Source organism: Zea mays, chromosome 10 (assembly GCF_902167145.1).
Source record: "Zea mays cultivar B73 chromosome 10, Zm-B73-REFERENCE-NAM-5.0, whole genome shotgun sequence".
NCBI classification, from domain to species: Eukaryota; Viridiplantae; Streptophyta; class Magnoliopsida; order Poales; family Poaceae; genus Zea; species Zea mays.
In genome coordinates this window covers 111,733,955-111,804,663 of record NC_050105.1, presented here as the reverse complement: position 1 = coordinate 111,804,663, position 70,709 = coordinate 111,733,955, and the positions used below count along the sequence as shown (strand labels likewise).

The following is a 70,709-nucleotide window of genomic DNA, read 5'->3' as shown; positions in this document are numbered from 1 at the left end:
ATCATACAACATGTTGCATGTGGAACAAGAAGGGGATACAACATTGATCTTCGGAGAATGTTTTGAAAAAGAGAAAATCGTGCTAAGGCACAAGATAAATCAAGAAGAAGTGTAGCTTCATTAGAGAGGCAACATAAAACTTTTTTATAGCTTCGGAGAATATTTCACGAAGCTTGATATTCTCCATCAGAGAAGTATGCAAATTCTTGTGATATATAAAAGATTTTCTTCACGAAGCATGAAAAGAAGGGAAAGTGTTTTTTTCGCCGAAGGCTCAAAAATGGTATGTATACAAAATTTCATGCATCGTAAAGAATTGAACTATAAATAGATTATATATTACATTCAAAGTTACAATGTATTACACATGTTACGTTCCAAATGTTTCTACAATAGCATTTAATCCTCCTTAAGAACTATTTCTGCAGCTTCGTTCAGTAGCTGGTCGACAACCTTGTCCATGATGGCTTCAGCCATTTTTCTGATTTCATCGCCTCCCTTCGGGTGGGGGCCCGGAGATGCCTCAGCAGGTTCTGAGGGAGGAGAAGATACGACTATATTACTATTACAAACCGTGAACAAAGTCTGGAATCAAAAATTACAACAGAATAAAAACCACTAATTAATTCCTATTTGCCCTTCGGGCTCTGAACTTTTCTCAGCAGCCTCTGCTACTTTTCTAGCATCGTGGATGCCCTTTTCACTCTTTTGAATAATTTCTTGGGCCATTTCTCGACCGCCGTTGTCCCAAATATCGGTGAAAAATTTTCCGCCGATCATGCTTGCTTCGGCTGAGGGGTCTTTAATGTCTTCGGAGGACAAAGTAGCTTCGGATTGCGCTAAAGATTTTACATGCTCGCAACCTTTCCTCTCCAAAACAGTAGCAATTCCTCTAGCACCCGAAAAAGCACATATGTCTCCGCGGCTATTCAGGATTTCCTCGAAGGCCTCAGCTTCGTGACTGATCCATTCCATCGGACCTTCGGGATTGCCCCTTGAGAAATTCTCTTCGCTAGAGAATGCGCCAATGTTGGCAAAGCTGGATTTTATCTTCTCAACACACACTATGGATTTATCATAGCATCTTCTCTAGGATGCACAAAGCTCTTTAACATTTATTTCTAAATGATTGGCCCATTGATCACTAAGCTCTCGTTTTGTCTCTTCAAGTATACGTTCTTCTTTAGCTCTGGCTAGCTGTTTCTGAAGATCCTTAATTTCGCGTTTTTGGGCTTCAACATGAGCCTTGGAGGTAGCTTCGTCTTCCTTTATCTTGTCCACCAAAGTAAGCAGAATTTTATCTTTTTCCAGAGCTTCGTTCCTCAACTTAATAACCTCTGATCGTAGATTGTTGAAAGCAATATCATAGCTCTCGTCTTCGGCATTCTTTTGCGCTCTCAGCGCGTTGCTCAATATTAAACCCTATATATACAAGAATTAGTATAAGAATAAAAGAATGATTTGAAAATTATAAATTTCTAAATATACAGTTCTCATACCTTCAGACTATTATATGCAAGACTATCTGCAAGATCGTTCTTCGTCATAGCGCAGAGTCCAGCTTCAAGCTTCGGAAACCCTATACTTCTAGCCATCTCCCGGCAGACAGATAATTCTTTGTTGTCTGGGAGGCAGTATAAAAAGTCATCTTCGTCTGTGCCATTGAATACTAAGGCTCCCTTCGGATACTTCAATTCCCGGGCATAGTGATTAGCCTCAAAAATCTCTTCTTCAGATAATCTTTTTCCAGAAGCATGTCGTATAATATAATTGAGGGCCTCGGAGGATGCTTCGGGGGCAGCAGTGTCAGCTTCTTCAACCAAAATTGGCTCTGTCCTTTTTGGTTCTTCGGCTTCCAGGGGATTTATCTTCGTAGGTTCTGAAGGCCCAGCTTCAGTTTCAGGTTGTTGCTTCGAAGTTTCAACAGCAAGGGTTTCACCACGCACTTCAGGAGTTTCAATAGTTTTCTTTGGAGTGATGCTTGAAGATTTAATTGTCTCCAAAACATCTAGCACATTAACCATTCTTTTTCTTTTTGGAGTCACTGTCGGCCCCTTTTGACTTTTTGCTACCTCGATTTCTCCTGAAGGACTCAAAATTTCTGATATTTTTACTTCTTCAACTGATATTTTTCTTCTTCAGCCCTCGGTTCCTCTTTCTTTTCTGACGCTGGCACTTCGGCCAGCTCTACGATTTTTGGCAGTGGAGTCGGTTCTCTAGCTTTGGTGGCCGTAGAGGTCTCACCGGCGAACTCAGGCACCGTGGCTGGTTCAATATAGCGTGGCCGGTGTGTGAGAATTTTTACCCTTTTTCTCTTCGGCGCTGGCTCGCTAGGAGCGGCTGAAGCAGTCTCTTTTGCAGAAGTTGTGCTTTTTCTTTTTTGGCCCCGCGCTGGATAGCGGTAGTCGGGGTAGACAAACCCAATTGCGTCAAATACTCGGTTAAGTCTTTTCTTCTTTCGGCCTCCGAAGGCCGCTGATAATGCAGTGTCTTCGGCCTTTGAATATACCCCAAGCAATTCATCACTTACAGTCTCAATGCTCTTTAACCAATCATCATCTGGCTCAACGAACTTGTCTCCGTACTTGAATGTGTACTTCAGCCTGACTAGTCCACCTTCGTCAGTTTCTTTAACAGTTTCTTTTGGCATTTCCCAGTTATCTGCAAGTGGCCATACTCTGAAGGCAATGTGTTCTTGTATTAAATCCCTTGTCCCAATAAAAGAGCAGACTACGCCGAAGGCCCTTTGGCATTCTTCGGCTACTTCATCCATTTCTACCTTCGGTTTCCGGAGTCCGAAGCGCTGCCAGATAGGGCACATGATGATATCTTTAATATCTTCTCGAACCTTCAAATCATTTTTTACATAGAACCATTCTTTCATCCATTCCCCGGGCCATCTCTTCCGAAAGGTTGGCATGAGACAGCTTGATCCAGAGCGAGCACCGAAGCTGTAACAACCAAAGTTGTTATGATATTGCTCCTTACCCCAAGGCTTCGTCTCGTATACTAACTCATGTATATTGCAAAAGCTTTTTGCACTTGGTTCCAGGCTCTGGCTCTTCACGGCCCAGACGAAAACTCCCATTCTTATTATTGCTTCAGGGGTAAGTTGATGAAGATAAACCTGATATATTTTCAGAACTTCTACCACAAACCTGCTTAAAGGGAATCGTAGCCCAGCTTTAAAAAAGCTTCGGAAGATCACAACTTCATTATCTTCGGGAGACGGCACAGTCTTCTCTCTGTCATCTGCCCTCACGATGGATATATCTCGAAAATATCTTCCCCTCATGTTTTCAAGGTGACTTTGTCCAATAGTTGATTTTCCGAAGACTGAATGGCTTGGTTGCCATGGTCGATCTTCGGAATCCTCACCTCCGCTGTCTGCATCATAACTATCACTTTCACCAGTATCTTCAGATAAGCCTTCCAAAATTTCCCTAGTAATTTTCTCTGCATTTGTTTTTGCTATTGATTCAATGAAGCCCAGATTTTTCTCCTCAGAAAGGCTCAGCTTCACTCCGGCAACAACTTTCTTTTCCTGAGACATCCCTTCGGCAGTCCTTTTAAAAAGTGCTTTTTGGTCCAAAGCTTAAAATCTAGAGAGGCAGTCAAATATTTGTGGACAGAGAGCTATTTGAGCAGGCAGAGCAAATGGCAAGGTAGCGTGCCAAATAACTTGTGGTGAGCCCTTATTTATACACCCAGTATGTCGAAAACTGGAGGGTCCCACTTGTCAATGGCTGTTGCTATTCTAGCAAAAGGAAGGTGTTTTTCGGACCTTCGGCTCATAGCCTTCGTCCGCATCGCAATATAAATTTATCTTTACAGTAAATTAATATTGCGAGGGCTACTCTTGGGGGCCTTCGGCTTCCGAAGGTCCTCAAAAACATGATTTGACAATGTTTTCCAAGAGAAATATGTAAACAGGTACCTTCGAAGTTAGATTGCGGGTATACAAAAGCACAGTTAAAGATGAAGCTTGACTGGGACGAAAGGCGATCACGACGAAGGACAAGACGATCACGAAGCTATGTGCAGAGAAGCTTCGGTATAACGGCAGAAAAGGGGAACCGACTTAAAGATGAAAAGCCAAATTAGACCTCGAAAAATTACTATAGAGTTATTGTTAAATGTAAAGGGTATTAATGTAATTTTGCATGGGCTGCGACCCGTGCCTATAAATAGGTGAACAGTATTCCTGTACTGTTCACGCTGATCTGGCATTTGCTTTTGCATCACACCTGTATTCACATTCCTTCAGTCCGAAGGTACATTTGTAATTTACCGTTGTTTACATAAGTAATATAAGTAAAAAAATTAATAACAATGTTTTCAGAGATTATGTTATTTTCTGTATTCTGTGTTTGAATATTCTTTATCTTTTATCATCATTATGAGGGTTTGTCCTTCATGACCTTCGTCCGAAATCCATTATATCCGAAGGGAAATAATGATTTAAAGGATGAAGGATTTTGATATTTAACATTTTGTGTTGCCTTGTTCTTGATTCATAGCATTTGAGAACAAGTCCCCAACAATCTCCCCCAGGGGGAAGGATGACACCACAGTCACCGGATGAGACTCGAAGTAGTGTCGCAACTTTCGCCGCGTCAGAATCACCGCGTACAGTAGCTTCTGAATTTGCGGGTAGCGGATTTTGGTCTCGGACAGTACCTCACTGATGAAGTAGACCGGCCTCTGGACGAGCAATACATGCCCTTCTTCTCGTCTCTCGACTACGATCGCGGCGCTGACCACCTGAGTGGTTGCGGCTACGTAGATCAAGATGGCTTCTCCGGCAGCGGGGGGCACCAAAATGGGCGCGCTTGTAAGGAGCGCCTTTAAGTTCCCGAGGGCTTCCTCGGCCTCGGGGGTCCAAGTGAAGCGCTCGGTCTTCCTTAAGAGGCGGTACAAGGGTAGTCCTCTTTCGCCGAGGCACGAGATGAAGCGGCTCAGAGCCGCAAGGCATCCCATGACCCTCTGTACTCCTTTCAAGTCCTTGATGGGCCCCATGTTGGTGATGGCCGTGATTTTCTCTGGGTTGGCCTCGATGCCCTGCTCGGAGACGATGAACCCCAGGAGCATGCCTCGGGGGACTTCGAAGACACACTTCTCAGGATTAAGTTTTACGCCTTTCGCCTTGAGACACTTGAATGTCGTTTCAAGGTCCGTGAGGAGGTCGGAGGCTTTCCTTGTCTTGACTACGATGTCATCGATGTAAGCCTCGACCGTTCGACCAATGTGCTATCCGAACACGTGGTTCATGCACCTTTGGTATGTCGCGCCTGCATTCCTCAAACCAAATGGCATAGTGATGTAGCAGTACATGCCAAAAGGTGTGATGAAAGAAGTCACGAGCTGGTCGGACTCTTTCATCCTGATTTGGTGATACCCTGAGTAGGCATCGAGGAACGACAGGGTTTCGCACCTAGCAGTGGAATCCACGATTTGATCGATGCGAGGCAGAGGGTAGGGAACTTTTGGACATGCTTTGTTTAGACCAGTGTAGTCTACACACATCCACCATTTCCCACCTTTCTTTTTCACAGGCACAGGGTTGGCTAGCCATTCAGGATGGAATACCTCTTTGATGAACCCTGCAGCCATCAGCTTGTGGATCTCCTCGCCTATGGCTCTGCGCTTTTCTTCGTCGAATCGGCGCAGAGGCTGCTTCACGGGTCGGGCTCCAGCTCGGATATCCAGCGAGTGCTCAGCGACATCCCTCGGTATGTCAGGCATGTCCGAGGGACTCCATGCAAAAACCTTAGCGTTCGCGCGGAGAAAGTCGACGAGCACGACTTCCTATTTGGGGTCGAGCTCGGAGCCGATCCGGACTTGCTTGGAGGCGTCGTTGCTGTAACACCCCTGGTGTTACTGTAACTAAAACTTGAGCATAGCATCATAAGCATTAGCATTGCATATGTTTGATACACCTAGAGTTCATTCACTAGGTAAAAATTTCAAACAAGTTGTATTGTTATAGCATTTTGCAAATAGGACCCTGGATAGGGAACTTAACCCTAAATAAGGCTCAAGGGGTAAAACTTAACCCAATATGAGAAAACCTAAAGGCTTAAGGGAAAGAGTCATAAAATGTCCCCAAAAACAAAGTTGAATCACATTTATACCCCTGGGATACCAAAAATCTCAATTAGAACCCTGGAAAACCCTAAATCCAAAACCCTAGGGACCTATGTGCAAAATTAGTCCACTTTTGGGCTAAAGTGCAAAAACCAGGTTAATAGGGTATCCTAAGTCATATGGTTCACAAGAAGGTGGATTTGCAATCCAAAACTTGAGATTTGGACTTAAGTGCAAAAGAACCATACTTGACCCTTTTTGGTTAAGTCTGCATTTCAGTGTGATTGACTCAACTTGAAGCCCTTGTATTTTTCAAATTCTAGGGTTTTTGCCCTAGGTCACCACATAAAGATTATAGAGCAAACTAAGGAGAACAACTTTGCTCAAGGTTGTAAGCTCACTTGTTGAGAAGAATCCAGAGATAATTAAGTTCAAAGTCGAGCTGTCAGGCTACCCCTGGACTGAATTTTCAGTAAAAGTGTGATGGGGTGAACTTTGAGCCCGATTTTGAATAAGATTCTGTGACTATTTTATGGTAAGCATTGTGGCAAAGTTAAAGATTAACTATAGCTCTATAACTTTGGTGCAGAGTGATGACCAAGTCGTAATGCAAGATTTTGAGAAAAATGGCCCTAAACCGTGGCTGTCAGGTGCATTTGACTGAATTTTTCCCATGGTACAGTGCACGGATTAGGACGCCAGCTCGGACAGCTCAACGTCGGTGATCCGCGTGACCGGAGTTGGGTTGGGCGACGAGATTCGTGTCGCGGAGGAGTGGATTTTGCTGATCTTGGAAAGATCTCCTTGCCGATGGGTATGAACTACTGTGGCCTCGCTGTCTTCACCTTTTACGCCGGCGACGTGGCTTCGTGGCCATCGCCGAAGTTGCCGTTCTGCGCCGTGATGGTGCCACGTTTCCAGCCGTTAAACACGTCTTCACTAGCCGCCCTAGCTCGACGATGGCCGCTGTAGCTTCTCAACCGGTGAGTACCACTGTAGGGTCATTCCGGCCGCCGCGCGTCCTCCTCAGATTCGTGGCCACCGCTTTGCCCTTCTATAAATTGAGGGCCAGGCCGGGTGCGCCATGTAATCCGCAAGCTATCACACCCACTCTCGTCTCTGTTCGTTCACCATGGCGCTGCAATTTGGGTTTCCCCCCACATTGAAACTCCACGCCGCCGTGATAGCCCTCCCGTGGCCAGGCGAACCTGGTATGGTTCTGCGCCTATGAATCATTGTTTTAGTAGCTCTGGGTACCCGTGGTGCTCATCGTGGCAGCAAATTGATCGATTCGGATGTGACCGACTGGGAACGTGAGCTCGACGCCCCGGTTTCCGCCCTAAGCGTGGGCAGAACACTTTTCTGGGGTGCCATTTGAAATTGAGGATCGTTCTTAGGTCACCTTAGGTCCGTAAAGCCTCCCCGATAGTTATCTTGAACAATCATCGCCGGCCATGGCCGGTACGGACCACGTCTGGGATGCTCTGCGAGCGCGCCGCGGTCAGGGAGCGGGATGGGGAAGAAAAGAAAGTCCAAGGACCTTTATGTAAGCTGTCAGCGAGACGTTGAATAGTAGCCGAGGATTCTTAGCACATTCTTTAGATCGTCGGGGGCCTTTCTACAAAGTCACCTGAGAGCGCGGGCGCGCGTGGGCGCGCGACCCGGATTCCTGTTGCGTTGGGTTGTCCCGGGCCAAAAACGGCCCATCAATGTTTCAACCTTTTCTTTTTCTTTTTCAGTGAAGCTTTAGAAATATGTAGAAAATTACAGAAAAATCCTAAAAATATGAAACCAATTTTCCTAGGCTTCTTATTTTCCATAGTATTTAATAAAAATAGTTTCATGAATTTTAGTTTAAATAGGGAATTTTAGGGCATTTAAAATAGCTTAAAGAAATAGTTCTGGAATTTTAGGGAATTAATAGTAATGCCAAAAATGTTCAAAATTTTTATATGAACTCCCCACATTATTTAGAAGCCTTGGGTGGAGTTTGAATTGATTTGGACCATGTTTGATAACTAGAACCCAAAACCCTACCCGTGCCCTTTGAACTCCTTTACCGACTCCGGAAACCCTAGGTTCTCGGAGTTCCGTGAAGGAAAGTTGTATTCAAGACTTAGTTAATAAATCTTTATTATCTTTGCACTCTCATGAGCATTACATGGCATTCATTCTTATATACTCCCTCCGGTTTCCTATTAGTTGTCGTTTTGGATAAGGTTCGAGTCAAACTTATAAAATTTTGACTACAAATAACTATTTTGTTATTTAGTTTTGGAACCTAATATTTATATGCACCAATTTATCATAAAAAGTACTTTTATAAAAGTATAAATGTATTAAGAGTTCATTTGTATTTTAACAAAAAACATTGGTCAAAGTTATATTTTGGAGACCGTGTCGTTGTCCTAAACGACAACTAATAGGAAACCGGAGGGAGTATGTATATATATGGTTATGTTAGAACGGGAAGAAGAAGTGGAAGTCATTGAAGAGAAGACATCACCACCCTCGGATTCTCAAGCAGGAAACTGCTTCTACTTTGATATTTGTGGATCCGAGCCAGACTCACCTACTAACGAAGGCAAGCCCCGGTGCATGCAACCCCTTTCCTTGTGTTTTTAAATAATTTTCGCACACTTTAAGTCTAGTGAAATGTGCATTAAGTTTATAGGAGTTGCTTGAAACCCTTTGATGCATTGCTTTCCTTGATATCCATACCTTTATAGATACTTCTGTGAAGTATCAAAATATGATTTACAAAAATGCTTAGCCTTGCTTAGATCTTGTGGATAGAGGTTGTCCTTAGCTTAGCTCGAGAAAGGATGGCTTCTACCTGCAAGAATATTTTCATTTGGAGCAATGGTGGGATCTTACTGCAAAGCTCCCTGTGATGCTCTTTTCATCCTAAGGAACAGAAACAATCCTAGGGATGGAAATACTTAAATTGAGACTTGGGTTAGGAACAGGTGATGTTCTACCCAGGTTGATTAAGGATTGATGCGTATGTAGGCTTGATGATCGAGGACCCTTTAACTAGTCACATGCCTCGTCATGGGTAAGCCTTGCCTCGGGCAGACTAAGGCCAGAATAAGATAACACGAAATGGGCGTGGAGCGGTGGCGAGAGTAGCGTGTACCCTCCGTGGCAAGAGGCTGGACGGTGGTGTATATGTGCTCTCGGTTTGCGTGAACCTGATCTGGTCTTAAGAACCCCGGTGGCGGGTTGACATATGCAAGGGTTAAGTGCTACATATGTCGTGTGATTGGAGATCCTCAGCTGAGTATAATCGATTCGGATCGCCGTACCTTCGCGGTTATGAAGACTTGGTCACTGCCCTGCAACCTAAGTCAGGATGTGAACATTATGAATAAAAAGGATGTTGTATTGATGAGATGATGAAATTAGACTAGATGCAAACAAAGTCTATTGATATTTAATCTGGCGTTAAAATATTGAAAGTAAGGACTCACTTTAGTAAGCTATTTCTGCAAAAGTATCTAAGTTGATTCTTGCTAAAGCCTCTCCTTGATTCCTATTTATCCAGCATACCCTTGAGAGTCTTTTCCTTAGTCGGGTAAGACTTGCTGAGTAATTCCATACTCAGGGTTTATCCCTTCGTTGTTTTTAGGTGAGGAAGCGACAAAGTTTTGTTGCTTTTGCTCCAAGGTGGTGTCTAATGAAGAAAAACAAGAGTGAAGATGCGGGAGGACATGGTCCTCCATATAGGACTTTTTGTTTAAAAACTATCGGGAGGAGTTTTTGCCTCCCTTGATATGTGTAATAATACTACTCAGCACTCGTTTATAGCTCTGGTCTGTAATAAGTAACTTGATCTTACTTTCTAAATAAATGTAAGTTTATGTAATTGCTTCCGCACTTCTATATCTCCGATGTTCTGTAATGTCTGCAAGACGGGTGAGACGTTCCTGGAAAGGTAAGGAAAGATACCGAACTTGTCAAGTGACTTAGGAACATCTACAGGGTGTCTGATGTCTGTTAGACAAGGACAACTGTAGGTGGGCCTAATTACTTGGGAGGTTCCGTCACAGTTGCTGGGGTCGAGAGGGACGGACTTAACCGCCTCTGCTGGCTCGAAGTTGCCGGCGTGGCGCTTCGCGTCTGGCACTTCCTTGGAGAGGCTCTCCAGGTCGGCGATGAGGACCTCGGATTCGGCGAGGGCCTCAGCGTACTCCACGCACTCCACGTCGCATTCGTACGTGTGTCGGTACGTGGATCCGACGGTGATGACCCCGTTGGGGCCCGACATCTTGAGCTTGAGGTAGGTGTAGTTGGGGACGACCATGAACTTGGCGTAGCATGGTCTCCCCAGCACTGCGTGGTAGGTTCCTCGGAACCCGACCACCTCGAACGTGAGGGTTTCCTTTCGGAAGTTGGAGGGAGTCCCGAAGCAGACGGGCAGATCGAGTTGCCCGAGGGGTTGGACGCGCTTCCCGAGGATGATCTAGTGAAAGGGCGCCGCGCCGGCCCGGATCATGGACAGATCGATCTGCAAGAGCCCGAGGGTCTCGACGTAGATGATGTTGAGGCTGCTGCCTCCGTCCATGAGGACCTTGGTAAGCCTGACGTTGCCGATGACGGGATCGACAACAAGCGGGTACTTCCTCGGGCTCGGCATGCGGTCGGGGTGGTCGCCTTGGTCGAAGGTGATGGGCTTGTCAGACCAGTCTAGGTAGACTGGCGCCGCCACCTTCACCGAGCAGACCTCCCGGCGCTCTTGCTTGCGGTGTCGAGCCGAGGCGTTCGCCACTTGCCCACCGTAGATCATGAAGCAGTCGTGGACCTCGGGGAACTCCTCTGCCTTGTGGCCCTCCTTCTTGTCGTTGTCGTGGCCTTTGCCACCTTCCGCCGGGGGCCCGGCCTTGTGGAAGTAGCGCGGAAGCATGACGCACTCCTCAAGGGTGTGCTTGATGGAACCCTGATGATAGGGGCATGACTCCTTAAGCATCTTGTCGAACAGGTTGGCGCCTCCGGGAGGCTTTCGAGGGTTCCTGTGCTCGATGGCGGCGACAAGGTTTGCGTCGACGGCGTCGCGTTTCGCTTGCGATTTCTTCTTGCCCTTCTTCTTGGTGCCGCGCTGAGCGGACGCCTCGGGGACGTCTTTCGGCTGGCGCCCCTGAGGCTGCTTGTCCTTCCGGAAGATGGCCTCGACCGCCTCCTGACCAGAGGCGAACTTGGTGGCGATGTCCATCAGCTCGCTCGCCCTGGTGGGAGTCTTGCGACACAGCTTGCTCACCAGGTCGCGGCAAGTGGTGCCGGCGAGGAACGCGCCGATGACATCTGAGTCGGTGATGTTGGGCAGCTCGGTGCGCTGCTTCGAAAATCGCCGGATGTAGTCCCGCAGGGATTCTCCCGGCTACTGGCGGTAGCTTCGGAGATCCCAGGAGTTCCCAGGGTGCACGCATGTGCCCTGGAAGTTGCCGGCGAAGGCTTTGACCAGGTCGTCCCAGTTGGAGATCTGCGCAGGAGGCAGATGCTCCAGCCAGGCTCAGGCGGCGTCGGAGAGGAACAGGGGGAGGTTGCGGATGATGAGGTTGTCATCGTTCGTTCCACCCAGCTGGCAGGCCAGCCGGTAGTCTGCGAGCCACAGTTCCGGCCTTGTCTCCCCCAAGTACTTGGTGATGGTAGTCAGGGTTCAGAACCGGGTCGGGAACGGCACCCGTCGTATGGCTCGGCTGAAAGCCTGTGGACCAGGTGGTTCGGGCGAAGGGCTCCGATCCTCCCCGCTGTCGTAGCGTCCCCCACGCCTGGGGTGGTAGCCTCGGCGCACCTTCTCGTCGAGGTGGGCTCGACGGTCACGGCGGCGGTGCTCGTTGCCGAGGCGACTCGGGGCCGCAGGCGCTGTGTCCCGCGTGCGCCCGGTGTGGACCGAGGCTTCCCGCATGAATCGGTGGTGGATGGTTCCGGCATCGCTTGGAGTAGTATTGCCGCTGCAGCCAGGTTCTGGCCGACCCCACTGGAAGCCGGGGGCAGCCTTGCCCTGGCATCGTCGGCGATGCGGTGCTGGACGTCCTGGGCCAGATGACGCGCTTCTCCGACCGGAGCTCGGCCTGCCCACTCCTGCCCGATGTTCTGCCGGAGCTGCACAAGTTGTCCTACTTCCTCGTCGAGCCTGACCTGCATCTCGCGGATTTGCTCGAGCAGTGTGTCCTGACCCCCTGCAGGGACTGGGACCACAGCTAGCTCCCGAAGGATGTCAATGCGAGGCGCAGGCCTAGGGGGATTGCCGTCCTCCGGCATACCAAGATGGTTGCCTTCGTCGAGACCCCCTAGATCGATGTGGAAACATTCGCGACTTGGGCCACAGTCCTCGTCATCAAGGCTGTGGCCACCATCGGAGCAGTCGGAGAGGCAGTAGTCACATGCGGCCATGAAGTCTCGCATGACACTAGGGTTACCGAGCCTGGAGAAATCCCAACCATAGTCGGGCTCGTCATCTTCCTCGGAACCCGGGGGCCCGTAGGTCGAGACGACTGTCAGTCGGTCCTAGGTTGACCACATATGGTACCCCGGAAGGTTCGGATATGCCTTTATGAAAGCGTCCACCAAAGCGGGGTCGCTTGGTGGGTCGAAGCTGAATCTAAAAGGCACAGGGTGGGAAACGGACGGTACCTCTTGATCGACGGATGGTGACGAAGTCGCGTTGGGGACGGACTGCACCGTTATCTCGGGTACGAGGCTAACGCCCAGCAGGTCCTTCGCGAGCGTGCTGGCGTCGTCCGTCTGCTTGGGGTTGGCGTGTTGCGGGGAAACGACGCCCGTCTTCGTCTCAGACGCGAGGTCGACGCCCGACGTGTCCCCCGCTGGGGCGCCGACGTCGTCGGCTCGCTCGACAGCCGACGAGGTGCCGCCTCCTGCTTGGCCATGGTTGCCCCGCCTCCTCCTCCGTCGGCGGGGAAGGTGACGGGACAGACCCGGATGCTGCTCTTCCGCCACGCGGGGAAGACGTCGTCGATTCCGCCGCCGGCGGGCAGGCTGAAGGCCGCCATTGTCGTTGTCGCGCGGCGGAGGAAGGAGTACCATGTCGTAGCTGCCGTCGAGGGACATGAACTTGAGACTCCCGAAACGGAGCATCGTCCCAGGCTGGAGAGGTTGCTGGAGACTACCCATCTGGAGCTTGACGGGAAGCTGTTCGTCAACACGCAGCAGGCCCCTACCTGGCGCGCCAACTGTCGGCGTTTCGACCTCGGGGGGTCCCTGGACCGACGAGTAAATTGTCGCTGCGTGTCCCAGCCCAGATGGGTCGGCGCGAGACGGAACACAAGGGGGAACAATAAGGGGAACCGCGACTCGTGTTGTCCTGCGCCCAGGGCGGATGCGCTTGCAGTAGGGGGTTACAAGCGTTCACGAGGGAGAGAGAGAGAGACTGTCCGTCAGCCCATCCTCCCGCGCGGCCACCTTCTCGTACGAGGGCCCTGGACCTTCCTTTTATAGACGTAAGGAGAAGGCCCAGGTGTACAATGGGGAGTGTAGCAATGTGCTAACGTGTCTAGCAGAGAGGAGCCAGAGCCCTATGTACATGCCGACGTGGCTGTTGGAGAGGTGTCAGTGCCCTGTTCATGTGATGTCGTGGCCGTCGGAGGAGCGCTTAAACCCTGTAGAAGTACAGCTGTCGGGGCTGTCGGGTCCTTACTGACGTCTTCTTGCTTCCGTAAGGGGTTGAGAACCGCCGTCGTCATGGAGCACGCGGGGTGCTATCATTACTTGTTTACCGGGGCGAGCCAGATGGGACGCTGGTCTTGTTCCCCGTAGCCTGAGCTAGCTAGGGGTAGGTTAATGATGTACCCCCTGCGGCGTTGTCGGTCCGAGCCCGAGGTCGGGCGAGGCGGTGACTCCTCCGAGGTCGAGGCTGAGTCCGAGCCCTGGGGTCGGGCGAGGCGGAGACCGTCTTCCGAGGTCAAGGTTGAGTCCGAGCCCTGGGGTCGGGCGAGGCAGAGACCATCTTCCGAGGTCGAGGCTGAGTCCGAGCCCTGGGGTCGGGCGAGGCGGAGACCATCTTCCGAGGTCGAGGTGGAGTCCGAGCCCTGGGGTCGGGCGAGGCGGAGACCGTCTTCTGAGGTCGAGGTGGAGTCCGAGCCCTGGGGTTGGGCGAGGCAGAGCTTCCTATGGTGCCTGAGGCTGGACTTGGTTGCTGTCAGCCTCACCCTGGCGGGTGGCACGACAGTCGGAGCAGGGCAGGCGGCGCTGTTTTCCTGTCGGGTCAGTCAGTGGAGGGGCGAAATGACTGCGGTCACTTCGGCCCTGTCGACTGAGGAACGTGCGTCAGGATAAGGTGTCAGACGATCCTTGCATTGAATGCTCCTGCGATACGGTCGGTTGGCGAGGCGATCTGGCCAAGGTTGCTTCTCCGCGAAGCCTGCCCGAGCTGGGCCTCGAGCGAGTCGAAGGTGCGCCCGTTGCTTGAGGAGACCCTCGGGCGAGACGTGAATCCACCTGGGTCTGTTGTTCTTGCCCGAGGCTGGGCTCGGGCGAGGCGAGATCGTGTCCCTTGAACGGAGCCTTGACCTGAATTGCGCCCATCAGGCCTTTGCAGCTTTGTGCTGATGGTGGTTACCAGCTCAGTTTAGGAGCCTTGGGGGTACCCCTAATTATGGTCCCCAACAGTTAGTTACTATTTTTTATTCCAATCTTGTTACCTTAGTCCATGAAAATCCCTAGTACACTAAAATAAGTCCCAAAGAAGTGCTTGGAAAATTCGTTAGCCATCAAATGATGGTTAAAGATGCCAAGTACATCAACGACGTCACCAATGGGAACCTCCCCTCCATCGAGTCACAAGTTGTCGCTTTCAAAGCGACAAACAACAAGGCGGCGCTCCCTAGCAAGGCGGCGCAAGGCGAGGCTGTCGACCTAAATGATGAGGAGATAACATTTGTCATCAAGCGCTTCAAGACCGTTTTGAAGGGGTGCAAGGACTACAACAACTAGAACAAATCAAAGGGAAAGTGTGCATGCTTCAAGTGCGGTAAGTCCAAACATTTTGTAGAAAATTGTCCAAAAAATGATGTTGACCAGGAAAAGGAGAAGGGGGAGAAGGTTGAAAAGAAGTTCTATAAGAAGAAGGGTGAGGCGCATTTTGGCAAGGAGTGGGATTCAGATGGCTCCTCCTTCGACTCTAACGACGAGGGACTTGCCACCATTGCCCTCACAAGTACTCTCTCTTCCCCAACAAGCATCACACTTACCTGATGGCAAAGGAGAGAAATGTATGTTCTAGAAACACTCCCAAGTACACCTCATCTAGTATGAATCTAGTGATGATGAAGAGGACTATAGTAAATTATTCAAGGGTCTTGATACAACTAAAATTGATAAAACTAACAAATTAATTAATGTTCTTAATAAGAAGGATATGCTCTTAGAAAAGAAAGAGGACCTTATTTATGAAGAGCATGATAAATTTGTTAGTGTAGAAAATGCTCTTGCTTTGGAAACTAAAAAGAATGAAATATTGTCTAAGGAGCTATCTGACTGTTATTCTTCAATTAACTGTCTTAAGTCTGCCAATGATGATTTAGAGGCTAAGATAATTAAACTGAATGAATGTCTTACATCAACTGTTGAGCATGTCTCTGTCTGTATTAACTGTAAGGATATTGATATTGATGCTTGTCATGTTCATGTTGCCATCATTGCTAGTTTGAATAAAGATATTGCTAAATTAAATGCTCAAATTAAAATTGCAATGATGAGCTAGAAAAGATAAAATTTGCTAGGGGAGCCTCCATAAGTGGTAGGCATCCCTTGATTAAGGATGGTCTTGGCTTCCAAAAGGGAGCCAAAGACAAATCCAAAAAGAGCCATGAGGTCCCAAAATTCATTGAGAAAAAAAGGGAAGGCACATATGGTGTAATACCCCAAATTATGGATAATAAAAGTGAAGGGATTAAGTTATATATATGAATATATGGCCCTTTATCTATTTAAGCATATGAGTGCTTATGTTTAAAGTAACCAAGACAATGTATAAAATAAACATATGATGTTGCATATCATGCTGAGGTTTTGAAGTGATCATTTAAATTTGATTTTAAAACAAGACAATGAGAGTTAAATAGAAATTTGAATTTGGAATCTAGAAAATAACACTTTGAATTAAGTGAATTACCCTTTTTGAAAGTAAGTTAATGAAGAAAATACTCATAATAATGATAAAAAGGCAATAGAGAGGATTATCTCATATTAGACTTTTATTGCATATTTTAAAAATTCTAAAATGCAAAACTTGAACTTGAATTTAGTTGAAAACCTAAAAAAGAAAATAATAAAAAGAAAAGGAAACTAGTTGTGCCTGATCTCCTGATTTTGGCCCAACCAGCCCTTTTTCCACCGCGTGGTCCAGCTGGGAAAACGACGCCGACATGTGGTGGCGCCCTGTCAGTTGGCTGCTCCCCATCCGTGCTCGTTGGCGCCGCGGGCCCGTTCATCAAACACCTCCTGCAGCTCGTGCTGGCTTGCTGTCGCTGACTGGTGGCCTCGCCTTGCTAGTCCGTCTCTTCCCCCATGCTCGCTCGGCTTCGCGGAGCTCGGATCCTCGACGCGGATTCCTGGAGGTTGTTGCTGGCGTCGTAGGACCGACCTTCCGAAACTATAAAACCATAGATCCTAGGGCCAATTTTCCCTTCTCGTCTTCATAACCCAACTGCCATTGTCATTGAGATATTGTGGGGGAGAGGGAGAGAGCCGAGCCGCCGCTGCCGTTGCTGCCCGTCCACACCAACGATCTCCACCCGGGGTGCGGCGGAGGGTATTCGCAGGTGGACGCTAAGGGCGTTCGAGCCCTCTCCGCGCGGAAAGCTCCACCATTGACCGTGGAATTCCTTGTCGTCATCCCATATCTGCCGCGGAGCCGCCATCGTAGTGCACAGAGGACCCTGTGCCTCCACCGTTGGTATAATTCCCTTCCCATGTCTCGCTTTCAGCCCTGCATCGCGTAGGAGCCTTTTGATCGGGTTTTGGGGCATCGGGGGTGGGGGTTTGGGTGTCTCTGGTGAGGCCCCGCCATGAAGGGGGCGGTGACGCCGTGCTCCAATTGTGTTTGGGGAGGGATCACGAGCACTATCAGATCGGTGACGAACGTAGTAGATTAACTCGGGCTCGCTTTTTGTGCAGACCGTTGATCTTGGGGGGGAAACAACCTAGATCCGGCGTACATACATGTTGGTCACTTGTTCTCAAATGATATGAATCAAGAACAAGGCAACACAATTGTTAAAGATTAAGGATATTCATCCTTCGAAGCATTATCTCCTTTCGATATAATGATCTTCAGACGAAGGTCATGAAGGACACACCTTCATCATTTATGAGAATAAGAGTCCATAGAGATAATTTATGTTATCCAATCATTCATTCATATATTTATTTCATAATATATACATGAATATTAACATAATTTATATTACATTGATACCTTCGGCTTGTTTGAAGGTGCTGACGCAAGAACGATTACAATCCAGCATGAACAATACGGGGGTACTGTTCATCTATTTAAAAGGCAACCGCAATGATTCATACGCTATTATATTTATGCCCTCAACGATTACATACAGTGTTTACAAAATGTCACAAGCGTAACATCACCATTTGTATTTAATAACTTGAGCAACACATTCTCCTTGCATTGTCTCATTGCTTCGTCATGACGAAGCCTGCTTGATGAAGCATGCTTCGTTGTACTTCCCTTTCGTTATGCCGAGGCCACGTTGTCTACCCGTTTCACCGTGATGAAGCTTGTGAGACGAAGTTTGCTTCGCTCCTCTTATGTTATACCGAAGCTTTTCTAATTGATAAAGTTCCTGTAATATTCAGTAGTACGCTGAAAGCAAATGGTCAGTCATGTTTTTAGGACCTTCAGAAGAGGAAGGTCCCCAACAATACCGCTTCAGATAGGACTAATAGGAGCCCTTCGATTTAGATCGGGCGGATCCAACCGATCGCGCTCGTTTAAAATCTCCGCCATCGGTATTGGATCCATCGGCTACCGTCGCGTACCGCTTCGGCACAGTTTGATATAATCTGGACCGTGGAATTCTAATTGTGTGGCCAGAATCTGCCCATACCCCTTCATCGTGCACTTTTACATAAGAGACCCTGACACATACTAAAATGAACTCGCCGTCCATACAGCGTGTAATGCAATACAAACAGGTCCCTAGAATTTGTAGTTTAAACCTTGGGTTCCCATGTATTTATGGCCGCAACCCAAAGGTTAAATAAAATGAGTAAATTAATATAGAAAATGATTTCTAGTATAAAAATAATTCTAGAAACTTGTTTAATTCATAAGTAATTCATTTTAACTCCTTTTTGATCCATTCCAGTTGCATTAAATTCATACTAATATTGTTTATCATCTAGTAACTTTATTTTGTTATGAAACATTGGTTAAAATTATGTACTTAATTTGTTTTATGTCTGACACCCAAATCTTCAGAAAACCATAACTCTTTAAACGTAACTCCAGATTTAGTGGTTCTCGAACCTACGATCTCGTTGCGATGCATAGATCATTATTATGCAGTTTGGTCTTATATTTGGTGTGATGTTAATTTTTCATATACCATGTTTGTTTTTGTTATTGCGAGTAGACGAGCAAGCAACCGAGGACCCCGGTACTCAGCAGGTGGAAAATACTGAGCAAGAGCTCGTTGAAGGCAAGTTATGCCCTTGATCACTTTCCTTTACTCAATAATGCTCCTGTTAATCATTATGATCTGCATAGGTTAATTTTTATGGGACCCAATAGGTCACCCTAATTTGGTCATCTTTATACCTTGTTTACCACTGAACTATTGGGTAGTATATGCTATTGCTTTATGTGGTTTTGGGTGTTAAGATACACATTATTCATGATCATGCCTTTTATCGCCAATGAGTTATTTACTGTTCATGACAAGATCATTATGTTAATTGGAACATGGAGCGACCACCCGGGAAAACAGTGCTACCACAAGGGTGGTATGTGACGCCCTTGACTGACTAAAATTAGGAAAGCTAGTGGAGGACTACATTACCCTAAAGGGGCAAGGGCGGTAGGGGAGTTGTCGGTATAGGGAGGTTCTCGGGTTGATCTTGCTGAGATAGCTTTTCAGACAGGGGATTCCTATATTGCTCTCCTTAGAAACCGTAGCGGGTTTTCTAAAGCTAGTGGAACTTTGTAAAGGCCTCGTAGTGTTACCCTGCCTCGCCTCCTCGGTAGAGGCGTATGGGACCCGTACAACCCCGTGGTAGATGGGTAACATGACTTGTGGGTAAAGATGTGCAACCTCTGTAGAGTGTAAAACTGGTATATCAGCCGTGCTCACGGTCATGAGCGGCTCGGACCCTCACATGAGTAACTTATGGAATTAAATTTAATTGGTCATTTGCATCACATTGTGGTTTATTTATTAATTATGATCTCTCCTTATTTGGGTTGGTATTTACTTATACCTAGTAACTGCTAATAAAACTTGACCAACTTATTAAAAGCAATGCTTTGCCTTAACCCTTATTTGTTGATCAGTCTGACACTACACATGAGCCCCCACTTTTGGTGAGCTCATACACATTATTCCCCACACTTGCTGAGAGATGAACTTTTATGAGCTCACTCTTGCAATAAAACTCTCCCCCCATAGGTGAAGAGCAGGTAGCCCAGGAGGACTACTACGTGGAGTTTGACGAGGTCTAGGAGTTGTATCCCAGCCGACTTAATGGCGCCAAGGAAATAATATTAGTTCGCCTTATTTGTTATCATTTATTTTTGTAAGACATTTCCACTTTGTAATAATGTTTGTGACATTTATTTCTATACCCTTGGTCTTTATATGTGTTGTTCTTATTTGGCGCACATATGAGACGCACACGGGTTTACCCCTTAAATTCGGGTGTGACATATGGCTAGTGATGTGTCATTCTAGTGCAAAAAGTTATATTTCACATGGTAAGGATATTAAGAATGTTCATCTTGTTCATGATTTTGGTTATATTGTTCATCCTGTTCAAGTTGTGCATCATGCTGTTCGAAATGCTTATTCATCTCATGCCATAATTGCTAGTTCTAGTACATATTTTGCTCATGGTACGCCTAGGCATAATACTCATAATGCTAGGCTTATTAATGTGCCTAAAGTGAAGGAAAATGCATCAAGTGGATCTTCCATATCATATCGTACCTTTGATGTATCTTATGTCCTTTATTGCAAATTTGGCAAAGTAGTTGCCTCTCATGTGGGACCTAAATGCAAGAAGGGTAAGACTTGTGTTTGGGTACCCAAAGTTTATGTGACTAACCTTAGAGTATCCAACTCAGTTTGGGTACCTAAACCCTAAGCCTAAAACTTTTTTTATGTTTATGCATTTGGGGGCACAAGCTGGGTTATCGATAGCGGATGCACAAACCATATGACGAGGGAGAAACACATTTTATCTTCCTATGTCAAGAATAAAGATTCCTAAGACTCAATTATGTTTGGTGATGGGAATCAGTGAAAGGTAAAGGGTTTAGTTAAAATAGCCATCACCACAGAACATTCCATTTCTAATGTATTTCTGGTTGATTCACTAGATTATAATCTGCTTCTTGTTAGTCAGTTATGTTGCATATGATATAACTATTTATTTACCGGCGTTGATGTTACGGTCTTTAGAAGAAGTGATGGTTCAATTGCATTTAAAGGTGTATTAAAGGGGAAGATTTATCTAGTAGTTTTTTCGAACGATAATGCCAAACTTGATGCATGTTTACTTGCAAAGACTAACATGGGTTGGCTATGGCACCGTCGCCTAGCACATGTTGGGATGATGAACCTTCACAAGCTTCTAATGGGTGAGCATATTTTAGGACTAGCAAATGTTTCTTTTAAGAAAGACAAACCTTGCGTAGCTTGTCAAGTAGGAAAGCGGGTTGGCTAGAGTCATCATCCAAAAACATAATGACGACATCAAAACAGTTGGAGCTTCTACATATGGATCTTTTCGGTCATGTTTCTTATTTAGCATCGGCTGGAGTAAGTATGGTGTTGTTATTGTTGATGACTTTACTCACTTATTTGGGTATTTTTCTTGTAGGATAAAAGTGAAATCCAAGGGACTCTAAAGCGATCTTTAAGTCGAGCTCAAAATGAGTTCGACTTGAGGATCAAGAAGATCTGAAGCGACAACGACACAAAGTTCTAGAACTTGCAGGTAGAAGGGTACCTTGAGAAGGAAGGCATCAAACATGAGTTCATCACCACTTACACACCACAACAGAATGACATGACAGAAAGAAAGAACATGACACTTATTGACATGGCGGGAATGATGCTTGAAAGCTGCGACCACAGCTTGCCATGCCATAAACCGGTTGTACCTACATTGCCTCCTCAAGAAGACATCGTATGAACTCCTCAGAGGTAACAAACCCAACATTTCTTATTTTTGAGTATCCAGGAGCAAATGTTACATTTTGATAAAGAAAGGTAGGTATTGCAAGTTTGCTCCCAAAGTTCTATAAGGGGGTTTTACTTGGTTATGACTCAAACTCATATAGGGTCTTCAATAAATCCTCTAGATTAATTGAAGCCCCTAGTGACATTGTGTTTGATGAAACTAATGTCTCTCAAAGAGATCAAGTTGATCTTGATGAATTAGATGAGGAGGAGGCTCCAACAACCGCACTAAGGAACATGGCAATTAGATACATGTGACCACAAGAGCCACCATAAGAGCAATATCAACCTTTGTCCTCATAAGTGACGCAACCCCCAACTTAAGATGAGTAACATGTACCTCAATATGATAGCATTGATCAAGGAGGCACATGAAGAATAAGAATATAAGGAGGATAAAGGAGTGTAAGGAAAATGGACCTCGGTCCGTTTCATTAAATGATTTTGGTGTTTGATGATCAACATAACATGTGGGCTAATATGTTTGCTAATGTTTGTATTTGTAGTTCACAGGATCCTAAAGTGACTTGGACTAAGGCACTAAGGAAGCAACACCTCAAAAGACGACATTATGAAGACCATAAATAAAGATCAACAGGTATCAAGCAAAGTCCAATACATGAAGAGAGCGTAGCCACTCGCGGACCGTCCCGCTGAGAGCACCGTTGTCCGGTGCCACACACCAGCATGTTTGGTGCACCAAGGAACAGTAGCCCAATGGCTAGTTCCTAGTGGCGCGGTGAAGGAGAGCCACCAGACTGTCCAGTGAGACACCAAACTATCCGGTGCAAGGCTGACACGCAGAAATGGTCAGCTGCAACAGTCAATCCAATGGCTATTGGACTTTGCATCTCTACCCTTACTCTTTACCTTTCACATTTACATTAAGTACTTAAGTTTCAATCTCCCCATTCTAGTTAGAATATTTAGGATTGGAACTTAGGTTTTTGCGGTTGAGATAGCAACACTTAGACAAAACCTACTTTGCACATTCTAGATTGCTTATTTGCATAGGTTTTGCTCTAGGGATTTATTTGTGGCCTAGTTTAGAAAGAAGTTTTTAGAAGTCCTAATTCACCCCTCTTAGGCATCACCATTTTCTACAAGGAGGTCCACAAGTGCCACACCCTCGAGTCCGCACCACCATCCAAAGATAGGGGACATCCACAACGGAGTAACCACTAGATCTAGAGTCACTAATTTTTACAAGCATTACTCTCTTTGTCCTGTATTTAGCCTTTTAGGCTCAAAGATGCATTGAAGGATCTAGACTGGGTGATGGACACGTAGGAAGAGCTCAACAACTTCAAGAGAAATAAAGTTTGGAGCCTGGTGCTGCGTACAAAGCAAAATGTTGTGTGCACCAAGTGGGTGTTCTGCAACAAGCAAGGTGAGCATGCAGTGGTGACAAGGGACAAGGTTCAACAAGTGGCAAAAGGTTATACCTAAGTCACAGGTTTGTACTTTGATGAGATTTTTGCTCTTGTAGCTAGGTTAGAGTCGATTCACATTTTATTAGCCTATGCTACTGCCACTCTTTCAAGTTGATTCAAATGGATGTGAAGAATGCCTTCCTGAATAGACCGATCAAGGAGGAAGTCTACGTGGAGCAACCTCCTGCTTTGAGGATGATAGCTATCCCGACCATGTTTATAAGCTCTCTAAGGCGCTCTATGGGCTTAAGAAAGCACCAAGAGCAAGGTATGAATGCCTTAGACACTTCTTAATTGCAAATCATTTTGAAGTCGGGAAGGTTGACCCCACTCCTTTTCACTAAGACTGTTGATGGTGATCTATTTGCATACCAAATATATGTTGATGACATAATATTTGGTTCTACTAACCAAAAAATTTCTTGTGAGGATTTTAGCAGGATAATGGTGCATAAATTCGAGATGTCAATGATGGGCAAGCTAAACTACTTCCTCGACTTTTAAGTAAAGTAGCTCAAGGATGGCACGTTCATCTCCCAAACCAAGTACATGCATGATAACCTCAAGTGGTTTAGTATGAACGACGCGAATCCCATCAAGACGCCGATAGAAACATGGTTGATCATGAGATTTTGGGGCCCTAAGCAAAAATCTTTATGGAGGCCCTATGTATCTATATATATATGAATGATATCACGTTTATAATATCTGTGACTGATAAATTATCTAAAATTTAAGTGTCTTTCTAAACAAGATGAATTCCTTAAATGAAATCATGGGAAAATTTACGAGACATATGAGAAATTAGGGATTGGAGTAGAGGAAGAAGACTAGACAAGATAAGGCACGAAGCCAAGGGGCACTTGTCAGCTTGAGGGGGGTCCTATGTGCATACCACGATAATATCCACTAGAGCATCGCTTGTCTCTACGAGAAGACGAGATAAAGGCTAGAAGGAGGAATGAGTTTATACTGCCTACCAATTTTTCTTTTATTTTTTGAATGGGAAGGTTCCCCCACCTAATATAATGCATAAAGGCCTAGGCAGCCAAGAACACCTCTAGGGGGACACAAACCGGAATTACAAGTTGGGATTACACTGAGAGATAGCAAGGGAGAGGATCAATTGTGGGCTTAACGTCTAAAAAATGTGATGCCCACCTAGTAACCTCTTGGTTTGCTGCCCTCTCCCTTGCCTACTAAATTTAGGTTAGACACATACTCGTTTGAATGAGTGGGTGCCCTATCGACTGTGTGGGTGTTGGGATCACTGACACGTGGCCAGGTGAGCCCTATCACTCGGGATTAGGAGAGCTCAGGTGCACAACAAAACAGTAGGTAGGGAATTGTAGCGTCTTGTTATGCGTGTCCCAACCGTGTACAGTGCCAAAAGGTGACAAGCCCACCGACTCAGGCTCAAACAACAAAAGGAAGGATGGATAGAAAAAGAGGCGCATCAAGAAGATTATCTAATACGACAGTGAAACCTCATCTTCTTCACCAAGGGACGACGACGACGAAGTCTCGTCCACGAAAAAGAAAACAGTTAATCAAAATTATTCATTTGACTACTCTCGCATTCCGTACAATTCAAATGCACATTTATTGTCTATTCCACTTGGTAAACCCTTCATATTGATGGAGACGTCTACTCTATTTGGAGTCATAAAATGCATAGTCATTTATTTTCTCTCCATCCTAGCATTTAGGAAATAGTGGAAAATGGGATGCATTTTGATGGTAGTGATAATCCCGTATTTATTAACGAGCAAATTCATAAGAATGACCAGGCTACTATTGTGTTGTTAGCATCTCTATGCAGGGATGGGTACAATAAAGTCAGCGGCTTGGACAATGCCAAGCAAATATGGGATACCCTCAAAATCTCTCATGAGGGTAATGACGCCACCATGATCACAAAGATGGAATTGGTGGAAGGAGAACTAAGAAGGTTCGCCATGAAATGGGGAGAGGAGTCAACTGAAACCTACAACAGACTCAAGACCCTGGTGAACAAGATCTGGAGCTATGGGAGTACAAGATGGATGGATCATGATATCGTTCGACTCATGCTAAGGTCATTTACTGTTATTGATCATCATCTTGTAAACCTCATCCGTGAAAATCCCAGGTACACCAAGATGATGCCCGAGGAAATTCTCGGAAAATTTGTAAGCGGGCGCATGATGGTGAAGGAAGCTAGGTATGTGGATGACATTGCCAACAGACCGCTTCCTCTCTACGAGCCGCAACATGTTGCTCTCAAAGCAATAGGCAGCAAGGAGGCGCTACCCAACAAGGTGGCACAAGTGGAGGCTGCTGGGCTCAACGAGGAACAAATGGCGCTTGTGATCAAGCGCTTCAAGACCACATTGAAGGGACACAAGGAGTACCCCCAACAAGAATAAATCAAGGGGAAAGCGCTCTTGCTTAAAATGTGGTAAGTCTGGTCATTTTATTGCACAATCTTTCGATAACGAGGGACAAGAAAAGAAAGGGAAGAAGGAAAGGAAGAAGAACTATAGGAAGGCGAAGGGCGAGGCACACATTGGCAAGGAGTGGGATTCATATTGCTCTTCATCCGACTCTGACGATGAGGGACTTGCTGCCTCAGCCTTCAACAAGTCCTCCCTCTTTCCCAACGAATGACATACTTGCCTCATGGCTAAGGAGAAGGTACGTACACAAGATACTCCGAAGTACACTTCTTCTAGTGACGAGGACTCTGATGATGAAGTAGACTATAGCGATCTCCTTAAGGGTTTGTAGATCTAAAGTAGACAAAATTAATGAACTAATTGATGCCCTTAATGAGAAGGATAGATTATTAGGAAAACAAGAAGGTATTCGGTATGAAGAACACGACAAATGTGTTAAATGCTGAAAAATCTCTTGCTATGGAAATTAAGAAGAATGAAATTTTGTCTTCTGAATTATCTTCTTGTTGTGATTCCATTTCTAGTCTTAAGAACTTAAATGCTGATTTAAATGCTAAGATAGAAAATGTTGCTAGTTCCGTGGAGCATGTTTCTAATTATAATAGATGTAAAGATATTGATATTGATGCTTGCAATAATCATGCTTCTACTATTCTTAAGTTAAATGTTGAAGTTGCCAACCTTAATGATCAACTTAAAATTTGCAAGCATGAATGTGAAAAGATAAAATTCACTAGGGATGCCTACACAATTGGTAGACATCCCTACATTAAGGATGGACTTGGTTTCCAAAATAGAACCAAGAACTTAACAAGCCAAAGGGTCTCCAATCTCATCATGGAGAAAGGGAAGGCACCTATGGCTAATAGTTCTCATTCTTTTCATGACAAAAAGAACCATGCTTATTTGTATGCTCATGTTAAGAATGCCACTAATGCTGCTCATCATGATGATTGCTATGGTCATGATGTTTTACCTGTATGTCATGATGCTGCTTTTGATTCTCATGCCATGTTTGCATCATCTAGCTATACACATACCCATAGTAGGTGTAGACCTAGGCACCATGACCATCATGTTGTTTCTCATGCACCTAGAATTGCAACCAACGACCCAACTATGTTTTACCATACTTATGATGCCTCATATGTGCTGCATTGTAAAAATAATAAAGTCATTGCTAGAAATGTGGGGCCTAAATGCAAGGGAGGTAAGACTTGCATTTGGGTTCCAAAATATTATGTGACTAACCTTGTAGGACCCAACAAGAGTTGGGTACCTAAATCCCAAGCTTAAATCACCTTACAGGTTTATGCATCCAGGGGCACAAGCTGGATTATTGATAGCGGATGCACAAACCACATGACAGGGGAGAATAAAATGTTCACCTCCTACGTCAAGAACAAGGATTCCCAAGACATGATCATCTTTGGAGATGGGAATCATGGCAAGGCCAAAGGTTTGGGTAAAATAGCCATCACTACCAAGCATTCAATTTCCAATGTATTCTCAGTATAATTGCTTGGTTACAATTTGCTTTCTGTGAGTCAATTATGTCATATGGGCTATAATTGCTTGTTTACTAATATTGATGTATCTGTCTTTAGAAGAAGTGATGGTTCATTAGCTTTTAAAGGTGTATTAGACGAAAACTTTATTTAGTTGATTTCACTAAAGAGAATGCTGATCTAGATGCATGTTTAATCGCTAAGACTAATATGGGCTGGCTCTGGCACCGTCGTTTAGCACATGTTGGAATGAAGAATCTTCATAAGCTTCTAAAGGGAGAACATGTGTTAGGACTAACGAATGTGTGTTTTGCGAAAGACAGACCTTGTGCAGCGTGCTAGGCAGAGAAGAAGGTGGAAACTACTCATCCAAGCAAAAATATGATGACAACATCAAGACCATTGGAACTTCTCCATATGGATCTCTTCAGGCCCGTTGCTTATCCTAGCATTAGGGGAAGTAAGTATGGTCTTGTAAATGTTAATGATTTTTCCCGCTTCACTTTTGTATTGTTTTTGCAGGATAAATCAGAAACCCAAATTACATTAAAACGCTTCCTAAGGAGAGCCCAAAATGAATTTGAACTCAAGGTAAAGAAGATCAGGAGCGACAATGGATCTGAGTTCAAGAATCTTCAAGTAGAAGAGTATCTTGAGGAGGAAGGCATCAAGCATGAGTTCTTCGCTCCCTACAAGCCACAACAAAATGGTGTAGTAGAGAGGAAGAACAAGACGCTCATCAACAAGGCAAGGACAATGCTTGGAGAGTACAAGACGTCGCAGCGATTTTGGTCGGAAGCCGTAAATATGGCTTGCCATGCCATAAACTGGCTCTATCTTCATCGCCTCCTCAAGAAGACGTCTTACGAGCTTCTAACCGGTAACAAACCCAATGTGTCATATTTTCGTGTGTTTGGAAGCAAATGCTACATCTTAGTTAAAAGAGGTATACATTCAAAGTTTGCTCCCAAAGTTGTAGAAGAGTTTTTACTAGGTCGTGATTCAAATACAAAGGCACATAAGGTCTTCAACAAATCTTTGGGTTTGGTTGAAGTCACTAGTGACGTTGTATTTGATGAGACTAATGGCTCTCCAAGAGAGCAAGTTGATCTTGATGATATAGATGAAGATGAAGTTCCAACGGTCGTAATGAGAACTATGGCAATAGGTGATGTGTGACCTCAGGAACAACAAGAACATGATCAACCATCTTCCTCAACACTGATGCAATCCCCAACTCAAGATGAGGAACATGTACCTCAAGATGAAGGCATGGATCAAGGGGGAGCACATGAAGAAAATGATAAATAGGAAGAAGTACCACATGCACCTCCAACTCAAGTCTGAGCCATCATCCAAAGGAATCATCTAGTGGATCCGATTCTGGGTGGCATCAGCCACATCAAGGGAGTAACCACTCGTTCACGTTTGTGAACATTACTCTTTTGTTGCTTCTATTGAGCCTTTCAGGGTAGAAGAAACCTTGCTGGATCCAGATTGGGTGTTGGCCATGCAGGAAGAACTCAACAACTTCAAAAGAAATGAAGTGTCACACCCGGTTTTGGAAGGCAAACTGAATGTGAACCATTTATGTGCTAGGATCAGAAACTCACGTACACAACGATTACATAATTGGACATCATCACACATTGCTCAAAGTAAATAGCGGAAAGGTACTTTACTATATCAAGATGTCCAAGACATCCATAGAGTCATTAATTAACATAGTAATTAACATTATCAAAGTGCGGAAAAGCGAACGTAGCAGATATGGCCTTCACAAGCAGCTGACTGGGGTTTTGCTACTAACACAACTAGAACTCGTCGTAGTCCTAGAACTCCTCAAAGTCCTCCATGTTGCCTGCATCGCCTCCTAAGCACTGAATACAGTGGGGACAACCTAGGGTAGGGTGGGTTTTAAAGCAAGGGTGAGTACACATCAACATACTCAGCAAATGTCCTGTTTGGCTAAAGTGGACTAGCTGCATGTCGAGTTAAGGTTAAAGAAGTTGATTTTAGTTGGTCAAGTATTTATTACTAATAGTATAACCAAGTTTTAGTAGTAAACCCAGTTATTACCCAAAAGTACTCCCTCCAAGAGGAAATAATAGAGACCAGAATTATAACCATCAATATTAATCATCATCATCAAGGTATCCAAAGTTCTTCTAATCAAAGAGGATCCCAAGGCCGCTCTTAACCATGAGCATGGCTAATATACCAGTTTCTAACACTCTACAGAGGTTGCACACTTTACCTGCGAGTCATGATCCCTTTCCAACCTGGGTTGTACAAACCCGATCTTCACTACCGAGGTGAATGGCTAGGGATACACTACGTAGCCTTTACAAAGACTCCCCTGGTGCATAGCTGCTCGTTAGGTTTCGCCAGTCATACAAACACAGTACACCTCCCTAAGGTGGGTGACTAACAAAACCAAATCGAATGAACCTGGACACCCACCCTTAGCAGAGCGAGCACTATGCCCCGACCCTCATTGATGGCCCTCCGGCAAAGCCAACTACACCCCCAGGTTCATCTAATTATTCAACTAAGGGCGTCCCATTCCACCCTCATGGTTGGACTGTTATCCAGGGCGGTCACTCAACGAACAGGTCCTTACAGAGAGGTACTCAGGAAACAGCCTGAGTCCCCTAAAGTATCACAAGATCATCATCGGGATAACATCATCGTATCATAAATATTCACATCGTGTTTGTTGATTAAGGTAACGCAATAGCATAAAGCTAACCATAATAACCCAAAGGTAAACAAGAATAAGATAAATACAGACTAGTCAATCCTTAGGTTTCAAATAAAGTAATGCGGGATGGTGAATTATAAAGTAAGTAGGACATAATAGGTCAGAGGACACTTGCCTTCACCAGGTTGCTGCTCAGGTAGATCTTCGGCAACACACTCAAGAACCACGTCCTGCTCATTGTCTAAATAAAGCGATCATGCATTCCATCCATTTGGATAAAGACAAATGAACAATACACCAACATATACAAACAAGTGAGCACACCTCAAAAGAACAATATAAACTCAAGAGGTAACTTGGGTTCTGGGATAAACTAGCACACTTAGAAGTTTGTGATTCTCTAAGTATTATCTATATCCATAGATCACATAATTTAGTTCCACTTATTTTAATGAGACACAAAAATTATATCAGCGATAGATTCATACATTACATATTATTAATCTCACAAAGTTAAACATCTAATTACCATTGGGGTTTTCCTTTTTATTTTTCCTATTTAATAAATAAACCATTACCTAAACTAATCTATAGTCTAGGCATAAAATTAGAATGTGCAGACAGTGAATGATCATAATTTTTATAGGTAGAGAATAATCCCATGAACATTTTGTAATTTGAATCACTCAATTTAGAGTTCATATGCAAAAGATATGAAATAAAAAAGGTTTGGAATTTAAAACCTAAAATTAGGTCTAATTCTATGATTAAATAAAAGCCTAGGGTTCTTTCTGCAAGAATACATGGGCCTATGCGCGAAAACTAGGTACAACTGGTTGATTTTCAGAAAACCAGGGGTCTTTTTAACAAAACTACACTATCTACACACAAAGGGGTATATGGCTATTTCGATCACACGATCGCGAACGAACGTCTGAGATCAGACCCCGCGGGCGAGCGCGGCTCACATGTGGGACAGGGAAGACAACGACCTTGGGTCAGCGTGGCTGACAGGCTAGGCCCGACTACAGAGCGCGAGCGAGGGCGCGCACCCGAGCGGTCGAATCCGAAATGGATGGTTGATATTAGATCTACTCTAATTAAACCTAGGTCACCCGAGATCCAACGACGAGCACAACTAGGGTTCCATGACCGCCAGCGATGACGCCGCTCGTGCCCATGGTGGAGGTTCACCGGAGATGAGCGCGCGAGCGTGATGGGAGCCACTGGGCGCTGGGAAGGGCACAGGAAGGTTCAGGATGGCACGACGAACATGGTCGTGGGCACGATACCGATGTGGGGGCATCGGAGAGTGGCGGACTGCGGCGAGGTGACATAGCAGCGACGCAGACTTGCTTCAGCGAGCAATTGCACGCACGATAGGACAACACACTGGAAATTAGGAGCACAGGGAAGTTTCTCACCTCGAGAGGGAACTTTGGAGCGCTTGAGCAACGACGGGGACGTAGAGAGGCCTTGGGTCAACGGTGGTGGATCTTCGGCTACACGGGGAGAAAGCCGGTGAGCATGGACCGAGTGAAACAGAGGGGTTGGGGGCAAACTAGAGGGTGTCCCACGTTGCTGGCGAAGAGGTGGAGCTCACCGAGGCAACAGACGCAGCATAAGCTCGACGACGACCATAGAACAAACGACGAATCATGGCGGAGATCCACGAGCGCGCACGCAGAGCGAGGGTGTTTGTCTAAGGGTGCAACTGAGCGAGGGGAACGAGTGAGTGGGTGCGGGCTCCATAAAGGGCTCGGGCATGTGGGGGCATGGACGGGAAACGTGCGGTCATGGGCGTGTCCACGGCGGATAGCGGATGCGGGAGGTTAGGGAAAGGGTAGTGGCTGTCTGGCGGTGTCTGCAGGCCAGCGAGGGCAAGCGTGCGAACAGGCGGTTAGCGCTAACAAGAAGGGTCCGCCAAGCAGTGAGAGAGAACGAGCGCGTGCGTGGATGGATCGCCGCCGATAGGCCAGTCCCACCGGGCAATGGGAGGGAGAGGGGGAGAGAGAGCACGCGTGCGCGGACGCTGGCCGTCGCTCACAGGTGGGGTCCACCTGTCAGGCAACGCGGGCGCGCATGGCCTGGCTGGGCTGAGTTGGGCCGAGTGGGTTGAATTTGGTTTTTCTTTTTCCCTCAAATTTTTTATGCCTTTTATTTTTTATTTTCTCTATGGATTTCAAATCAAATTCAAACCAAATTTCAAATTCAAACCAATTCAAACATGTGCATCAAATCAAAGAATAATTTAGGCTCAGCATGATGCAACAAGTCATGACTCACCTAGTTTTGACAAAATAAATAATTAATCCCTAACCTAATTGACTTAACTCTAATCAAAAGGAAGAGAGAGGAAGTCTAGAGAGAGAGACACAAGAGGTAACACCTGAATTTGGTAGGCATTTAGAGAAGAAATTTTATATCCCCAAACTCAGGGTGTTGCATGAAGTGTGGAGTCTGGTGCCTCATCCGAAGCAAAATATTGTGGGAACCAAGTGGGTGCTCCGCAACAAGCAAGATGAGCACGAGATGGTGACAAGAAACAAGGTTCGACTTGTGGCAAAAGGTTATGCCCCTGTCGTAGGTTTGGATTTTGAGGAGACTTTTGCTTCTGTAGCTAGGCTCGAATCAATTCGCATATTATTGGCCTATGCTGCTCACCACTCTTTTAAGTTGTTTCAAATGGCGTGAAGAGTGCCTTCCTCAACGAACCAATCAAGGAGGAGGTCTATGTGGAACAACCCCCTGACTTCGAGGATAACAGGTATCCCGACCATGTTCATAAGCTCTTTAAGGCGCTCTATGGACTTAAGCAACCTCTAAGAGCATGGTATGAATGCCTTAGAGACTTTCTCATTTGTATGCTTTCAAGGTCGGGAAAGCGGATCCTACTCTTTTTACTAAGACTTGTAATGGTGATTTGTTTGTATGCCAAATATATGTCAATGACATAATATTTGGTTCTACTAATCAAAAGTCTTGTGAAGAGTTCAACAGAGTAATGATGCAGAAATTCAAAATGTCAATGATGGGCGAATTAAACTACTTCCATGGATTTCAAGTGAAGAAACTCAAGGAAGGAACCTTCATCTTCTAAATGAAGTGCACTCAAGACTTGCTCAAAAGGTTTGGGATGAAGGACGCAAAGCCCGCCAAGACGCCAATGGGAACCGATGGACACTTAGACCTCGACAAGGGAGGTAAGTCCATTGATCAAAAGGCATATCGGTCTATGATAGGTCCATTACTTTATCTTTGTGCTAGTAGACTGGATATAATGTTTAGCGTATGCATGTGTGCTAGATTTCAATTCGACCCCAAGAAATGTCATCTTGTGGACGTGAAGCGAATTCTTAGATATTAAGTCCATATGCCTTGCTTCGGGATCTGATATCCAAAAGGGTCTACCTTTGACTTAATTGGATTTTTAGATTCCCACTATGTCAGATGCAAGGTTGATAGGAAGAGCACATCAGAGACTTGTCAGTTTCTGGGAAGGTCCCTGGTGTCATGGAGCTCTAAGAAACAAATATCCATTGCCCTATCCACCGCTGAGGCCGAGTATGTTGCCGCAGGTCAGTGTTGCGCGCAACTACTTTGGATGAGGCAAACCCTCTGGGACTTTGGCTACAATCTGAGCAAAGTCCCACTCCTATGTGATAATGACAGTGCAATCCGATTGGTGGATAATCCTGTTGAACACTACCCCACTAAGCACATAGACATCTGGCATCACTTTTTGAGAGACCACTAGTAAAGGGGAGATATCGATGTTTGCCATATTAGCACCGAGAACCAGCTAGCCAATATCTTCACCAAGCCTTTAGATGAGAAAAGGTTTTGCAGGCTATGTAGTGAGCCAAATGTCTTAGATTCGTGGAACATGGATTGATCTATAGCATACATATGTTGTATGCCTTTGATCATGTTCTTTTAAGCATTTCTGTCTTTACTTATTTTGGTGCTCAAGTTGTACAAGTCATCCTTGGGCCTCACAAGTCCATATGCAAATGATGCACATGTTTAGGGGGAGGATATATTACAACTTGACCCTTTGATACTAATGTATTTGCTTGAGTGATTTTGATAGTCTCAAAGATGGATTGAGAGGGAAAAGATGGACTTGGACAAAGAAAAGGGTTCCACTTCATTCCAGTATCAATGTATCTGGTTCCAAGTCACTATCTGTGTTTATCTCATTGCCCTTGGTTTTACTTGCAATTTTTGTTAGGCAATGGGGTTAGAAGGCCATTAGTTTTTCCGTTTTGGCGCTTAATGCCAAAGGGGAAGAAATTAAGGCCAAATCAATTCGATCAGCTACCACTTGTGAATTTTTTCAAAATTTAGTGTAAATATAATTGGATTTTGATCAAAACCCTTTTATTGAAAAATGCTCTCTTGTGTTGGAGAAATTTAATTATGGGAAAAGGGGGAGTTTTTTGACTCTTGATAAAAACTAGTCTTGAAAATTATTTTGATTTGTCAAAGCAAAGTGTTTTTGACATAGAAATAGGCAAATGAATTTGTTTTGCGAAAACAAAATAAGTGGCGGAAAAAATGTTCCAAATATGCCAAATCTGATGAAAACTTTGTTGGTCTTCAATTTAACATCAATTTGCACTTTTTAGCTCATTTGGATATGTTAGTTCAATATGAGTTGCTTTTTGATGTGTTGGCATAAATCACCAAAAAGGGGGAGATTAAAAGGAAAATGTGCCCTTGGGCCATTTCTATATTGTTTTGGTAATTAGATGCTCAACACATGTTGTTAGACTAACATAAGAAATGAGCATAAGTATATTGAGCAAAGTGAGTTCGGAAAGAGGACATAGTGCAAATCTATATGGATTGAGTAAAAAGGTAAGCTCTGGACACTCAGTCAATTGTTTTGTGTGCTAATCATATTTGCCTAAGTGCCAGGGACTCTATAAAGTCAAGTCAAAAGGTGCAAAAGAAAACAAAGAAGAAAAAGAAAAAGGTTGCTGGACTGAAGACACTGGACGGTCCGGTGTCACCCACCGGATAGTCCGGTGTGCACTGGACAGTCCCGTGCACCATCCGGGAACTAGCTGCTCTCGAGAATTCTAGTCTGTGTCGGCTATAATTCACCGAACCGTCCGCGCGAGGCGCCGGACAGTCCGGTGTGCCAGTCGCAACGGCTATCTGCCATGTCGACCGGGGCCAACGGTAAATAGGAGCATTGGACAGTCCGGTGTAGAGATGTCAATGGGGCCCCGAAACCCGATTACCCGTGGGGAATCCCTCTATTAGGGTTAGGGTATGGGTTAAACAAATCCTCGTGGGTATAGATTTGGAATAAATCCCTTACCCATCGGGTATGGAGGGTTCGAGCTTGGGAGGGCTAAACCCAAACCCGATTACCCATGGAGAGAAATATCTAGAACCGGAACAATCTAGCATCTAGGATTTTCAGTCCACCATCCAGCAATCCAGCGAGCATTTACTTGTGTCCTAGTGGGTTGCCGACCAACTATGGGCCCGTAGGAAAGAAGCAGCAATGCAACAATTCAACAAAGTAAAAAAACCTAAACTATGCGCGTGCTCCCCAGCCGCTTGCCCTCGAATCTCAATCGCTCAAGCAGTGCTTCAGTCGCCGGTCGCCGCTCGCTGGACTGTCGCTCGCCCGAACCGCCGCTCGCCCAGACCGTCGCTTGCCTAGAGCCTCGGACGCAGAGCCCAGACCCCGGAGTCCCAGGACCGTCGCTCGCCCACACGCAGAGCCCATCAGCCGCCGCTTGCTGGACGCTTGGACAGTCGCAGAGACGGCAGAGCCCGTCAGTCGCCGCTCGCCCGGACGCTTGGAGTCCCGGACTGCTCGCTGGACGCCCGGATGGCATCTTCATCGATGCCGACGCCGATGAACACTGCTGACGAGCAAGGAAGGTGAGAACTAAGAAGTGAGATCTGTTTAACATGTTCTATGCCACTATATCTATGTGTCTGTGTGTGAATTGTGATGCTTTGCGAGAGACGATACTCTAAACGTTTGTGCTATGCTGTTTATTCACTAACCGACATCCAACGCTTTTTATTCACTAACCTACGAAGGAATGTTGACAAAGATCTGTCACTGCCACCTCCATCGATGGTTCCAACTTTGGCAACTGACAACCCTATGTCCCGCCGCTGCCCCCTAATTCCAGCCGCTGTCGGTGCCACAACTAAGAGCAAGAAGAAAAGCCACGTTGTGACTACAAGAGCCAAAGCGGCACAGGGTGAAGTAGAGATGTCAATGGGGCCCTGAAACCCAATTACCCATGGGGAATTCCTCTATTAGGGTTAGGGTATGGGTTAAAACAAATCCCCGTGGGTATAGATTTGGAATAAATCCCTTACCCATCAGGTATGGCGGGTTTGGGTTTGGGAGGGTTAAACCCAAACCCGATTACCCATGGGGAGAAATACCCAGAATTGGAACAATCTAGCATCTAGGATTTTCAGTCCACCATCCAATAATCCACCTAGCATTTACTTGTGGCCTAGTGGGCTGTCGACCAACTATGGGCCCGTAGGAAAGAAGCAACAAGGCAACAAGTCAACAAAGTAAAAAAACCTAAACTATGCGCGTGCTCCCTGGCTGGCCAGCCCCCAGCCGCTCGCCCTCGAATCTCAATCGCTCAAGCAGTGCGTCAGCCGCCGGCGTCGCTCGCTGGATCGCCGCTCGCCCGGACCACCGCTCGCCCGGAGCCCTGGACGCAGAGCCCGGACCCCGGAGTCCCAGGACCGCCGCTCACCCGCACGCAGAGCCCGTCACCCGTCGCTTGCTGGACGCTTGGACAACCGTAGAGACGACAGAGCCCGTCAGCCGCCGCTCGCCCGGACGCCCGAAGTCCCGGACCGCTCGCTGGACGCCCGGATGGCATCTTCATCGACGCCAACGCCGATGAACACTACTGACGAGCAAGGAAGGTGAGAACTGAGAAGTGAGATCTGTTTAACATGTTCTATGCAACTATATCTATGTGTCTGTGTGTGAATTGTGATGCTTTGCGGGAGACGATACTCTAAACGTTTGCGCTACGCTGTTTATTCACTAACCGACATCCAACGCTTTTTATTCATTAACCTACGAAGGAATGTTGACAAAGATTTGCCACTGCCACCTCCAACGATGGTTCCAACTTCGGCAACTGACAACCCTATGTCCCGCCACTGCCCCCTAATTCTAGCCAGTGTCGGTGCCACAGCTAAGAGCAAGAAGAAAAGCCACGTTGCGACTACAAGAGCCAAAGCGGCACAGGGTGAAGCACCGCCCACCAAAGGCGTCCTTCCGTTAAAATCCCTAGGGTTTGATTTCTGAAGCTTCATAACTTTTAATTTCTTTAGTGATTTTTTGTATGTATACCTCGAGTTAATCTGTATGTTTATGTGTGATTAAGATGTAATTTTTGTATTTAGAGCAAGGGATATAATTTTTGTTTACTTATACATATCTATAATTTTTTTACTACATCTCTGTATTTTTTTGCTGTTATGTAAGTTTGTAATGTTTTCTAACAGACATTTCTAAATACTTTAGTATTTTTACTGTTGTATTTGAATTGGCAATTGACATATTACTTTGTTGTTTGTTGAGACATGACAGTTCTATTGCGGGGGCTGAGAGTGGGAATGAAACTGAGAGCAGCATGCAACCCCAATCTGTGAATGATTCAGAGCCAATACAGATTGATGATGATGTTGATGAAATTGAAGAAGTGATTGCAGAACCAAAGAGGAAGCTTACATCTGTTGTTTGGAATGAATTCAAGAGGGTGAAGTTAAGTTCTAGTGAAATCAAGGCACAATGTTCTTATTGTCATAAGAAGCTTAATGGGAAAAGTACTCATGGAACAAAGCATCTTCATGATCATTTGAAGATTTGTGTTTTGCGCAAGATAAAGCTCACTAGCCAGAACAAGATTATGTCACAATCATCTTTGAGGTTTAGTTCACAAGAAGGGGGGAAAGTATCCGTGGAGAGCTACACTTTTGATCCTGAAGTTGCTAGAAAGGAGCTTGCTGCTATGATAGCATTGCATGAATATCCTTTATGCATCGTTGAGCATATTGGCTTTCGTCGATTTGTGAGTGCATGTCAGCCATTATTCAAGATGGTTAGCGAGAATACTATTAGGTAAGGAATACACTATTCTTTGTATCAAGATTTGTGATTTGAAGTGTTGTGCTATTTTCTAATTTTGTGATGTGGTAGAAAGGACATTATGGATGCATATACAGAAGAAAAGAAAAGAGTGTTGCAGTACATGTGTGCATGTAAGTCACGAGTTGCTATCACTAGAGACATGTGGACTTCTGACAACTAAAAAAGAGGTTACATGGCTGTCACAGCCCATTTCATCGATGATTCTTGGAACTTGAGGAACATTATAATGAGGTAAGAACTTTTACATTGTTTTTCCTTATATATTTGTCTATTTTTACAACTTTTACATTGTTTTCCTTGTATGTAGGTTCATATATGTGCCTGCACCACATACAGCTGAGATTATCTGTGAGGTTCTATATGATGCTTTGGTTGAATGGAATATTGATGAGAAGACCTCCACCTTGACACTAGACAATTGCACAACTAATACTGCGGTAATCTCTGACCTTACCAAGAAGATTGGTCCATCTAAACTTGTTTTAGAGGGGTCGTTGATGCATATGCGTTGTGCTGCACACATTCTAAATTTGATAGTGAAGGATGGTTTAGATGTGATACAACCTGCAATTAAAAAGATTCGTGATAGTGTAGCATTCTGGACAGCCACACCTAAAAGAGTAGAGAAATTTGAAGAGATGGCTAAGTTTGTCAAAGTCTCTTTGGTACACAAGCTAGGATTGCAAAACTAGGTGGAACTCTACATACAAGATGCTCTCTATTGCTATTCCATATGAGCCTATTTTTAACTGTGCCACTCGTGTTGAAAAACTTTATGACTGTGCACCAAATAAGGAAGAGTGGGATTTTGCGAGACAAGTGGTTGATAGACTCAAGATGTTTAATGAGATTACCAAGGTCTTCTCTGGAACAGATTATGTGACTGCAAATATTCAACTCCTTAAAATTTGTGAGGCTAATTAAGGTGAAAATTACACAGTGGTCTGAATGTGGAAATCCTATCATAGAAGAGATGTCAAAAAATATGATAGAAAAAATTGAAAAATATTGGAAGGATATTCAAGGACCAATGGGAATAGCAACTATTTTAGATCCTAGGTTTAAGGTTGATTATCTCCTTGGGTTCTTTGAGACTTTGATAGGTCAAAATAGTGATCAGTGTGTGCTAAAATTTGATGAAGTAAAAGAGTCTTTATGTGATTTGATGAAGTACTATGAAATGGATGAGGGTGAAGATACAACAGAGTCATCAACTCCTCTACTTGACACTAGTTTGTTATCAACAATTAGTGCACATGCTGCTAGTCGAAGGCCAGCGATGACAAGAGTTAAAATTGAGCTAGATAGATACTTGGAGGATGATTTGGTTCAAATTTCAACTGAGAACTTCCAGATCCTAGACTGGTGGAAGGTGGCTGGAACCCGTTATCCTACACTTAGAAAGATAGCACGTGACATATTGGCTATTCCGATCAGCACTGTTGCATCAGAGTCAGCTTTTAACACTAGTTGGTGGATTCTTAGTGAACATCGCAGCAGGCTTACTCCTGAAATTTTAGAGGCTTTAATGTGTTCACAGGACTGGATAAGAAACAATTACAAAGGTACTTCTGAAATTTTGTATAACTCATTTATGATTCTATTTGTTGTTAACAGTAAGGCTCCATCATCCGTGTTAATGTATAGTCTAATAATTTTTCATGAAGATGGTGCTGAGGTTAATCAACCAAGTTTTTGGGACTGCTTGCAAGAGATTCAAGAAGGTGTCGAGGTAAGTTGTCTTTCATACTTCTTGTGATGATCTAATTCCAGGCTGGTGGCTAGAGCATCAGCAAGTAGCCGAGCCGAGCTCTATAATTGATTACACCTCTCTTTAATGTATGGACTTATATTATGACATATGAGATTGTGATGATGAAGCCCGAAAGGACTTGGACGTCAAGCTATCAGTTTGGGCGACATGAATCCTATTACTTGATGCTCGCTTGCTACTCTTGCTTTTGTATTGTTGCTTAAATGATAAAACATGTACTGAGAGATATTTCTGTTTACTGTTTGATTATATTTGTGATGTATGGACATGTGGCTACTAGAAGACAATATTTGTTTTGAGTATGTTGATGAAACTACAAAATATGCATGCTAGAATGAATGTTGAATTGTCTCTAATGTCCATAATCTATATGCTGAAATTCTGAATTTTTGAATAATCGGGTCAGGTATGGATACCCATGGGTATTTAGTACCCGGTCGGGTATGCGTATGGGAGGTTTTTCGTACCCGAGGTCGGGTTCGGGTTCGGGGATGGGGGCGGGTCTATGTTCATGGGTACGGGTCTAGGGAGTTAATCCCCACTGGGGAATTCCCCATTGACATCTCTAGTCCGGTGCCCCCAGAACAGGAAACAAGCTAATCAGGGATCTCATAGCCATTGCACTGTTCACTGTCTGGTGCACCCACAGACAGAAGGCAACCAGGGCCTTCCAAATGGAGCTCCAATGGCTTCTAGGTTCTTTAGGGCTATAAAAGGGACCCCTAGGCGCATGGAGCTCCACACCAAGCTTTCATTGAACATGCTACAACACCGAGCATCGAATTCACGCCTTTGCTTTAGTAGATAGAGATTTGGGCACGTGTTTTGAGCTGTAACACCGTTGTGCTGTCTTTGTGCTCTTCTCTCTTGACTTGTGTGCGTGAGTTGCTGCAAATTTGTCTTGTGTATTTGATTCTACTTCCCTCCTTACTCTTGTGGTTTACTTGAGATCAATTGTGTAAGGGTGAGAGACTCCAACTTATGGAGATTCCTCACAAAGGGAAAACTTGAGATACGGAAGAAAACTGTGGTACTCAAGTTTGATCGTTCGATCACTTGAGAGGGGTTGAGTGCAACCCTTGACTGAAGGAGGTAACCACAACGTGGAGTAGGCATTGGCTGAACCACGGGATAAAATCACCATGTCACTTGTGCATCTTTTTATTGTGATCGTTTTCTTCCATAGAGTTCTCATATATTCACTTGCACTATTGTTCCTAAGTTTAATACATATCTTAAAGGAACAATCAAGTGAAGAGTTCTCTTCTTCTCTCTACCTCTATTCATATCAATTTGGTTTTGACTCTACTAACATTTATTATAAACCAAGTTTGTCTTGTTTAGAGTTAATTTTTGTAGGATCACCTATTCACCCCCATCTAGGTTCTCTCACTTCCACTGCATAACGATATCAAGGTTCTTTGTCTATATTTCCTTGGTTTCTCACTGCTTCTTGCTTTCATTTTCTATTTTTCGTGAGGCACTAAAGTGATTATATTAGAAGCAGGTTAAAAAGCTGAGCGCTTGGCAGTCTATAACATCTTCTGGTGGCCACAAGCTGGAAAAAGCATAAACAAATAGGGCCATTGTTCACTCCCATACACCGCCGCAACGCATCTGAGTCATTCTAGTGAGATCTAAGGACGTCTTTGAGCTGTTCTAGTCATTATGTGAGAAGTTCTTATGATCTTCTTTCTTGCCTTGTGTGGCTGCGTTTTGCACTTGTGTGTACTCTCCTCTCACTTTTGCTGTCACTTTGAAGTTGTAACTCATTCTTTTTTGTACGGTTGCAAGAGACTCCAACATGTGTAGATTCTTTGTGAGGGTATTGATTATGATATAAGGAAGATTGTGGCACTCAAGTTGATTATTGGATCACTTAAGAAGGATTGAGTGCAACCCCTATCCGTTGGGACACCACAACGTGGAGTGGGCTAGCATTTGAGGCCTGACTGAACCACTAGAAAAATCGTTATATCTCTTGTGCATTTTACTTTCTTGTGATCATTTCTTCCTCTAAGTTCTTGATCACACTTGTAATATTGCTCTAACTCTAATTCTGCATCTAGTGAGCAATCAAGTGCAAGAACTCCTCTCTCTCTTTCACTTGCCTGGATCTTTATTTGCATGCAACAAAATAATCTAAGCAAAACCTGACCCTAACTCGTGTCTGCTGCTGAGTATATATAGAGTTTTGGGCGTGGCTAACCCTAAGGACGTGTCCCAAATGGACTCAACTCGGTACAAGGCCCAATGAGCCCATACGGTCGCGCAACACTAAAATAGATTGCAATATCAAACTTGTTTGGAAGATTCCCGCTGACATTGGTTGAATTTGAAAGTGAGACAGGTGGCATTGAAAAGGTTTATTCGTTAGCTTTCCATCCATATATAGAACATCAAATCTGAGTACGTATGTATCCTAGGTTATGCACAAAAACCGTGTTATGCACAAAAACCGTGTTATGCACCCTCGTATGTACGATTTGCTGGGATAACTTTAGCCTATGGCCACATGATCGTGTATACACAGTAAAATTTTGAGTAAAATTCTGAGATAGCCGGAGATAGGCTCACAGGACGTTGATTCTGGCCTAGAGAGGTGATGTATCTCTGAACTGCAGACGGGGCCCTGCTGCCACTGTGATCTCGTGAGCTAACCTGTGTGACTGTGCGTTTCTTCCTTCCTCCTACCCTCCCGTCCTCACCTCAGACTAGCTCGGAGTCCTCCGTCGCCGAGCAAAGGTTCCACCAAAAGACCAAACCCCAAGTCCTCGCAGCATTTGATTCTCTGACCGATTCAGGGACACCTTCCTCAGAGCAATACTTACCAGCGTGGGCGTGGCTACCAACCGCAGAGTTTCCATGAGCAGATGCAAACCAGTCGGCGGCGAGAGCCCAGCAGCAGACGGACCTGACCCGCGGCGGCCGATGTCGGAGACGCCGTGTTCCGTGCAGCCCGGGGTCGTCCCTCTCCTCGGGAAGCCATACTTCACATGCATCCTCTGCAAGTCTCATGTCAACCAGCCGTTCCAAGTGGTACTGTTGCTACTCATGCTCTCTGCTTGCATCTGCTGAAACACTTGTCTCCTGCTCCCGCTCGCTGCTGGGCGCAAGCTAATTGCCAGAGCCGTGCATAATTTTTTTTTGTAGTGTAATGATCGAACATTCGAAGTCCTTTGGTGCCTGGCTCTGGCTGCATGCAGGTGGTCCCCAAGTCGCTGGCGCCGTTCCTCCCGGGGACGACGGTGCCGGCGACGGTGACGTGGCACGGGCGGTCCTGGGAGATGCGGTTCACGGGGGGGCGGCAGATCCAGCGCCTGGAGGCCGGGTGGCGGGGCTTCGCGCTGGACAACGGACTGAAGCTCGGCGACGGGTGCGTCTTCGAGCTGGTGGACGGCAGGGCGGAGCGCGTGGTGTTCAGGGTGCAGGTGCTCCGCGCCGACATCCCCGCGGAGATCCGGGAGCGGGCCGGCGGGTACACCTCGTCCAGCCCAATCCTCATCGACTAGCTAGCTCATTGCTCACCTCATCAGCTAGCATGTATCCCCCCGTGCGGCCGTCTGCCACTGTCACTGCGCCGGCCTGAAACTGAACTGATTCAGCTACTGCAGAGTGAAGTGCAGCCTAGGCGTGTTCAACTGGATTGTGGAGTGTGGACATTTCTGAAACCTGATGTTTAGTGAGAAACTCCTGTATCTTGTCTTCATCTTTGTTTGTTTCTTTCTTTCTTTCTCTTCTCCCATGCTAATAATGCAATTGCGCTGCGGCATGGCTGGGCACCTACACTCTTTCGGCAAAGATCATTCTTCCTCGTGACCGGGGCAGGGCAACATTCTCCGCCCAGCCCCGAACGGTATGAACTCGAAATCGGTTCGATCCTGCCATCCTCGAACCTCTCTCCGGCTTGATCGCCCATGCGTTCACCAGCACAATGGTGCCCTTCTTGCACCGGCTAGGCTTGCTCCCGTCCAGGCTTGAAGTCGCTGACACATGGTGAGGGACAAACCAACCCTGTGTATCCTCAGGAGCACGTCAGGATGTCCACCGTCGTGGTCGTGGCCATGCGCATTGGAAGCTCCAAAGTCATACACGGACGGCTAATGGACCCTTAGAATAATGCCAGACACTCGACATAAAAAAAACATACGTAGAAACTAACCAACGGGGATTTGAATTTTGACTCAAATCCCGTCTCAACTAGGAAAACCAGTCCCATGCATTTGGATGAAATGAACTCCCACCCGTCCTCTACAAACCACAAACTTAAAAAGAATTTCAGAATGTTGCACATATATAACTATATGTATACACGAGCCATCCAAGGTTTTAGTAGGTGAATGAATAGCTTGCGCACCACAAACCAAATCAACCACTCAGGTTCGCACTGCATATTCAGAACAAGACACCTCAACAAACTCGATGGAATTGATTGGATGCTTACGCTCCCATCTTGTCGCACATCTGCGAAGTCACCACAAAACAGTACAACAAACGAATGCACAAGATTTCCTTCCATCTTAATATTCCAAGATGCCCAATAAGAAAAATTTGGTCATAAAGATACACCTTTCTTCTACCAAAAAGGATCGAGCGTCAGGTCAGCTAGTGAGCTCCTGCTACACTCTTTTGAGCGCATACAACTGCATCGTGTAAACCCTAAATACACTCAAGGATAACAAGTCCCATACTGACTAAACATTTCCTGATGCGGAGAAAGATATAACAACGATGTATTATATCTTGCAAATGTCCTATAAACCAAGCCCATGCTTCTACTACTCCAGTACCTTTGGGTCAACACAATCACTTCTCAAAAATAATTTCTTCACCATGCATCCCGGTTCCTCCATGCTCACAGAAACCAGTTAAGCAATTCCATGATATTTGCCATTCCAAGGGTAAAAAATCTACCTTCTCAACATGCTACACCCCCAGCTGACGAAGAGAATCTGGGCTGACGAGAAATATTCGCCTTTGACTACTGTTGTACCGGAAGACCACCACTCCTTTGTAAGCCGTTCTTGGGATGCCATCCTGGATTTTTTTTGACAAAACAAAAAGAATAATGATGCATTCTTCTTCTTTTCGAATCCAAATCAGCAATTGATAACAGAGCAAATAACTACATCTACAACATATGGAAAACTGTTGCTTCACATAATCGAGGAAATTATCTAGATTTGGGTTAAAGAATTAAACACCTTCCATTCTTCGAATATTCCAAATTGACGAGCTATCTGCTCGAAACCTTCTTGGTCGTCGTATTGGATCCTTACATCCTCAGCCATATTGTGGGCTTTCAACACAGCATCTGATCCACGGAGAGGAGTGGCACTAGCCACCTCTTTTCCAAATTTGGTTGAAAACTTATCCTAACAGTATCACAACGATCAGGCACTTCTTATGTCAGTGAGAGCCCTTGAAATCCAAATTACTACTAGTTCTTACCTCCCCAAGGTAGCTCAGATCCTCAGAATTCCAATCAATCTGCGGCCACAAACAAGAACACGTAAATTTCAGTCACACGTAGCTCATAACAGGATTACAAAATGAACAATATGGAAAGTTTTGCATACATGAACATCGTTTAACTTAATGGGCTCCAAGTATTGCTCGAAGAACTGTCCCAAGCTTGATCCCTGCAAAGAAAATATAATGACAACATGTAATTGTGAGCCGGTCACAACATAATGGATCCAACAACTATTATTCACTGGTATCTTTTGCACAAAAAAAATGTGGTACTTGCTGTTGCAGATTCACTTTTGAATGTTAGCCGCTGGTCTTTATTGCATGAAGAAATTTGGGACAGATGACTGGTATTCATATTGCTATAGCAACTGCCAGTATTTTAATTAAAAAATGAGGAAGAATAGCAACATACATGCTTGCCAAAATTGTATGTTCTACAAATTTCCGGGCGTATGAATTGCCGATGTCCATGTACCTCCTTTAGCCTCACCCAATCATCCCAATAAGTAAAATCTTGTCAAGGAAGAACTAGATAAAAAGTGCTTGTTGGTTTCATGTACACTGATTTCAAGTCGGGCGACCAGCTAGTCGACCGACAGGACCGACCAGGCGCCTAATCGCGATTAGGGCGACGATTAGGTCGATTAATCGGTTCTGGTCGGCCTCTGGTCGTCCCTAGTCGTCCTATGTATATTCCTAGGCATATATATATATATATATGTATATATGTATTTCTAGGCATATAAGCCATATAGAACTGAAATTAAATTGAAAGTTTGGAACTGAAATACTGAAATATAACAGTAGCAGGCTAGCAGCAATGCAGCATAAGTGAAACCAGTGAATGAGCTATATATAAGTGAAACCAGTGAATGCAGCATAAGTGAAACAATAGAGTACCTGCTAGTCTGCTACCTAGAGCAGATCAGCATCCAAGCAAAAAGCAGCAGCAGCATCCAAACAAATAAGTACTGCTGCGCAGAATGCAAAACTGCAGAGTGCAGAGAAGGGGGAAGGAGGGGAGCAGGGATGACGAGCTCATCTTGTGCCTTGTAGATGAACAGGGGGCAGGGACGACCTTCAAGGATGAGCTGCACGCCGGCGCTGGTGGACAGTGGAGAGCCCTGGGGAGGCTTTAGGGTTTAGGGGCGCAGGCACAGGGGAGGCTTTAGGGTTTAGGGGCGCCAACAGATTTATGCGGCTACTGGGCCCAAAAAACGGTGAAGCCCAATAGCACATCTAGCCCGCCGCGCACTGGTCGACCAGAGATGGCTAATCGGACGATTTGGACGCCTAATCGACGACTTGGACGACCAGAAAAACAAATCGCGTCGTCCCCCTAGTCGGCCACTTACCGGCGACCAGCCCGACTAATTGCGATTAATCGCGATTAGTCAGACGATTTGTAAACAGAGTTCATGTATGCTTGTTGGTGACCGCCATAAGGAGGCCCTTTGATGTTTGTACTGGTCCTATAGGACCTTAATATTTTTCTTCTTAATAGAGATGATAAAAGGTGCAGAAACAGAATATGTAGTAGTAAAAATTATTTAGGCAACAGTAAGGATATGCTTTAGGCCACTTTGGTGACAGTTCAATCCAAGTGGACTTTGTTAACATCCATCCAAGCCCAGGAAAGAAATCTGAGCGGTAAAGAGCTTCTGCAGAACGCCAGCATAGCAAAATGAGTAGTATTCCCTATAAATAGGAAAGAAAATTTGAAAGTAAAGTATCATAGTACAAACTTGGGTCGTTAACAAACTGCTTCTGCCCATTGTCATTCCAAGAAGAAACAGCCATAATCGTCCTTCCGTACAACAATGATTAGAATAAAAGGAAATTTATATATCAAGTTCCTCATATTTGTATGTAGAAAGCATATAATAACATAACATACTTGTCATTATCAAGTAATTTAGCTGCAGCCTCGAAGTAGTCGAAAAAATCCGGGGCAATCTCCATGTCATCTATTAAGAAATTAATTATGAAGATCTGTTGGAAAACAAAAGGATGTAGTAATGAATGGAAAGGAACATAGTAGATATCAGACCTTCTAGAATGATCACTCGAGCAAAATTATGTTTAATGAATAGGTTGTCCAAGGCCCACTTATAATGTTCTGAACAAGTGCAAGTGTTAAGATTCAGGAATCACATAAAAGCCTTAACTACATGTACATCAGTTAAGGAGCACTTACTAGCAATCTTGTAATATGCTGTCAATTCTCCTGGCCTTTCAGTTTGCACAGGTTCAAGATCCACATGCTGCAACATATAGAAAGCACAAGGACCAAAGAAAGTCTTAGCTAAATGAATCAATTAGTGCTTTGTCTGGAAACCAATTCAACTAACGAGGGGAAGGGGGCATACTACCACCCAAATTCACTATAAGATGTGAATTCGATATTCTGTCAATTATCATTTATTCCAATACAAGGCAAGTTAGTTTCAATCTTCATTTAGCTCAGCGAAAAACAGACACCAAACTAAAACAAGATCTTTTGGTTCCTATTCTATTTCATACCGAATTCAATACCATCAGCCTATTTGAGCTTCTCATAGATATGTGAACCCTAATGTAACAGAAAGAATGCAAGGTTTCTTCATCAGGGCTATGTAAAATTCCACAAGTAAACTGTTATGATTATGAATAAAACATGACTGTATTGGACAGCCCAAGAGTCAATATATCAAATGCGTTAGTGGAATACAAAAAAGAACTTTAGTGCTGAAATGAAAATGGTTCTATTACTCGTAATATAAACATCGCCTTTCTGTGAGTCTGTGACAATGTCTAACGGTCTAACCAGTTGTGCTTAACATACAAGAACACAATGGACTGTGTTTGTTATTCTCGAAAAAAAAAACTGGGTGTCAGGGTACATGGTTAGATCCAGACCCATACAGATCTACTAACCGACGAACATGGAAGCATAACCACCATAGAAGAAAATACACAAATGAGAACGACACCGAGGCACTGTTTTTTAATGAGGTTCGGCGATATGCCTACATCCTCGGCATGACTACGGGCACTCCTCCCCATAAAAACAGCAGCTACACTGTCATCCAGGCACAGGGCGCTCCCGCAGCCTTGTCACCAGCCAAACCAACCGCCAAGTCATCTCAAGGTTACAATTGGGGTTGCCTCATGTTTATGGCCACCTAGACTACAGAGTTCGACTCCAACTCTATCCCAGCCCCGAATACAACTCAAGTCGTAGCGTCACCAAATTGTACATATTCGACAAATATCTAACACTGTTCTACAGTACAAGTTAAGTAAGCATAAAAGAGCTCGAAAAGAATAACAGAACATTTATTTCCACACCTGCATGTATGTTATTTGTTTATATTCCAAAGCTTTATTCTTCACAGCTCCATTTGCTCCATCCTGTGACAAGAACCAATGAAAAAAGGACTTCCCCACACACTTCATGGGCCCAAGAAAAGAAATTGGTATTGCCAGTACCTGAGATATAAAAAGCGGAAACTTCGAAGCAACTGATGTCTGATACCTGGAACATATACATCACTCATTTAGAAAGGGGCTCTATGCACCAAGCTACAACGAGCTAAACACTACAAATGATCAACACTAGGTGGATTCTAGTACCAAATTAGGAAACATTTTAGGAAATCAAGAATAGAATAGTTTTTTTTTTGCCTTTTGAAAATGAATGATTCAGACATGAACCATACTTCAGGATAGATTCAACTGTTCTCTCTAAATAGTCTGGTCGATTGCAAGCCATTATGACAACAGCAGCAACGGGAACCACATTCTTGTCTAGTAGCTTCTGCACACTCCTTTCTGCATCAACAGAAATGTTAAATAAACGGTTAGAAAGTATACAAGGGTAGAATATACATAAAAGGAAAAATAGTTTACAGTTAAGAAAATATACAATTTCTGACCCAAGAAGCAGATCTTAGGGGGTGTTTGAATGCACTAAAGCTAATAGTTAGTGGCTAAAATTAGTTCGAGACATCCAAACACTATAACTAATAGTTCAACTATTAGCCATTATTAGTAAATTAGCTAGTTACTTATTAGTTACCTAATTCTACTAGTAATTTTTTAGCCAACTATGTATTAGCTCTAGTGCATTCAAACACCCCCTTAACTGGAAGGTTTATGTACCAGAGGTCTCACTTCTGTAATTTGGCATTTGGACAATAACATTTAGCAAATTTTACTATGATCCATTTGTTGCAATTCTATTTTCAAACATACTTTACTCAGATTTATACATATACTACACAAAGTTCAAAATATTCTCACATATACAACTCATAGAAAACGATATTTGAATTCCTGAAAAGAACGTTAATTTCAAGAGGGAGAGGAAGGGCCTCTAGCTGAGTTGGTTAGGTGGTCTGAGTAGCACTCCTCAGGTCCTGAGTTCGACTCTCCGTGGGAGCAAATTTCATACTAGGGTTAAAAAATCCCCTCATCTATCCCCACGACAAAGCGCAGGTCTAAGGACTAGCCCTGGTAGTGGTCGTTCTCACATAGGCTATGGTGCCGATGTGTATGGGTGGGGCAGGAGTTCATAATGTGCATAATGCTCCAGTAGAGCAAGGTTCTGATGGGTGAATGATGTAGTACCCTACAACCTAAAAGGCCTACTCCACGTATCTTAACTGAAACAGTTGGAGGACAAAGAAATTCAACTGAGGACAAGGCTAACCAACAAAATGAATAATCAAATGCTAGAAGAAGGTGATGGTTCATACTTTCAAGATCCTTTATCAAAATCCTCAGATGTGCACGTTCTTCATCTTGCCGTACCTTTATCTCTGTTGCATCACCGAAATTTTATAATGTTAATTACCCACTAGATCTGTCAGTCAAGATAATACACAAAAGCAGACAACGCCTCAGAAGGAATAGAAGGAATTTTCGTAAAGCAGGGAAAATCATATCTCTACTATCATGATCAGATCAGTGTCAAGATATACAAGTTTATTCAGGAGTTGATTGGTGAAGATGAGCATTATAACAATTTAGCATCAGGAAAAGCCACAAGTTTTGTCACAGAGCGCAGAGCCACAGAGCAAAATAGAAGTCACAGCTAGCATTAGTTGAGTAGTAAATATCCAAGACAGTGCCAGGAACTACATATCACAGTCAATTCTATCTTGCAAACATTGCATTTGAACAACCTCATAGATGTGCCTGATTTGAGTTGTAACTGTAATGTCCAAAAAAATATCACATGGAGGTGCAAGTTTCAAGTGTTTGTACCTTCCAATGCTACAATCTTCTCCTGCTGCATGCTGACTTGATCGATCAAGGACTTTAATTGACTGGTGCATTGATTTTCAGATCTTTCCTGTATGGAGCAAACTACAGGTGTAAACAACTTTTGAGTTATGGAATGCCTTCGATCCTAGTCCTGCAGCGAGTCCACGGAGAGATGGAAGGCTTGGAAATGCGTAGATGAAGAAGAGATAGAAAGGGAGGGGAGACAATTAATAATACTTACTGCTTCCGCAAGACGGTCCGCATAATGGGACTGAGTAGCAAAGAGGCGCACCTAAACGGAGAGACTGTCAACTATAGCTCACACATAGAGATGGAAATAGAATGAATTCATAGCATCCAGAGACCAGGACACCGAGAACTCGATTGGACAGCGTACAGGGAAACAAAAAGAAAGGCCAAGTAGGCTTCCATACTTGGATGTAGATGAAAGCTGCAGCTGCAGCGAGGAGGAGGAGGCGGAGGTCGCAGGGGCTCCGAGCCATCGCCGGCCGCTTGGAATAATCGAAATCGTTTTACAACCGCATACCACTTCCACTGTATTCTTCTGGGCACAAGAAAAACAATGGAAGATATTACTCAAAAACGACTGCAAACACTCGTGACTAGATCAGATCCGATCCTAAGACAGATAGCCAAATAGCTTCAATTGTGGCGCGGGTGCTCATTTTTGCACGGAAGGAAGCGAAGGTAAGGGGCAGGCATACCTGGTGTGCACGCGCTCGTCGCCGGCAAAGGACCCGAGCCCGACGAGGCGACGAAGACCTTGGCAGCTGGGACTGGGAGTAGAGACGGCGGTCGTGTTCGGTTGCCCAGATGCGAGATATGGAACCAATATTTTAAAAAACTGAGTGTTGGAACGATTTTTTAATAGAAAAGTCTAAATTACTCACATTATCCATTCACAATGTTCATATAACTCCTAAACTATTTTTAGTTTAATTTACCCCTCCATGTGTGTTTGAGTTGGTCCAATCTACTCCTTAATAAAACTTGTCTTTTTATTTTTATACACAAACTAAGTTTTTGGTTCAAATTTGTTGGTTAGTAGTTGTCGGATACCATAATTAGAGATACCTAGATTATGTACTTAAACATACCAAAACACCCGAGTACCAGAGAATCACAGGGCAAAACGCGCTCCCGACCTCCAAGGTCATACAGGACCAAATCACAATTCACCCGAGGCTCCGCACGCCGGCCGCACAGCTACGCTTCACCCCGAGCCCAACCTCGGCGCGAACGCTACGCCTGCAGGCTACAGGGGTCCGCAACTCACACGGGGAGCACCCTTGGACGAAAAAATAGTGTTTAGGCGAATCTTTGACAAGATCGTAGTCTTGTTGCCACTGTACACCTCTAGAGCTGGGCAGGTTAGGTATGCGCATTGAATTCGGTTGTCCCCCGCTGGCCTTCGAGCATGCCTTGTCTTTATCGCCTGAGATGGGTTTGGGCGAGGTGGAAATGGTGGCCCTAGAGTGAGGGAGCCTCGGGCGAGACTGAGATTCCCCCGAGCATGTGACCTACTTGAGACCGAGCTTGGGTGAGCCGGGGATTTCGGAAGACCCTCACCGGGGGGGCTCGGTTGGAACGGAGCTTTGGGGAGGGCCCTCGACGTGAACATCGAGCGAGGCGGAGCTCTGGTTGCTCGTTCTCGGGGGATGCACCTGGGTAGAGTTCTTTAAGCGTGTTTTAAGGGCGTAATCTGGCTGCCCCTAATTATTGTCCCCAACAATTTCTTTGATTGAGTGCGATGTGTTGTGGAGTTATACCCACAATAAAATTTAAAAATATATGCATATATATAAACAAATTAGATGGATAGTTAAACTAATCTAATCTACCTAATCGACCCAATCTAATCAAATTTGATCTAGTGAGATCTAATCCAAACTAAACATATCTAATCTAATCTAAGTCCTCGCCTCATTTGATTCATCTTTCTTTGCACCTAACTAAAGGTTAGGATTAACTAACCTAGATTTGTTATCACTCGTAAAATAGATTAGTCAAGCAAATTGGACTCTACCCCTAGAAAACTCTACCCTATAATTTCTTTGCTAGCCTAATTCACTTTTCCATAAATTGGTACTGTATCCTAACTTGGCCAAATACAAGTACATGTCCTACATATTAGGTTGCATAACCTATCCATTCCAACCTAAAGTCAAACAAGACTTTGACCTACCTTTACCAAGACCGGAGAAGGAATAGATCAATATGCTCAATTTCATCAAGGAAGGATAAGAGTCAAAACCAAATCTCCAAATTAATCAGGATCTACCAGGGATAAAGCTTTCCTTGCCCTAGTCTTCTCACCCCAACCATCTTGAAACCTACCTAATAGCTAAATATGCCCTTACAACCTGCCAAAAAGTATTAAAAAACCTTTTGATTTTTAGAATCAATTGGAAACCAAGAGCTAAACTACAAACCAAACTTTCTGCATCCCTTCCTTACTAATCTCGAGGAAGCTTTCCTTGCTCTAAACTTTTCCCTTACCACAACTTTCCCCTACTTCTACCTAATAGGCTAACATCGAAGATATCGATGCTTTTCTTACTACTTCCTAATTAGTATTATTACTAGGTAGGTACCCGTGCGTTGCAACGGAAACATATAATACTACGATAACTTATATATATATATATATAATATGTGTTATACTGTGTGTGTCCCTCGTTCTCTCTCAACGATAGTACACCCTCGAGATTCTGGAGCGCGCTGGCATGACAAGCCTTGCAGTATCCCGGTGAACACTCAGGTCAAGCTCTCCTCCGATGGCTCACCGGTTCCAGATAAAAATAAATATGCTTTAGTTGCTCATATCAACTAAGGTGATAAGCGACACGTGCCAAGAGCCCGAATTTATGAGCCAATAAGATGACAATCACTGTAAATATGTTTTCACACATTCAATTGGCCCCTCAATTATGTTAGTATGCACACATGCATCAGAATACCATAATTTATCAAGTAATAACATGAGAATATGTTACTCCTACAAATGATGTTATTACACCACGAACAGAGATGTCATTCCAAAATATTCATCATGTAACGAATGGGTGATAAGATGAATTAATACTATCAGCATTTCCCAAGTTCCTTCAGTACAAATTCCAGAACTGCTATACAGAACGCGGGTGGTAGGCTGGCCTGCGGGTGGTTCGAAACTGGAGAGACTTCGCGGCGATGGATTTCATGGCGTGCGAGCGGTTCGAAACCAGAGGGATTCGAGGGCGCTGGCATGCGGGCGTGTGGGCGCGCGGTGCGGTATCGAAGGATTTCGTGGCAGCGAGCGTTCGTGCGAGATTCGTGGCGACGGATTTCGTGGTGGAGGTAGGCGTGGGGGCGTTCGGTTGCGGCGAGTTTCGCGGGGGCTGGCAGGCGTGCGGTAGCAGGGGCGGGGCAGTCTACAATACCTACTTAATAGTTAGTACAGATTAGGCACCCTCTTATCAGGGAGCTAAGGGTCTGTTTGTTTAGGATTATAATCTGACCAGATTATATAATCTACCTTATTTTGAACTAATCAACTAACACTGATTATATAGTTTAGGCAGATTATAATCCCAAACAAACACCACCTAAGTTACAATCGATCTAGAAGTAGGTGGTGTCAGCGCAGATCTTAACATATCAGCTGATTTTCTCTACCAGCTGCTAGACGAGGTTGGGGCAGCTCAAGGACGATGAGGAAGAAACTCCGCTCTGACTCCCTGATGTATTGGACCTCGCCGCCCATCAATTTGAGGATTTTCCTGCATGTGCTTAGTCCTACGCCTTCTTGGGTTGACCATTGGGAATTGCTGAACATATCCTGGACAATGTCAGTGGGGAGGCCCTCACCTGGGCAGGCAAACCTACAGATATACAAAAAAACAAAAGGAAATCACTTAGTTCCATTATTGGTACTGCCAAGTCCCAATAGAGGCATTGAGTTTCCTTTTTTTTCTTTTTTGAGAAATACTGTAGGGGAAGCCCCTACATTGACTTTTCCGTTGTCATTAACATTTGGAAGCTGATTCTCCAGAATCATCTAATTCCCAAGCAACTCTGATACTGCTTATGTTACCATCAAATCCCACAACCAGTACGCTAAGTTAAAGAAATTGAGTCAACACAAGAAAAAGAAAAATACAGCATGATGCAAATAGGAAAATTCTGTCAAAATTATCATGGACGTATATTTGAAAGGTATCACACCACATGTGAACAACCAGCTCAACGTTGAAGTAATTCATGTTACTTGTCTTCTACCAAAATTCAACAACACATATTCCTTGAAGAAACAAAAAAAATTTATGACAAATTATAATAGAAAAAGAGCAAGCTGCTAACGTGAAGATGAAAAGCTCTGTATCTGTTCCGTCATAATTCTGTTTTACATTTGGTCTGACTTGTATTTCTACCCAGCCATTCTCGGATGGAGCAGACTGTGCCATGCTTAGCAAGAAGTCAGCCAAAACTTGTTGAATTCTAAATTGATCACCATATGCTGATGCATCCTTGATTTCATCAGGGATATCCCGAATAAGTTGTAAATCCCTCTCCCTCAACAATGACATTGTTTGGCTGACAACAGCATTCATAACGTCTCCAAGAGAAAACTCACTTTTCTCAAGCACCAAAGAGCTGTTACATAAAGAGAAACAGATCAACAAATTTTTAGTTTCCAATTGTGGAAAATACAGCAACATTCAAACTTATGTCTTAGGTTACAAAGAAGTGAAAATGCTATTATCTACAGTGTAAACACTGAACCAATGAACCTAAATGAAACTAAGTCAAGCAAATAATGTGACAGTAATACTATAAGATTGTGTAAGTAGCTATACCAGATGAGAATCAAGTATTATGTTGAACAAGCCGAAGTTAGTCACTTTTGTAATTTTCAGTTCGCCCGTGGTGCAAAAAAAAGTTAGCCATTTTCTGGGGTAAAATCTATGCACGGTCATTATTGATAGATAAGACAGATGGACCTGATCAAGTGTATAAAAATCAACCAGAAAAGATTTGAGTTTCCGTGCAAGCAAATGAAATACAGCATCTCCAAATAATTTATGAAGCTCCTCAAACAAAACTACAGGCAGAGATATGTTAGACAAAGTTGCTTGAACTTTGGTGACATCCTCCTAAAATGTGGTAAGGTTATCAGTTCACAGGGATATTCCTTTAATTCTAACAAAAAATCATGACATAGCATTTGAAGCACAAAGGTTCACAATCCTGGTAGTAATCAGTATGCTAACATTGGTAAGCAGAAAACACCCACTATATATGCACTGTTTTTTGTTTGACAGAAGTTGACTTTTTACACAATTTCAACGATTCAGCATATGCAGTCATTATTATATGTACTTGTTTAATATCCACGCTATTAGCTATACTTGAAAAAATAGAGAAAAAGACACCAGATTCACCAAATTCCACTGGGAACTGTGAAAACCATCAAATTTTGGCTTGGTCCTGGTTTAGTAGCCGTATCGTCAACCATTAGACAGTTACAACCATAATGATGTACACAATCAGCCAGACGCACGCCAGTCACTGTACAGTACAATAGTATGGTACTTCGTTTGTGAAATCTATCAATTCCACTTTATATATTAATGTAGAGCACAAAGGTATTGTTGTCACCTGCTTGTTTACTCATAGCCAAATCCGTACTCAAATTTCAGTGTAAATTTAACATGCTCGACCCTCACCATTGTTGCCAATGTTGTATCTATTCCAATATTATATGAAATATGACCCCCCTCCCAACAAAAAAAATGATGCGTAGGCATTAGACGACAACCTGAGGAGCTGGGTGCTATCAGTTTGGTTCTGCAGTCATTCACCAAACAAGAAAAGGAAGAGGTTTGCACAACAGAACATAGTGCAAAACTGAAACAGAAAGACATTTTCATAAGCCATTGCAAGCATCTCTCCCTTGAAACAGACATCACAAAAATCATGTGTATCATTGAAACGAAGCACGGACTCGCAGGTCGATTAAACTACCCGAAAACTCAAAGAAAAATTCGTGCCGTGAGCAGCGAGCAGATTTCAGACCTCATTAGACATGATGGGCGAAGAAGGGGGGCGTTGGATGGTGACGTAGGAGGTACCTGGATGGAGAGGGCAGCCGCGGCGGCACGACAAAGGTGTCTGTGGAGCTCGAATAACTTCGCAGATATGCCTGTTCCAGCACCAGCTCGAATAACTGGAGTACCGTCACTGATCTGTTCCTTCAGTTTATGTAATATTGATCGCGTCCTCCGCAATATTTCTGTCAGCAGTCAATTAGGGTAAGTTTTTCTGAAGCTAGTTAAAAACAGGAATACAATGTTAACAAATTCTGAAGCAAGCTGGTAGTAGCACACAAATGATCTATCTGGTATGTAAAAATATGCTTTCTGGTTAGCTGTGGTGGCTTCTCTAACTTGTTATAGGAAAGTTCTAGTTATCTAAGGAGAATGAAAACTCACCTTTCCAACACCGGCGACATGAGCATCGTTGGGGTTAGCTGTGGTGGCTTCTCTTATACCTGTACCAACAACAAGATATCACTAAGCAAAGCTATAACAACAAAAAGTTATACCAACACATGGGCATACATTGTAGTATTAATTTATTGGGTACACATTAAATAACTAAAATGTAGCACTTTAATTAGACTCGAAATCCATATCCAAGCTACATAGCCTGTCCAAATTCACATACAGATAATGAAAATTGTGAGAGGTAATTACCAGTACCTATAGCACTTTATGCACATTGCATGACTGCAATTAGGCAGGACCATCTTGGTGCATGCCTCCATGCAGATCCTGCATTCATCCTCCCTTTCCACATCCCTACTAGAAACCTGTTTCCAATCCTCCATCCTCCTCCTACTCACTATATCCTTGCATCGGCCCTTCCCTTTCAGGTCCCTCTCGATCAAACTACTCTCAAGCTGTTGCAGAATCGGATAGATAATTGCTGCAATGGAAGAAGGCTTATGAGAATTCCAGTCCAAAGCAGATTGATGCAGGGGTTACAAGACGCTCATATAGGCTAGAGACTACCATAGAATTCCCTAAGGCTTGCCCGCCTTTCATATGTCGACACTGAGCTATCTCCATCAGCATAAACCTGCGAAAACAAAACATAATAGATTTTAATGCATGAAACCCAGGTCTCCTGTATAGAAAAATTGTATATAGAAGGACCAAATTTCAGAACCACATACTGCAATTTTACCTTGCATGTGAGAATGTGAAATAGTCCTAAATAGCTGGGAAGGGCATAACAGCAGCCGTAGTCCAACCATTGGATGAAGTACAAGAACAATGGAGCCAGAGAGCTGAACGACAGCCTCATCTGCACACATGATCCACCATAATTCCTCTGAATAGCATCTGCCCTGGAATTAGCACTGTTATCATCAGTAAAATTGCTGTAGCAGAAAGAAAGAAAGAGAAAGAGAGCCAGAGAGGAAAGGTTGAACAAATGCCAGGCCGGCAAGGGCAACAACTGAAAAGGAGAAGCTAACAGCCGGGCACCAACTCGAACTATCATTTCAGCGCATTATGGACATCTAGCTGCTCTCCACATCTCCAATAATTCATCCATCTAGAACCTTCCTTCGCAGTCTGCGCAAATTCCTGATGATTTGTTCGGTTAGGGCCAGTGTGGATTAAGGAGGATTGGATTGGATTAAATCCTGTCCTATTCAAGTTTGAATTGGAACTACAATCCCCCTCGATTCAAATTGAAACGAATCCGCCTGTGTCTTGGCTTGGCTTGGCCGCTTGTTCATGGCGAATTTGACTGCAGGCATCTCTCGCTCGTTTCAGCCATTTAGTGCGACCAGGCGACATGCAACCCTAGTACATCTGCACTGTAATGTAATAATACTTTTTGACTGGAAAACATAGATTGTTGGCACTTGAAATTCAGAGTACACACCTTCGTCAGAGGATCTTACTTTTGACAGTAACTTGAAATTCAGAGTACAATTTCGTTTCCACTCCCAGAAATATCCAGCGCATTAGCGGCGGTCAGCACTAAGCAAGCATGCATGCATGTACAGTTAGATGTTGGTGGCACCGAAAGGGAAAGGTGAACGAAGTGGACCGGACTGGTAGCGCAGAAGCAGACCAATTTCCTTGCTTTCTTGCGGAAAGCGGCGCCGATCGAACACGACAGCTCATCATCACGGCTAACCAAGCAGCCGACTAATCTTGATCAAGAACGGATTCTTCCTCTGTTGGTTTGACTCCCCACCATGTACGTATATACTATTACTCTAGTGATTCTCCAACCCTAAGCATGGCGAATCGAATGACCCGCCTCCCTCCGCTAGCTCTGGCGGCACACCGAGATGGAAAACCAAAGATGCATGTGTCCTGCTTGTACTGTATATACGCATCGTACGGCGGGGAGGTGGCCGGATCGTAACGGAGCGGAGGTCGCCTATTGCCGGCCGAAGGAGTTGCGGTTCTTCTTGATGAAGTCGTCGAATCGCCTGTTCATCTCCTCGGCGTCGACCGACGGTTCCCGGGCCCTCGGCGGCGGCCGTTGCTGATGGTGCGCGACGGGAGCTGGAGCTGGAGCTGGAGGGGTAGCAGCCGGATCCGCCGGGCGCGTCTTCTACATGATGGCGTTCCACGTGGCGTCTAGGTCGTCGTCGCCATCCACAGCCTGCAACGGCGGCAGCGAGTGTTCCCGCTCCAGGAGGACCGCGCGCTCCTGCGGCACCGGCGCCAGGCTACGCCGCACCACGTCCGGGGAAGGCGAGGAGGCGTCCTCGTCGGACTCGGTGGTGACGCAGGAGCCGCCGCCACCACCGGAGTCCGGGGAGGAGGAGAACTCAGCCTGCAGGGGCTGGCCGTACTGCTCCTCCTTGGCCCTGTCCGGGGAGGGGCGAGGACTATCGGCGTTGGGGCGGACGCATCGGGAGTGGGGGTGGGCGCGGCGGGGGTTGTGGGCGCGGAGGGGAACTGACTCGGAGAAGGCGGAGAAGTGGAGGCCGTGGTGAGGGATGCCGCGGGAGTGGAGCTGACTGAGCGATTGGGCCTTAGCGGTATACAATTGAATTGATAGATGGGCCTCATATCGGTCAGCCAAATAAATTTGACATATGTTCTCTACCGCGTCGCAAATAAATGGTACCATATCGGCCAGCAAAAGAGTGCGGTAGCAACTTATAAACGTGCCTGCTATAGGGAAAGCAGTCAGCTTGTGTAATCAGTTAGTGGTATTAATAAACGTCCCTGCTACAGTCGAATTTTTGCGTGCGCGGATGGACGATCCAGATTGAACAGCAACAATGCGGATGGACGATCCAGATTGAACAACAGCGATGGACGATCTAGATTGAACGAAGGCAGAACGGCAGGCTACCCTTAGAGCCTTAATAAGTAGTAGAGATTACAGACTAAAACAAATCTCATGACATTGAACCGCAAACTACAAAATCTTTCCTTTTCTTAGTAATATGGAGGACGAAATTATTTTAAGGGGGTAGAATTTGTAACACACCAAAAATATATTTTGGGATTTAGAAGAATTCTTCAAAAGATATGAATTAAAATGTCCTTTAGTAAAGATCTTCCTACCTTCTAAATTATTTTTCTAGAATAAATAAATGATAATATTAAATGTTAATCGTTCAAAAAATATATTTAAAACTTGAAACTGGAATATGAATTTAAAACTAAAAAACAACTAAGAATATTTTTAATTTAAATAAATTACTCCTATTGAATTATATATGTTTTGAAACATTTTTATGGATAAAATACTGAATAATTCTTCATCATGATGAGTTTTTGTTTGTTGCATCTATGTTTGAATTTGAAAATTCAACTAGGAACTGCATTTGAATTTGAAATTGGAAATTGAAATAGAAAGGAAAATAAAAAAAGAGAAAGAGAGAAACAGGTCTTCGGGCTGAAGCTACTGCCCCGGCCCATTTGCTCGTGGCCCAAATTCACCTAGCCCGTTCACACCTGGGTGCCGACAGGTGGGACCCACCTGTCCGCGCCCACTAGCCACTACCCAAACGAGCCACCGCGTCCGCCGCTGCCGGCGTGGCCCCGCTATCAGTCGGTTCCCGCGTAGTGCACCGATTCATCATGTGCTCGTGCTACCACTGACACGTGGGACTCGCGTGACGGTCTCACAGTCGCTCGCTTGTGCCCTACCGTTTACCCTAACGAGTGGTACCATCCTCCACCATTCCTCTTCTCGCTCGTAACATAATCAAGCGTCATATCACAACAAACCTGTTAACAACCTTCCTAATAGATGAGCTGATACAAGAATTACAGAAGAATTCTAGGAGTAGAGATGAGGAATAACAGCAGGAAGTATTGAAGAAAAGAGAAGAACTTGAGAAACAAGTTGAGTTCTGGTAAAATGATTATCGATGCCCTCTCCACATCGGGTGCTAAACACAATATAGCTACACGCACTGCTCCAGCCCACTAGCCCACAACAGCCCAAATGCTTTGATGCTTCGCTTCCTCAGTCTTAGTCCAGCACAGCCCATTAGCTTCGGTAATTGACCCGACATATTGCCTGACATTCCCCATCGCTTGAAATGCGGCTTGCCCCCAAGCCGCAGTTGCAGTTGGCTCACTTACTGTATTTGTTGCATACTGGGAGGCAGCTACAAGACTCTGTTGTTTGGCCCAACATGAATTGTATAAGTCATGTGTTAATTGGTATAAGAACTGCTCTCCATCTTCATCTTGATAGCAGCTCAAACTAAAAGAGGGCCAAGGTGTTGGCCGCAGCTTAGTTCCATGACCCATAACCTCCAATTGGCACGCACATGCAAACATCCCTGTGAGACCTAATGAATCAATGGCTTCTCCATTTTCTGAAGTCAAACTAAGTTGGTTGAAAAGTCCATGAGCTAATGAACTCGCCACAAGAAGAAAAATGCTCTCAGACAACTGCTCCACTTGCGCAAGGCACACAAGAGATGACCAATATCGGTATGATTTCGGTGCAGCAAAGTAGAACCCAAACTCAAGAATATATACTGGGTGCCAAAATCGTGCCCTCTGATATGTTTGCAAAGTAATCGCTGGCAGTGGTGAATAAATCCAAAGCTGTTCATGTACTTCCTGACTGAATAAGCAATGGATAGTGTCACCACACTTCTGTCGCGTTAATTGCAATGATGGCCCTGGTTGCCTCTCCATGAACATGCTCTCTCTCATATTGTTAAGATTGTAGGGTTGAGACTGAAATAAATTGCAGGCCATCCAATGCAAAAATGCAAGCAATAGAGACATCTGAACATATGTAGAACTGAATAGTGCACAAAGGCTTCTTTCTGCTCCCCTATTCCTGGCTGCAAACCTTCCCTGCAAGCTATGGTCAAAAGCCAGGGATAACTGGACAACCAATTTACCCCTGAAAACTCCAGGGATAACTGGACAACCATGCAAGTGTGCACTAAAATGGCAATGTGACTCACATTCAGAATCATCTGTGCACCAACAATTAGTACTCAACTGCAATTTACCCAACCTGGGTAACTCAATCCAACCGCTGATCTGTACAATCATGTACTCCATTAACAACTGTATCTCAGATCTGGTGTTAGGAACTAGATGTTGCCAAGGTGGCTTCTAGAACAACTCTCTCTCAGCATGAAATGTAGAAAATAATGGATCTGCAGCTGTCAGCACACAATCTACTCCACTAAAATAGCACCGAGATAATAGATCGCCAACGCATGCCACTGCCAGCCGGGCACAACACGTCACCGGGCAGACCAAAGCGTAAAAATGCTCGCTCGATCCCTCGGGCTTGGAACTGCTTGGAAGCCATTCTTGGATCTTGACCGCTCTCTCTGTGGTCATTAACCTTGCCAAGGTTAGCAGCAGTATGCATTTGCGCCAGATAAACTGAAGAAGAGCATGCATCGGCGTTGCAAGAAACCGTGTCTCGAAAAGGGAACTCCACATGACCTGTTGCTTGGACAGGAGAGAGTGCTGGACTGATGTGCTGCTTGCTAGTGGGATGATGATGGGGAGGAAGATTAGGGGTTTGGTAAAAGGCCTTTCTAATGGCACGGGTGCCTGAAAGTCGCCTAGAGGGGGTGAATAGGGTGAATCTGAAATTTATAAATTTAAGCACGACTACAAGCCGGGTTAGCGTTAGAAATATGAACGAGTCCGAGAGAGAGGGTGAAAACAAATCGCGGGCAAATAAAGAGTGAGACACGATGATTTGTTTTGCCGAGGTTCGGTTCTTGCAAACCTACTCCCCGTTGAGGTGGTCACAAAGACCGGGTCTCTTTCAACCCTTTCCCTCTCTCAAACGGTCACTTAGACCGAGTGAACTTCTCTTCTCAATCAAACGGAACACAAAGTTCCCGCAAGGACCACCACACAATTGGTGTCTATTGTCTCGGTTACAATTGAGTTTGATCACAAGAAAGAAAAGAAGCAATCCAAGCGCAAGAGCTCAAATGAACACAAATGTCGCTCTCTCTAGTCACTATTTGATTTGGAGTGATTCCGGACTTGGGAGAGGATTTGATCTCTTTGGTTGTGTCTAGAATTGAATGCTATAGCTCTTGTAATGTGTTGAAGGTGGAAAACTTGGATGCCATTGAATGTGGGGTGGTTGGGGGTATTTATAGCCTCAATCACCAAAAGTGGTCGTTGGAAGGCTGCTGTCGCATGGCGCACCGGACAGTCCGGCGCGCCACCGGACACTGTCCGATGCGCCAGCCACGTCAGCCGGCCGTTGGGTTCTGACCGTTGGAGCTCTGACTGGTGGGTAGGGATGGCAATTTTACCCGCGGGTTCGGGTATCCACGGATATCCGATCCGTTGGTTTCGGGTTCGGGTACGAAATTTAACCCGCGGGTCTCACCCATACCCGACCCGTGATAAAAATCGGGTCGGGTACGGGTTTAATATTTTACCCGCGGGTCCTGGCGGATATCCGAAATTTTCACTTTTCATTTTTCAGCCCACGGCCGGCCCAATATCCTTTATTCAATCACCCAGGAACCAAACCCTAGTCTCTCTCTCACCTTATGCAGTCACGCACGAACTCACAACCACCAGCCGCCAAAAAGCAGAAACAGAGCCACGCCGTGTGACGCCGCCGCAGCCCTCGACACCCCCCAGGGCTGAGGCCGCCGCCCAATACGCTGCGAACGCGGCGGAGGAGGCCATCTGGGAAATGATGCTCGCGGAGGCCTCCAAGATGCAGGCCAGCGCGCGAGCCGAGGAGCTGGACGTGCTGAGAGGCCTCGTCGCGCCGGTGGAGGCTGAGCTGGAGACCGAGCACACACTTATGCAGCAGAGATACGAGCAGGCCGTCGCCGCTGCGCCCAACAATTCGCTCATCCTCGCCAACTTCGCGCAGTTCCGCTTGGCCGTCCTACTCCTGCCGCGGTCCCTGCCCCAGGCACCCGGCCGCCACCGCCACTCTGCCAGCGAGGAGCCGAGGAGCGAGATCCAAGCGACCAGGCGAGTGCGGCAGTGCCCAGACCGCCCAGCACCGTAGAACGCGGGCCCTGCGTCCGGCGTCCCTGGCTTCCCGTGCAGTGTAATTATACCCGCGGATATCCGATACCCGCCCGATACCCGATGGGTACGGGCACGGGTACAAAATCCTACCCGCGGGTATAGTCGCGGGCGGGTATGAGTAATACCCGCGGGTATTGTCGCGGGCGGATATTTACCATACCCGATCCGAACCCGACCCATTGCCATCCCTACTGGTGGGGCCTCTGGGCTGTCCGGTGGTGCACCGGACAAGTCCTGTAGACTGTCCGGTGCGCCGTCTGCCGCTGCTCTGACTCTGGCGCGCACTGTAGCGCATTGAATGCGTTTGCAGTCGACTGTTGGCGCGAAGTAGCTGTTGCTCCGCTGGCACACCGGACAGTCCGGTGTGACACCGGACACTGTCCGGTGCTTCACCGGACAGTCCGGTGAATTATAGCGGAGCGGCATCCCATTTTCCCGAAGGTGGCAAGTTCAGCTTCGAGTTCCCTGGTGCACCGGACACTGTCCGGTGCGCCAGAACAGGGTGCCTTTTGGGATGTCTTTAGCTCTCTTTATTTGAACCCATCTTTGGTCTTTTTATTGGCTTGTTGTGAACCTTTGGCACCTGTAAAACTTATAGACTAGAGCAAACTAGTTAGTCCAATTTTTTGTGTTGGGCAATTCAACCACCAAAATCATTTTAGGAAAAGGTGTAAGCCTATTTCCCTTTCAGTGCCCGTGAAGAATCGTCGAGGTGGCATGAGATTGGAGGACCTCGAGCACCACTACTTGTCAACTCAAGTTGTAGCCATGTTTGTTGCTGAACATCTCGCTCCAATGGCGACGACCACAGGTTCACTACACTTTCGTCACAAATAATAAATCTGGTGGTGCCGAGCTTACGGTGAAGCATAAACTCTCTCAGACACTCCATGCTGCTGAGTGATATGTTGGTAGACAGGAAAGTAGAATTAGCAGGTAAGTCATTATCCATCATGCCCAGTCCACCGCGGAGGAAGAGGAGTGATGTTGGTGTAGCTTGTTGAGCAGCTGATGCTGATGAGCATGTCGACGCAGCAGGCTGCTGTGAATCATCTAGGCCCCTTTGATAATGTTTTGGTAATTAATGACAACTACTTGTGGACTAACGATTCTTGGAGAAATAAGAATGCAGGGTTGGACCACATAGAACTGAAATGTTGAAGAGTCATACGCATTGGTTGTGGATCAGATGAAGGCAAAGGTATAATATAGGTTTTACTTTTGCCGGTCTTGAGGAGTTTAGAGAAGATACCTGACCGGATTAGTAGGCTAGATAGCCGTACTATTAAGAGGGGTCAATGACTTAGATCTGTGTAAAACTTAGTGCCTCATAAAGCATCAAGTAGTTGCATTTGCATAAGGACTAACAGCGCTTCTCATTTAGTGAGTTAAAAGTTCATTCAAAAGGATGTTTGAGATTTGAGAAGTCTTGGTCACGCGGACTGTCCGGCCCTTGGGGGCGGACCGTCCGCGATCCTCCAGAGGGTCCGAGGTTTGACCATTTGTGTTGTCGCTGTGTTCTTTTTGCACTGCGGACCGTCCGGGCCTTAGGGCCGGACCGTCCGCAGTCCTGACCAGAGGAAGGTGGCTTCGGGTCAGTCCCTGAATTATAGCCGGACGGTCCGCCTGTGAGGCGCGGACGGTCCGCCTGTGTATAACTCTTTTTGGACAGGGACTGTGTGTTTTTATTAATTTGTACTACGGACGGTCCGGGGGACCAGTCCGGACAGTACTGTCTCAGGTCGCGGACGGTCCGGGATTTATAGCCGGACGGTCCGCGTGTGTTAACTCCGTTTGATCCGAGGCTCGAGTGTTTGAAATTGCCAGGTCGCGGACGGTCCGGCCTTGAAGGGCGGACTGTCCGGGCCCACCTTTTGAGTCTGCTCTGACATGTTTCAACGGTCATTATAGCCGTTATGGTGTACGGCGGACCGTCCGGCCCTAGGGCGCGGACGGTCCGCGTGTGCGCAGAACTGCCCCCTTTTGCACATAACGGTTGGTTTTAGATGGGGGACTATAAATAGAAGGGTTGCTCGTGTGTGAGACCTCTCTTGGCCATTCCTTGCACACATTGAGCTCATTTGTGATCCTCCAACTCACTCTCTCACACTCTTTGCTTGAGATTGCATTCTAGTGAGAGATTGAGGGTTCCTAGTGCATTTGCATCATTTGGTGATTCTTGAGGCACTAGGTGGTACACCGAGCAAGCGTCGTTGGCTTGTTACTCTTGGAGGTTGCCGCCTCCTAGACGGCTCGGGTGATTGTCTCCGTCGAGCTCTCCAAGAAGATTGTGGAGAAGCCGCGGTGTTGATTGTGAGGGGTTCGCGCCTACCTCGCCGGAGCGGCAAAGGTGACATTAGTGGAATCGAGGTATTGAGTGATTTCTTGTCCACTTGGCTCAAAGATCAAGTCGTGTCTTGATAGAGGAGCAAGTGAGAGCTTGAAGTCCACCTCAACGTGGATTAGGGGTGATCGGCAAATCACCGATACCACGGGATAAATTTCGGTGTCTATTCCTTCTAGCATTACTTATTGCCTTGCAATTGATTAGTGTTTTGCTTATTGTTCTTCTAGTATTCAATCTCCGTAGTTGCCTTTCATACATTGTTTACTTATTGACACTAGTAAATTTATTCCTCTTGTTGTATTGATTAAATTTACTTAGTATTGTTGTTTTTAGTCAAAACCGTCTATTCACCCCCCCTCTAGCCGGTGTCCTAGATCCTACAAGTGGTATCAGAGGCGAGGACTCCATTGTTTGTGGATCTAATCATCCCGGAGTGGGACAAAATGGCTAGTAACAACAATGTGCACATTGGGAAGCCACCGCACTTTGATGGAAACAATTATGATTATTGGAAAATAAGAATGTCAATGCATCTTAGAGCAATGGGTGGAAAATTTTGGCCAATTGTTAGAGATGGATTCGTTGTATTGAAGGAAGATGAACCATCTGTTAGTGATAATGAGAATATCCTCACAAATGATCAAGCCATGAATGTCTTTTATGATGCTCTTGATATAAATGAGTTCAATCGTATCAAGAATCTCACAACCGCTCATGAGATTTGGGTAAAACTAATGGAAATTCATGAAGGAACTACAATTGTGAAGAGTGCCAAACTATATGTGTGCAAAGGGAAGTTTGAGCAATTTATTATGAAAGAAGATGAGAGTGTATCCGATATGTTCAATCGATTGAATGAGATTGTAAATGAACTCAAAGGACTTGGTTTTAATGTACCGGATGTGGATTTCACACACAAGTTCCTTAGATCACTTCCGGAGAAATATGAGACTATTGTGACAATGCTAGTAAGGAGTGATCTATCTACAACCTCTCCAACCGAAGTATTGGGAGAAATTCTCACTCAAGATATATTTAAGAAGTCACAAGCCGATGCTTTAAGTTTGGCAAAGAAGGTGAAAAATGAATCTATTGCTCTCAAAGCCAAGGCCTCAAAGGCAATTGAAAAGGAAGATAGCAATGATGAAGAAAATGAAAGTGAGAGTGATGGTGACATGGCTTTATTTGTAAGGAAATTCAATAAATTCATGAAGATGAAAAGAGGTCAACCTAGAAGAGGTCAAACATCTAGAAGAAATGCTTTCAATGATAGAAAATGTTTTGAGTGTGGGGAACCCGGTCACATTGCCATGAATTGTCCAAGCAAGAAGAAGAAGGGCAAAGATGAAAGTGACAAGAAGAAAAAGAAATACTATAACAAGAAGAAAGATGACAAAGCCTACTTAGTTGAATGGGACTCGGATGATAGCTCGGATGATGATGATGATGACACCTCATCCAAGCTTAATGCCGGAATTGCCATCAAGGAAGCTCCCTCACTCTTCTCATCCCCCCATTGTCTCATGGCAAAGGGAGATGCTAAGGTAAAAATCATCACCGATTTAAATGATATAAATGATGATGATGATATCGATGATGTTGATGATGATGGTTATTCATATGATGATCTTGTTAGAATGTTAGGTGAGGCCGATGACTACATGCACAAAGAAAAAGAAAAATTTAAGGCCTTGAAGGAATTGTATAAAAACCTCCAAGTGTCTTTTGAGGAGCTCAAGACCTCTCACAATGACCTCAAAGAAAATTGTGAGAAGCTTGCGGATGCTCAAAAATCATCTATTGTGCATGAAGTTGAGGTGGTCACTAAGGATGTTGGAGTCACTTGTGACTTACTTGATAGTCTTACAAGTGAACCACTACCTACTAACTCTATTTGTGATAAATGCAAAATTCCTCTCAATGATAATATTGCTCTTGATGAATCAAAAATTATTGTTGAGAATGAAGTGTTAGTGGATAGAATAAGTACTCTAACTCATGACCTAGAAAAGGCATATGGTGGTAAGAAGAATTTGGATTTCATATTGGGAAGTCAACGATGCTCTCTTAACCGTGAAGGTCTTGGATATGTTCCCAAGAAAGGAAAGAATGCTTTTGTAAAGCAAAAGACATTGTTTATGAAAGAATGTGACAAAGTGTGTCACAAGTGTCACAAAAAGGGACATGTTAAGAAAAATTGTCCCAAGTTCAAACATGTATCCTCCACTTGTTTTGAGCATTGTTATGTTCTTTCTCATAATGCAAAAGGTGTTCATGCTAAATTTGTTGGTACTTCAATTGTTGGAAACAAAAAGAAAGCTATTTGGGTGCCAAAGACCTTGGTCACTAACATCCAAGGACCCAAGCAAGTTTGGGTACCTAAAAGAGATTGATTTCCTTTTGTAGGTAAACTACAAGGCGGGAGGGAATCATTGGGTGTTGGATAGTGGATGTACTCAACACATGACCGGGGATATGAAGATGTTTACCCAAATGAGTGATGAAGATTGCTCAAATTATGATAGTATCACATTTGGAGATAATCGTAAAGGAAAGGTTAAAGGTTTGGGTAAAATTGCTATTTCAAATGATCATTCTATATCAAATGTGCTATTGGTTGAGTCTTTGAATTTTAATTTACTTTCCGTAGCTCAATTATGTGATTTAGGATTTTGTTGCAATTTCACGGTTGAAGATGTTATTATCTCTAGTGTTGATGGTAGCAATCTTAAATTTAAAGGTTTTAGACATGAAAATCTTTATCTTGTTGATTTCTCATCTAATGAGGCAAAGCTCACAACTTGCTTATTTTCAAAAGCTTCACTAGGTTGGTTATGGCATAGAAGACTTGGTCATGTTGGGATGAAGCAACTCAATCGGTTAACCAAGCATGACTTAGTTCGAGGCTTAAAAGATGTGAAGTTTGAAAAGAACAAATTGTGTAGCTCTTGTCAAGCCGGTAAGCAAGTGGCAAATACTCATCCAAATAAAAGTCAAATGTCCACTCATCGACCTTTGGAATTACTTCACATGGATTTATTTGGGCCCACATCTTTTGTAAGTATTGGTGGTAATTCTTATTGTCTTGTGATTGTGGATGACTATTCAAGATTTACTTGGGTTTATTTTCTACGAGACAAATCCAATGTGTTTGAAACATTCAAGTCATTTGCTATATTGGCTCAAAATCAATTTGATTTCGACATCAAAAAGGTTAGAAGTGATAATGGGTCGGAATTCAAAAATGCAAGAATTGATCAATATTGTGATGACAAGGGTATCAAGCATGAATTCTCTTCCAAATATACCCCAGAACAAAACGGTATTGTTGAAAGAAAGAATAGAACTCTTATTGATATGGCAAGGTCTATGTTAGCGGAATATAATATATCGGATTCTTATTGGGCCGAGGCAATAAATACCGCTTGTCATTCATCAAATAGACTATATTGTCACAAGCTCTTGAAGAAAACTCCATATGAATTGCTCATTGGTAGAAAGCCAAATATCTCATATTTTAGGGTATTCGGTTGCAAATGTTATATTTTAAGAAAGGGAAGCCGGCTTTCTAAATTTGAGAAGAAATGTGATGAGGGTTTTCTTCTTGGATATTCATCAAATAGTAAGGCTTATAGAGTCTTCAACAAAACTCATGGTATTATTGAGGAAGCATATGATGTTGAATTCGATGAAACAAATGGGTCTCAAGATGAGAGTGAAAATCTCGATGATGTTGGGGGAACTCAATTGATAAATGCAATGAAAACAATGGCCATTGGTGAAATAAAACCAAAAGAAGATGATGATGAAAATAGTGTGGTTGTCATTCCCTCATCTTCAACTATAAATGAGGAAGATCACCAAAGCCAACAACTCAATGAAACCATTGATACTCATGATCAAGGTACTTCAAGACCTCCAATTCCTCCTAATGCTTCAACAAGCAATTATCAAACGGTATCAAGAATTCATCATTCCATTGTGAAGGATCACCCGGTTGATCAAATTGTGGGTGATATTAGTAAGGGTGTTCAAACTCGCTCTCGCATAGCTTCGTTTTGTGAACATTTCTGTTTTGTATCTTGTGTGGAACCTAACCGTGTAGATGAAGCTCTACTTAATGTTGATTGGGTGAATGCAATGCATGAAGAATTAAATAACTTCGCTCGAAATGAAGTTTGGGAGCTTGTTGAGAGACCAAAGAACCACAATGTTATTGGTACAAAATGGGTATTTCGCAACAAGCACAATGAAGATGGTGTGGTAGTAAGAAACAAGGCAAGATTAGTTGCACAAGGATATACTCAAATTGAAGGATTGGATTTTGGGGAGACTTTTGCTCCCGTAGCAAGATTAGAAGCAATCCGGATTCTACTTGCTTATGCTTGTGCACACAATATCAAGCTCTACCAAATGGATGTAAAGAGCGCCTTCCTAAATGGTAAGATTAGTGAACTAGTGTATGTTGAACAACCTCCCGGTTTTGAGGACCCCAAAAGACCTAACCATGTGTTCAAGCTTTCTAAA

The 70,709-nt window shown here is 44.6% G+C and overlaps 4 protein-coding genes and 1 pseudogene across 8 annotated transcripts; 1 reads left to right on the top strand and 4 right to left on the bottom strand.

The window, feature by feature from the left end:
* The first annotated feature begins 35,015 nt into the window (after nt 1–35,015).
* LOC100275071 (uncharacterized) lies at nt 35,016–43,280 on the top strand. Of its 3 annotated transcripts, none has more exons than XM_020544960.3 (6): nt 35,016–35,514; nt 37,217–37,747; nt 37,826–38,008; nt 38,085–39,342; nt 39,445–42,590; nt 42,758–43,280. In XM_020544960.3, the coding sequence occupies exons 5-6, from the start codon at nt 42,417–42,419 to the stop codon at nt 43,061–43,063; spliced, it is 480 nt and encodes a 159-aa protein (XP_020400549.1). In that variant the 5' UTR covers nt 35,016–35,514; nt 37,217–37,747; nt 37,826–38,008; nt 38,085–39,342; nt 39,445–42,416; the 3' UTR covers nt 43,064–43,280. The 3 variants fall into 3 exon arrangements, 2 of the variants coding, with proteins under 2 accessions (XP_020400549.1, NP_001142732.1); XR_002265439.2 differs by lacking the exon at nt 35,016–35,514 and adding an exon at nt 36,353–36,918 and having other exon boundaries at nt 42,705–43,280; NM_001149260.1 differs by lacking the exons at nt 35,016–35,514; nt 37,217–37,747; nt 37,826–38,008; nt 38,085–39,342 and having other exon boundaries at nt 42,333–42,590; nt 42,758–43,260.
* A 763-nt stretch (nt 43,281–44,043) lies between these two features.
* Nucleotides 44,044–51,153, bottom strand: LOC100274447 (uncharacterized). Of its 3 annotated transcripts, none has more exons than XM_008663436.3 (18): nt 51,002–51,120; nt 50,711–50,838; nt 50,518–50,568; nt 50,277–50,364; nt 49,766–49,828; nt 48,728–48,839; nt 48,498–48,543; nt 48,357–48,419; nt 47,224–47,290; nt 47,077–47,145; nt 46,924–46,993; nt 46,772–46,833; nt 46,597–46,687; nt 45,439–45,532; nt 45,131–45,193; nt 45,003–45,041; nt 44,756–44,926; nt 44,044–44,588 (listed from the first exon to the last, which is right to left on the bottom strand). In XM_008663436.3, exons 2-18 carry the CDS (start codon nt 50,777–50,779, stop codon nt 44,478–44,480), a joined length of 1,329 nt encoding a protein of 442 aa, XP_008661658.1. In that variant the 5' UTR covers nt 50,780–50,838; nt 51,002–51,120; the 3' UTR covers nt 44,044–44,477. The 3 variants fall into 3 exon arrangements, with proteins under 3 accessions (XP_008661658.1, XP_035818868.1, NP_001142278.1); NM_001148806.1 differs by having other exon boundaries at nt 44,052–44,588; nt 50,711–50,841; nt 51,002–51,068; XM_035962975.1 differs by lacking the exon at nt 50,518–50,568 and having other exon boundaries at nt 50,711–50,841; nt 51,002–51,153.
* Nucleotides 51,154–53,913: 2,760 nt separating this feature from the next.
* Nucleotides 53,914–54,958, bottom strand: LOC109943027 (phytochrome B). Its single transcript, XM_020545783.1, has 2 exons — nt 54,639–54,958; nt 53,914–54,160 (listed from the first exon to the last, which is right to left on the bottom strand). The coding sequence occupies exons 1-2, from the start codon at nt 54,887–54,889 to the stop codon at nt 53,929–53,931; spliced, it is 483 nt and encodes a 160-aa protein (XP_020401372.1). The 5' UTR covers nt 54,890–54,958; the 3' UTR covers nt 53,914–53,928.
* A 2,072-nt stretch (nt 54,959–57,030) lies between these two features.
* LOC103642706 (RING/U-box superfamily protein) lies at nt 57,031–57,845 on the bottom strand. The gene is made up of 4 exons (XM_008665915.1): nt 57,820–57,845; nt 57,528–57,723; nt 57,353–57,419; nt 57,031–57,266 (listed from the first exon to the last, which is right to left on the bottom strand). Exons 1-4 carry the CDS (start codon nt 57,843–57,845, stop codon nt 57,031–57,033), a joined length of 525 nt encoding a protein of 174 aa, XP_008664137.1.
* Nucleotides 57,846–58,679: 834 nt separating this feature from the next.
* On the bottom strand, nt 58,680–63,478 carry LOC103642705 (uncharacterized; annotated as a pseudogene).
* Nucleotides 63,479–70,709: the final 7,231 nt, after the last annotated feature.

Excerpts from the sequence above, each read along its gene's own strand:
- LOC100275071 (XM_020544960.3), top strand. The coding sequence starts at position 42,417 with ATGAGCAGATGCAAACCAGTCGGCGGCGAGAGCCCAGCAGCAGACGGA. Across the intron at positions 42,591-42,757 it reads TCAACCAGCCGTTCCAAGTG|GTGGTCCCCAAGTCGCTGGC; the intron begins GTACTGTTGCTA and ends GGCTGCATGCAG.
- LOC100274447 (XM_008663436.3), bottom strand. The coding sequence starts at position 50,779 with ATGGCTCGGAGCCCCTGCGACCTCCGCCTCCTCCTCCTCGCTGCAGCT. Across the intron at positions 48,544-48,727 it reads ACAGTTGAATCTATCCTGAA|GTATCAGACATCAGTTGCTT; the intron begins GTATGGTTCATG and ends TATATGTTCCAG. Across the intron at positions 45,533-46,596 it reads TCACCAAAGTGGCCTAAAGC|TTATTGGGATGATTGGGTGA; the intron begins ATATCCTTACTG and ends ACAAGATTTTAC.
- LOC109943027 (XM_020545783.1), bottom strand. The coding sequence starts at position 54,889 with ATGAATGCTGTTGTCAGCCAAACAATGTCATTGTTGAGGGAGAGGGAT. Across the intron at positions 54,161-54,638 it reads ACAGAGCTTTTCATCTTCAC|GTTTGCCTGCCCAGGTGAGG; the intron begins GTTAGCAGCTTG and ends GTATATCTGTAG.
- LOC103642706 (XM_008665915.1), bottom strand. The coding sequence starts at position 57,845 with ATGATAGTTCGAGTTGGTGCCCGGCT. Across the intron at positions 57,420-57,527 it reads TTCACATTCTCACATGCAAG|GTTTATGCTGATGGAGATAG; the intron begins GTAAAATTGCAG and ends TTGTTTTCGCAG. Across the intron at positions 57,267-57,352 it reads AAGCCTTAGGGAATTCTATG|CAATTATCTATCCGATTCTG; the intron begins GTAGTCTCTAGC and ends CTTCCATTGCAG.